Below are 72089 nucleotides of genomic sequence, written 5' to 3' on the forward strand. Positions count from 1 at the left end.
TTGAGCCTAGTGGTACATATTTTCAGGCTTTTGTATCTTCTACCCAGTGGAAGAGGGAAGAAGAGAGTAAGTCTGGGAGGTGGGGTCCTTATATGTTAGCTGCTTTACTGAATCAGTGAGAGGTATAGGCAGATGTTACCTTTCCACGTGGTGAGCTGTGTCCACAACTCTGCCGGTTCTTGCAGTCACACGAACAGCAGCTGGCAAGCCAAGCTGTTATTTATCTAGATACGATGTTTTCTATGGGGCATCAATAAAAATTGGTAAGGGTCAACAGGGACATGTCAAATTTCTTCAGCCTTCTGTTGGTAGGCTTTCTTGGTCATGGTGTCTCCATGGTAACAGTATTCACACAAAATATTTTCTTATGACAGAATTTTACTAATTCCCACTAAGGTAAAAGAAACATTAAGTACAGTATTATTTACTCAAGCTCCATAAACGAATTAGTAGGAAAGAATTCCTGGTATGGAAGCCCATTGCTCTTGAATGGAAAATCCTACAAAAAGTGGTGGATGTGGCCCAGTCCAACACAGGCGAAGCCCTCCCCACCATTGAGCAGATCTACACGGAGCGCTGTTGTAAGAAAGCAGCATCCATCGTCGGGGACCCGACCACCCAGGCCATGCTCTCTTCTCGCTGCTGCCATCAGGAAGAGGGTAGAGGAGCCTCAGGACTCTCACCGGCAGGTTCAGGAACAGTTATTACCCCTCAACCATCAGGCTCTTGAACCAGTGGGGATAACCTCACTTGCCCCATCACTGAACTGTTCCCACAATCTATGGGTTCACTTTCAAGTACTCTTCATCTCATGTTCTCGATATTTATTGTTTATTTATTCATTATTATTATATGTCTATTTTTATTGTGTATTGGCACACTTTGTTATCTTTTGCACAGTGGTTGTTTGTCCGTCTTACCGGGTGTGGTCTTTCATTGGTTCGTGGACTTACTGGGTATGCCCACTCAGGGTTGTATACGGTGACACATACATACTTCGATAATAAATTGACTTTGACCTTTGAATCCCTTCGAGCACGGATTGATTATATCTCTAGTAAGTAGCTGCCAGGTAGTTATTAATGTTTTTATTGTGACTGTCAGCTATGATGTTTAGGATCTTTACGTTTCACCTCAGCAGGGGTGTGGATGAGACAATCACACTGTCAGTCAGGGAGGACCTGACAGAGGATAGAGAGAAACACATAGAAGGGAGAAAAGGCTGGTCCTCTCAAAGTTCAATCTGAGCAGAGTCTCAAAGGTGCCCTGGTCGTTGGAGTGAATCCAGAGCTAGCATCACGTAAGTACAGGCCTTCAGTCATTCTGACTCAGAGAAAGTCCTCAGAGAATAACTGAATAAAGTATTTTGATTCTGAAGCCAAGCACGGGAAAATGCACAAATGAAGCATGACAAATTTACAATCTATTTGCTGAAATCAGATTGACTATGGTTTTGCTGTACATTTTTGTTCTGAATATGCATCATTTGAGAATGAAATAAAATCACTTTACATACACTGCTAAGAAAACCACTTGCAGTAGCTGAGAACAAGAAGGGGCATGGAAGTAACTTTCAAAATAAAGATACCTTTCTGTTGAAACTGTGACAAAGAGCAAGGGTATTTGTTCTTTTGCCAAATCATCAAGCAGTCCTGCAATCATATTGAAGCAAAGAGATGTGGAATGGCTCCGTTTCACTTGTTCAAGCATGTCTTTGTCTGCATTTCCCTCAGTGATGCATTGATCTGAATGAGCCTGGTTGCTGATTAAGTAGTTGCACTTATTGATTTTGAAATTCAGCTTCAGCTTCTTGTTTTATATTCAAGATACTTCACAGCATTAGAGAACTCATTCATCAGTGCAGCATTGGCACTGGTGAAAACACCACCTCGCTCTATTCCACGTTCTACTCTTAAGGATCTTAAAAGCATTCTCGAGACTATCATGCAGGGTGAGAACAGGTCCAACGGGACTCATTCTTTCCTTGATAGGAATGGCTACAGCTCGAGGAAAAATATTAATCTATCTGTATTTCAGCAGCTCTATTGCTTTATTAATACTAACAAGACTAAAAGATTGTTTAGTAGACTAGTCTCTCTGCAAATCTGGGCCAAGTGCAAACTATTAATATCACCATTGCCCTCTGCAACTCAGTCCCACAATAAAAGCCTGGCACAGTTCAAATTTTCCTTTCCACAGATGAAAAGAAAGCCAGGAGATCAAGGCATGAAACCTAAAGCACGGCCCAAGGGCTCCCTTCCAGCAAATGCCCAGCACTGATAATGTCAAGGTCTACATATAGACCGGGGGTGAATCTGTGAAACTCGTTGCCACAGGCGGCTGTGGGGACCAAATCATTGAGTATATTAAAGGCAGAGGTTGATAGATTCTGGATTAGTCTGGGCTTGCAGAGAGATTTAGGCCAGTTAGAAGAGTGGGCTGAGAGATGGCAGATGGAGTTTAATGCTGATAAATGTGAGGTGCTACATTTTGGAAGGACTAATCAAAATAGGATATACATGGTAAATGGTAGGGCATTGAAGAATGCAGTAGAACAGAGGGATCTAGGAATAATGGTGCGTAGTTCACTGAAGGTGGAATCTCATGTGGATAGGGTGGTGAAGAAAGCTTTTGGTATGCTGGCCTTTACTAATCAAAGCATTGAGTATAGGAGTTGGGATGTAAGGTTGAAATTGTACAAGGCATTGGTGAGGCCAAATTTGGAGTATTGTGTACAGTTTTGGTCACCAAATTATAGGAAAGATGTCAACAAAATAGAGAGAGTAAAGAGAAGATTTACTAGAATGTTACCTGGGTTTCATCACCCAAGTTACAGAGAAATGTTGAACAAGTTGGGTGTTTATTCTTTGGAATGTAGAAGGTTGAGGGGGGACTTGATAGAGGTATTTAAAATTATGAGGGGGATATATAGAGTTGACGTGGATAGGCTTTTTCCATTGAGAGTGGGGGAGATTCAAACAAGAGGACATGAGTTGAGAGTTAAAGGGCAAAAGTTTAGGGGTAACATGAGGGGGAACTTCTTTACTCAGAGAGTGGTAGCTGTGTGGAACGAGCTTCCAGCAGAAGTGGTTGAGGCAGGATTGATGTTGTCGTTTAAAGTTAAATTGAACAGCTATATGGACAGGAAAGGAATGGAGGGTTTTGGGCCGAGTGCAGGTCGGTGGGACTAAGTGAGAGTAAGAGTTCGGCATGGACTAGAAGGGCCAAGATGGTCTGTTTCCGTGCTGTAATTGTTATATAGTTATATGGTTATATGAAAGGATACAGGGAGAAGATTGGGACCGAGAAGAAAATGGATCAGCCATGATGAAATGGTGGAGCAGACTCAATGGGCCAAATGGCCTAATTCTGCTCCTATATCTTATGGTCTTATGGGTTCCCAATCTTTTTTATGCCTTGGATCTCTACCATTAACCAAGGGGTCCGTGGTATAGAGTTTTCGAAAGAAAAGTTTTAAAAAACCCTCAGGTGCTGGAACTCTGAAATAGGAACAGAAAATAAATGAAAAACTCAACATATCAGACAGCAGTTGTAGAACGACAATCAGTTGCCATTCCACTTCGGGAATGCTCTTGAGCAGGTGTTCCCAACCTGGGGTCCATGAGCCTCTCGGTTATAAATTTTCATTACTGTTTCGATTTCACAAAGGAGATTTTTATTTACTTAACATGTCGTAGAGCACTACAGCAGAGAAACAGACCCTTGGGCCATCTAGTCCTTGCTGAACTCTTATTCTGCCTACACCCATTCATCACACAAATTGATATATATTATAATTTGAATATATTAATTATTTTAAGTACTGGTGATCATACTTGAAGATATGTTTTTGTGAAGTGATACTTTAGTTTAAAAGTAGTTCTCCTTTCATTTTGATTAAGATGGTGTTTGCAATCTGGCTGGTGATAATTGGTCTTTGTATCCCCAAGAATAGGTATAGTTACAGGTATGATAATGAAATGGGATCCAGCTGTAGCTAGTTAAGGGCAACCATTTAGGAGGTTAATTGGTCATTGTAAATTGTCCTGTGGTTAGGCTAGTGTTAAAATAGGTGGGCCGCTGGGTGGTGTGGTTCATTGGGCCAGAAGGGCCTGTTCTGTACTGTATCTCTAAGCAAAATAAATAACATTAAATAAATAAATAATATCTGCATCTGGACCATAGCCCTCTGTACACCTCCCATCTATGTATTTATCCAAACTAACTTAAATATTGCAACTGAATCTACAGCCACTGCTTCCACTCGCAGCTCATTCCACACTCTCACAGACCTTTAAGTGTAAGGTTGTTCCCCTGTCAGGTTCCCCTCCCCTTTCACCTTTAACCCATGACCTCTAGTTCCAGTCTCACACCATCTCAGTGGAAAAAGCCTGCTTGCATTTACCCTATCCATACCTCTCATAATTTTGTCTTGTGTTTTGTCAGATATACCGTTTCCAGTAATGCAAAGCAGATTATAGGTAATACTTGTCTACTGTATACTTAAGATGTGCACTTCTGTTAAAATATTCAGAGTTATACTTATGCCTGTCTTGTTTATTAATGTCGGTGCTTCATTTTTTTTTCTCAATTCCATAATTTACTAATGGCCGAACATTAAACATGCTGCTAACAGACTCGCCAGCTATTTTCATGAATTAAATGTTGCAACGAGCAGGTCACTCGGGTCAGCAATGGCACCAGAGATTAGTAGTTAGATCAGGAGACGGAAAAGCAAGTCTCCAAATATTTCATCTGCACTGTGCATTAATATTACACAGTGATATGAATCTTTAAATTGTTTCTTTAGGTACAACAGAACTCTAAAAATGTTGCGATGGATAATTCAAAAGAACTGAGAGACCAGTCCTTTGTGTTATGACTGTAAAACCTTTCCACTTGTAGCTTCATCCATGAGCTATAACATTTGTCTAAAATATGCAAGTCATTGAATTACAAAGACAAATTTGTACTAAGCTTCAGGTGCCTCACTGATTGTATTCTCATCTCTAGGTTAGTGGACCCGCAAATGAGGACCCACAAATTCATTGCAAAATAAGGCACTTGTATTACCCGCATCTCTTGACCACACTGACTGCATTCTGCCTTGCTCCCAACATCCTGACTCCATATCTAGTCTTAGATATATCACAGAGACATACAATATGGAAGAACCCCATCAGCCCACAGAATCTATATCTAGAGCCATAGGATATGGCCTCGGAATAGAAGGACGCCCTTTTAGGAAACTTTGTCACATGGCGTGAGCAGAATTATCTGCAGCGTAATGTGAAAAAGACTAAGGAGCTGGTGGTAGACCTGAGGAGAGCTAAGGCACCGGTGACCCCTGCTTCCATCTAGGGGGTCAGTGTGGACGTGGTGGAGGATTACAAATATCTGGGGATACAAATTGACAATAAACTGGGCTGGTCTAAGAACACTGAGGCTGTCTACAAGAAGGGTTAGAGCTGTCTCTATTTCCTGAGGAGACTGAGGTCCTTTAACATCTGCTGGACGATGCTGACGATGTTCTACGAGTCTGTGGTGGCCAGTGCGATCATGTTTGCTGTTGTGTGCTGGGGCAGCAGGCTGAGGGTAGCAGACACCAACAGAATCAACAAACTCATTCGTAAGGCCAGTGATGTTGTGGGGATGGAACTGGACTCTCTGATGGTGGTGTCTGAAAAGAGGATGCTGTCCAAATTGCATGCCATTGTGGACAATGTCTCCCATCCACTACATAATGTACTGGTTGGGCACAGGAGTACATTCAGCCAGAGACTCGTTCCACCGAGATGCAACACAGAGCGTCATAGGAAGTCATTCCTGCCTGTGGCCATCAAACGTTACAACTCCTCCCTTGGAGGGTCAGACACCCTGAGCCAATAGGCTGGTCCTGGACTTATTTCCTGGCATAATTTACACATTACTATTTAATTATTTATGGTTTTATCACTATTTAATTATTTAAGGTGAAACTGTAATGAAAACCAATTTCCCTCGGGATCAATAAAGTATGACTATGACTATGACTTAGAACAGAGATAAGGAGGTATTTCTTTGGCTAAAGGGTGGTGAATCTGTGGAACTTCTTGGCACAGATGGCTGTGGAGGCCAGGTCATTGGGTACATTTAAAACGTAGATTGTTAGGTTCTTGATTAGTAAGGCTGCCAAAGGTTACGAGAAGAAGACAGGAGAATGGGGTTGAGAGGGGAAATAAACCAGTGAACAGTTCATTTTAAAATCAGAGAATGTATACAGCATACAACCTAAAATTCTTACTCTTCACAGACATCTGTGAATATCAGAGAATGTATATAGTATACAACCTGAAATTCTCACTCTTCACAGAAATCCACAAATATCAGAGAATGTACACAGTATACAACCTGAATTTCTTACTCTTCACAGACATCCACGAATATCAGAGAATGCATACAGTTTACAACCTGAAATTCCTATTCTTCACAGACATCTGTGAATATCAGAGAATGTATACAGTATACAACCTAAAATTCTTACTCTTCACAGACATCCGCAAAACAAGAAACCCCATAGAATGAAAAGTAGAAGCACCAAAGCCCTCAAGCCACTTCTCCCCACTCCCTTCATAGAAGCAGCAGCAGAAACATCGAACATACCCCTCCCCACTTGCACCATGATCGAATGCTGAGTCTGTACTATTAGTGCAATCACTCATTGGCGCTATCCCACACAAATTACATACTTTCCCACCAGCTACTCCCCACCTGAGGACAGGCAAGCCTTCATAACACACAGGGGCATATTTTTTCACGCTATGTGTTAAGCATCTACAAGCAACCATGCCACACTTGTGCCCCACATAGAATTCTTCCAGTAGAATAACAAAAACTTATGTTCAAAATTAATATTAAACTCTTTTTTACTGAGTAGCCAAATGTCTTGATCTATTCACGTTGATGCTCACTCTCAACAGCTGAAATACAGAGTGTGTCTGTCCAATCCCCTAGAATGGATTGTGAGGGCCGTACGATCGTGCTCTCAGAAAGCAGACCGTGTGTCACCTTCTAATCTCTTGTGTAGTCTGGCAGTCCAGCAGACATTCGGAATTTTAAGGATTATGATTGAAAACTATAGCTGATGCACAAATAAATCCAAACAGTTATCGCCAGTGATACAAAATAGAATCAGAATCAGGTTTAATATCACTAGCATATGCTGCGAGATTCGTTGACTATAGCAGCAGCACAATGCAATATATGTAGTAGTTAAATTAAATAAGTAGGACAAAAATCGAAATAAAAAAGTAGTGCGGTAGTGTCCATGGGTTCAATGTCCATTCAGAAATCAGATGAGAGAAGGAAAGAATCTGTTCCTGAATCACTGAGTGAGTGTGTTCACGTTTCTGTACCTCCTTCCTGATGGCTGCAATGAGAACAAGGTATGACCTGGGTGATGAGGGACCTTCATGACGGATGCTGCTATTTTGAGGCATCGCTCCTTGAAGATGCCCTGGATACTACAGAGGCTAGAGCCCATGATGGAGCTGGCTAAGTTAACAACTCTCTGCAGTTTATTTCAACCTTGTGCAGTCGCCCCCACCCTCCCCTCCCCATACCAGACAATGGTGCAGCCTGTTACAGTGCTCTCCACAGTACATCTGTGGAAATATGAATGTACTAGATATAAATTCCATGTTGTCATATGCGCACGCATACACACACACACACACACACACACACACACACACACACACGAATATCACAGGCAACTATCGAATCAATGGTTTACATATTTGCATTATTAATTTTCACCACATGTGAGTACAGCACAAAAGAAGGATTAATTCCTCCCTCAGTGCATCAGTCCTGGAACTGAAGGAAACAGATGCATCTGTCGCTCAGCCCTTTGACAAAGTGATACCAGGATATTCAGAAGTATCCTTTTGGGCTTTGCAGAATGCCGCCAAGGTAACGTGCTGGAAAGATAATGAAGTACTTGGTTTATTTTTGCTTTCAATCAGGGTATCGAATGCCTATGGTCTTTTCAGAAACACAGCTGAACCCAACATTATAACCTCAGCCTAGAATCAGTCTGAAGACTTGTGGAATTAGTGCCAGTTTTGCATAATTTGAAGCCACAGAAGACATTTTGCCTGCAGATTCCTGTCTACTGGGATCTTTCCATAACAGAGGGAGGAAAAATTAATCCTATCATTCATATTGCCCTTCTTTAACATTGTTAGCGATGTTTTGAAATCTGAAGAATGGCTAGATTTAGTCTAACATAATGAGTAATATGGAACTGAGAATGAAAATACACCCTGTAATTTAATCAAATGTGATATTATAAAAAAAAAATGAGTGCACAGTTTGGAGAAATTTTGTGGACTTAACAACTAATTTATGTTATTATACTCCATTTTTCATTTCTCATTCTGACCACAAATCCTGGTTAGATGTTGGCCAAGGAATTGAAATCAATTTACAAGTCTCTTGTGCATTTTAGCTGGCAAACAAAAATGTATAATTTTAAAATTTAGATGAAATTTTATGACCTAAATATCCCTCAGCATCCAGACAGATGTGTTAAGGGCAGCACTACTATAAGGACTCCCTCCCCGACATCAGCGGACTTTTACTAAGCACGAGGTAAAATATATCACATGTGATAAGAGAGACACAGCACAATTGGCACGGAGAGAAATCTCTTCTCCGTAGGCGCTGATGTTGATTGAAGGGAAGAGAGGCCAGGAGCATCAATCCTCAAGTCAGAAGCACTAGTTATCAGTGACATTGATGAACAGCTTCATCATTGAAAAGGCACATCAAGCACTGGGGAAAAGGTCAGGGGGTGTCAGGTACATGATTACGTCTGGGGGAGGAGGTGACGACAGCCACACAACTGAGCCGTGGTCAGAGGAAGAGAGGTGTGGTGCAAGGTTAGTCAGACATGCAAATGGAAGTTCATGGAGCACTGGAGTAAAAGAGGTTCTGGGAGCACTGAAGCTCCTTCTGCAACAGTCGTGCACAGTCTGTTGCGCAATTCCCCAATCTCCAGGTCCGCCATTCTCACAGTTCTCCAGATCCGGCCTTCCTTCACCTCCCTGATCCCAGGCTCTGATCTCCAGTCAAAATCTCCAAACCCAAGTGTTTCCCTCAACCTTGTCCTCTCTCAGCTCCCAAATGCCTCAACCCTTCACGTTATGCCTTGATGCATTGTGCGATCAGTAGCGCCAGACATCTTGGCTTCAGGCATTGCTGATACTGCTGCAGAGTTCAGATACTGGGTAAGGATCATTGCATGCTCTTTTAAGAGGCTACTGTCTCTAAATTTATTATGCAGAGATAGTGGTCTCTTAAAAAAAGATGTAAAGGTCCTTGACAAGGACAACGGTGGCCAATTAACACAGTGTCCCCTTAAACCCTCACTAATTTTTATAGGTGCACTGTAGAAAGCATTCTTCTAGGGTGCATCACAACCTGGTATGGAAGCCGTCCTGTCCAAGACCGGAAGAAGCTGCAGAAGATCGTGAACACGGCGCAGCACATCACACAAACCAATCTTCCGTCCATAGACTCAGTTTACACCGCATGCTGTCGGAGCAGTGCTGCCAGGATAATCAAGGACACTACCCACCCAGCCAACACACTTTTCGTCCCTCTTCTGTCCAGGAGAAGGCTCAGGAGCTTGAAGACTCGTACGGCCAGATTTGGGAACAGCTTCTCTCCAACTGTGTTAAGACTGCTGAACGGATCCTGACTCGGATCTAGGCCATACCCTCCAAATATCCAGACCTGCCTCTCGGTTTTATTGCACTACCTTACTTTCTATTTTTCTATTTTCTATTTATGATTTATAATTTAAATTTTTAATATTTACTATCGATTTCTAATCCAGGGAGCAGGAAGCGCAGAATCAAATATCACTGTGATGATTTACGTTCTAGTATCAATTGTTTGGCAACAATAAAGTATAAAGTATAAAGTAAAACTTCTCAAGCCACTTCACAAGAGCAAGATCACATAGAATAAGAAGACATTGAGGGGTGACTCTATTATCAATTGTAGGAGGATGCAGAGTTAAAGAGGTTTGGGGAGGGACTTCTTGAGCTTTGGCTCAAGACAAATGAATGAGAAAGATAGGTAAGTGATGGACTGACTTCGTCATACGATAGATGAACTCATGGAGTGAACCCCAGCCAGCCTAGATTCTGCAGCATGCAAAAGGAGGGAGCATAGCAAGTTTACCCTGGCATTGTAAAACAAAGATTCCAAGGTTTATTTTCAAAGAAGGTATGTAGTATACAACCCTGAGACTCGTCTTCCCACAGACAGCCAGGAAACAACGAAACACCATGGAACCTGTCCAAAGAAACGATCAAACACCCAACACACAAAAAAAATGAGTGCATAACATACAGAATATTAAACATCAAACCACAGAATCCTTGAAACAGTCGAGCAACGTTCATTTTAGTTCAGTTCAGTTCAACTTAGCGCTGTGTCGCTTGTTGACCGCAGGCTGCAAAACCAGTCCACCCCGATCAAAACTGCGCAAAATTGCGATTTTAAAAAATGGAGTAACCAGAAACATGTCATCACATGAGCTGCAGAGTCCTCTAAAAGCAAATCCAGTCCACAAACCGCATGAATCAAGCCTTGCCCATGACCCAAGACTCCGGCAGCTGCACGCCAGAGGGAGAGGGCTAGCGGTCAAACGCAGGCTGACCGGTCAGATGCTGAGCTCCTACTTGCCTTCCGCTCTCATCCTTGTTGATTTCAATATGAATAAATACAGGTGCAATAATTTATAACAAAAATATAAAATTAAAAATAAATCATAAGTGTACAAAATAGTGGCCCTCTGAGAAGCTTAGAATTACAATCTCAGAATTTCACCTGGGAACGTCACCATCTGCCTCCTGCATCCGTTAGTCTCGTGAGACCATGGATTTGCGCCTTGGAAGGTTTCTAGGGCGCAGGCCTGGGCAAGGTTGTATGGAAGACCATGCTGCAAGTCTCCCCTCTCCACGCCACCGACATTGTCCAAGGGAAGGGCACTAGGGCCGATACAGCTTGGCACCGGTGTCATCGCAGAGCAATGTGTGGTTAAGTGCCTTGCTCAAGGACACACACGCAGCCTCAGACAAGGCTCGAACTAGCGACCTTCAGATCACTAGACGAACACCTTAACCACTTGTCCATGCGCCAACACTGCCTCCTGCAACATCACCAAGTAATAATCAAAGAGCTAAATAAATTGAAAGATTGCATTATTGTAAAAAGAATTACGAAATAACGTGGAGAACATAACCACCTTAGAAAACGAAAGTATGAACACATTTTGCTGTGATATTTAACTATATATATATTCAGTTTTTCCTTTTGTCCCATTTGAAAATAGAGCTATCTTGGTTAGCATTGACCAGTTGGGCTGAAGGACCTGTTTTGCAGAGTCTATGATTTTATGACTTTGTCCTTCGAAGTTTGGCCCTTCACCTGAGGTTGATGTGAACATAATCTTTGGATTGGAGGAGAGTGGCAGGAGAATGAAGAAGTATCAGAATTCCTGTTAGATGAGAGATAGAAAGAATCAAGATTTGAAAAAAGTGAAAAAAGACATACGTTCCATCTCCTTCAAGGCACAACAAACCTGGGAGGGGGAGCAGATTACCCTACTAGTATTACAGTCACACAAAATGCTGGAGGAACTCAGCAGGCCAGGCAGCATCTACGGAAAAATTCCTGCCAAAGGGGTTCAGCCCAAATCATCGACTGTACTTTTTTCCATCGATTCTGCCTGGCCTGCTGAGTTCCTCCAGCACTTTGTGTGTGTTTTGCCTGGGATTTCCAGCATCGGCTGATTTTTCTCTTGTTTGTAACAGTCTGACAGCCCTCCTGGGTTTAATCCTGAACTATTTCTGTGCTGCTTTCAGTTAGTGAGGGCAGAATGCCGTGCATCCTCTTTTAAAAGGCCACTACCTCTACCTTTATAAAGCAGGGATAGTGGCCTCAGAAAGAGGACGCCAGGGTCATTGACACAGACAATAGCAGCCAATTAACCTAGTAAAATATCTCAAGGCACTCCACAAGAGCAAGATGGGGTTTAATAAGAAGACATGGAGAGGTGACCCTATTCTCAACTGTAGGAGGATGGACTGTAAAAGAGGCTTAGGGAGAGACTTGTTGAGACAAGTAGGTAAGCAGTGGATTGGCTTTCTCAAGCTATGAACTCATAGAGTGAACCCCAGCTAGCCTATGCTCTGCAGCACACGGGAGGAGGGAGCAAATTTCTGTTAGGTCAGCAATAGAAATGATCAGAATTCGAAAAAGAATGAAAGACATATGTTCCACCTCCCTCAAGGCACAACAAACCCTGGGAGGGGAGCAGCTTTCTCCACTAACATGACAGCTTGACAGCGTACATGGGGTGAGTCCTGATCTACTCTTGTGATGCGTACAGTGAGTGGCGGCAGGTGGGCATGTCTTTGTGAACTGAAAGGAAAAATGGAACTGATATCAATGCAAAGGAATCAGCTCCCTTCATACATGGAGCCTGCCACAGATGAATGATCTCCTTCATCATGGCCGCAGGCAGAAGTCTACCCTCCAGGAGAATATTACTGTTCGACGTCAGAGTAGTAAGATGCTGTCAAACAGGAGAATATTACTGTTCAACGTCAGAGTAGTAAGATGCTGTCAAAATGTCGCAACTAATATAGTAGCTGTGGAATTTCTCCCCCTTCACATTTCCTAATGTGGTTGATTGGCACTTTGCTTACACTGAAATTCATGGGGATTTATTATATAAGAATTATGTAGTTAGCGTGACGCCATTACAGCTCGGGGCCTCGGAGTTCGGACATCAATGCCGGCATCCTCTGTAAGGAGCCTGTACATCCTCCTCGTGGAATGCATGGGTTTCCCCCAGGTGCTCTGGTTTCTTCCCACAGTCCAAAGACGTACCAGGTCGCTTAATTGATCATTGTAAATTGATCAGGGCGGCCTGCAGATAACAAACAACACAGCTCTAGATTGAACTGAACTGAATATGTCTGGATTCTTTCGATTTTGTGTTTTATATTCTGTCTTTATCACTCTTTTTTGCCATTTGCGCAATTTGTTTCTTTCTTGCGTGTTGGGGACTGATGGGTATGAACAAACATTCTAATCCTTCCTCTGAGAAATCATTGGATAATGTCCTTGGCTCTCAATATTTTTAGTGCCTTAGAAGAAGAAATACGGTCACTGCTAAAATTGAAATAATTTGATATCCAAAATGGGAACCAAAAACATTACACTATATGTACAAGAGTACTATTAGTCAGAGTAATTATGTTCGCCCTGCTTTCAAGTGAATGCATTGAAAGCATAGCAATAAGACAAATGGCCAAGAGTCTATATGTGTCATTATGCCTTATATGGCTTCATCCAACTGACAACATAAAGAAATTTAAGGAACTACAGAGCAAGGTGGTTTCTTGCAGATTATATCTTGGATAGAATTCAGTAATGAATGGCTGTGAATTTTCTGGAGGAATAGCACACACAAAATGCTGGAGGAACTCAGCAGGCCGGGTAGCATCTATAGAAAAGAATAAACAGTCAACATTTCAGGCTCAGACCCTTCATGAGTCCTGTTTCTCTTTATAAAAGTCAATCATATATTCCTTTCCATTGATGCTACCTGACCTGTTGAGTTCTTCCAGCATTTTGTATATGTTATTCTGGATTTCCAGCATCTGCAGATTCTCTTTTGTTTCTAAATTTTCTGTTCCTTTGAGGGAAGGTATCCTAAATTAAAAGATCTGTGGAAGTTCTCCTATATAGTCTGTTGACAATAATCCATTTAAGCATTATAAAGCCATCTGAAATTGTAATCTACAATGCAATCCCAACTTTATTTCTGTGCAAATCAAAATTCCTATCCTTCTCACGAGCAAAATCGAGGTCTGCATGCAAGAACGGTGTTCAAAAGAATGAGAGAAGCTATAGCCGAACATACCTGATATGACTGAATCCAGCAGAAATTCTGATAGAATCTTCATGTTGAGAAACAAATGTGATATTTCATTTCTTTAAAATACAAATCTACTGTCAGTAGGTTTTCAATAAACAAGTCATGATAAATTTATCCAGTCTTGTGTTTCAGAACCATCAGGCAAAAAAGTACAAATGTAGAGAATTGCTAAAATTTTTATACCAACTGGAGATACTAATTGGAACAAAATTCCCAATGGATAGAAAGGTGTGACAGAAGTGAATTTATATTAGCTTTAAAGTGGAAGCAGGTGGCTTGGAAGTTCGTTGTACAAAGTAATATTAATGGACATGCATGAAAGTGTTCACTCCACGACAATTGATAAAGAGATAAATAAGTCAACTGAGATTTCATTCTGCGCTGTCTCACCAGTTTCAAGGCCACCCATTTTGTTTCACTGACCCTCCACCATGTACAGTAGATCCGGTATGGTTTCTCTTTGCTTTTCCTTCCAATTCCTCCCCAGCCCTCGCCATTTCTAATGTTTGTTACTTTTCCCCCTCACAGCCCTCTCCTCCTACCATCATTTTTGATGTCATTCTCTAAATACCTGTACCCTCCTCTCCTGTCATCAAAACAAACCCTGTTCATCAACCGTCCGCTCACACTACTGAGCCTTGCAACCCAACCAATCTTGGAAAGCCCTAAAACCTTTATTCCTCATCCCAATGATGCACTAACTCAAACCTTAATGTCCAAAACCATCTATCATCTTGCCCCAATAGAACAGTTTCTGCAATAGCAAGCCCCTGCTGAAAGGTGCCCCAAAATATGCCTGAATTCCACTCCTAAACCCAAAAGGAAGGACCTTTATTTGCAATAAATGAAAACGTAACGTCAAAGAAATTCGCTTGTCTGATAGAATATTCCTGTCTGTGGGGCTACACAAGAAGCAGGACTGGACTTCTTAATGTGATTAGTTTAATATTCCCCCAAGGAGTGGAAGAATTTCTAGGCTGGTGGGTATTTCTGAAAGAATGGTCTGTAATATAAAGGACGTAAGTAAATTGTTAATTCAGAAAGCTAGTACCAGTGAAATGGGCTAAGACCCTTACTCAGAGGGATTAAATCCAATGAATACTCAGGTAATCTGCTTTGATTGATAAGTACTCTTTGGATATTTGAAGAAAGTAACCAAGCCAGGTGTCTTAAACTTGCTTCTAGCAATTGTTAATGTTGTGAATCTTATCTTCGGTTGACAGGTTATTTAAATATGTTTTCTCAATGGAAATTCTTTCCAATCATGTAAACTGCAAGTTTGGCACACGCTCACTGACATAATTGGCTAGAAGCAAATTGCAAATTTAATGCAATATAACTGAAGATTGAACAAATTTGCTAGCAAAAATAACAAGCCATTGAATAAATGGGCCTGGTTCTTAAAGCATAAAAGTTTTACTGTAGCATATCTGAAGAAACAGAAAAGGAATCAAATTACATTTCCAAAATACATCCTCTCAAATTGGATCCAGATTATTGCTAGCAGATTTAAATCAGATCTCCTCAACATGACGCAGAAAGATCAGAGGCTTTTATTACTGGAAGATGCATGCAAACAATTAAGATTCGCAGTAAAATGAAGGGTTGGAAAAATGCTAGATTAAAGAGACAACATCTCATTCTGTTTACTAACTGAGTCCCCAATTAAAACCCTTTAAAACATCAAATCTTCATTTGTCTGGAGATTTTGATATATATTTTACAACTAAGGCAAGCCAAGAAAAATGTGCCAATTAAAAAGTGCATTTACCCTTTGATTTGAAGAGAATGATGGTTTTAAGAGTGATCTTTTCTATACTTTAAAATACTACTTTTGTTCTTCTTTTCCTTCTTTGCTGTGTGTTAGTTTCAGGAGAGAGCGAGATATTCCGGGCCACAGTCTTACTTCCATCCCCCATTGGTCTCTCCCTGTGTAATAAGCTACAAAGTATGGATTTTTGCAGGTAACCTTGTAGGATAATGCAATGGGTGGAAACTCGAACAATTCACAACCACCAGCATTGAGCTGGGGTTCACTTTGAGAGGCTAGTCTGACGTGATTATGTAATTACATGAAGTTTTTACCGTCCTTAATGTTCTCTGTTTGGTGGTCAATAAATTAGTTGTTACCAATGTTCCCTCTAATTTGTAATGACCAGTGTCCGCAAAAACCTTGTGCTGTGCAGTTTTTTGCCCAATGACAACAACATGTGCGCACTGAATACTGTCTCCAATAAAAAACAGTACCAATAAGCTAGTTCTAAAATCTGCAGACAAATCATTGCAAACTCCACATTGTCAACACCATCCCATCAGAAACCGGAAGGGGAAATGTGATTACGTAGGATCGTGAAATCTACTTAAGGTGCCAATGAGGTAGAGGGTGACAAACTTTTGTGTGCAGTTCAAATTCCTTCGTGGGCGAGTAGCAAAGATTGTGTGCGCACACACACGTAAAACTTAGCGGGAACATTGGTTGTTATGGTTTCACTTAAACTTAAAACACCTCTGCCATTTTATTTCTGAAAGCCTTCTGCACCGACTTTGACAATTTTTTCCAGCCTGTGCCCTGATGTGGCTGTGTTCTTGCCAGTCGAGTCCAAGCTATGAAAGGCAAGCGAGTATCAGCTTACTGAAATGAGAACTTTAGCAGATTGACCAATGATCATGTAAAAGGAAATTCTTGTAGGCCTTTTGCTTTCTTCAGAGTTAGGATTTTCAGAAATGTTTACAGCTGTATTTTTATATATCTGGGTGTTTAGATGCATTCAATAATACATGAGATGAGACCTGTTACCATCAGTGTAATGTGGCATTCAATAAATCATACAGTTTATGGATGATAATAAATTAAACTGTACTGTAGACATTTATTGAAATTGTGAATTTTTACCACATTAGGAGCACAGTAAGAGGAGCTCAGTCCCGATCTGCTGTTCAGTGCTTTAGTCTGCAACCCAATTCCACATTCCTTGATGAGGCAACTCACAAAAATAAATCAATCACCAGGTGAAACTTAATGAAGTTTTGTTCAGTGACCTATCGGACGTTGAAAGGCCTTAATAGAGTGGATGTGGAGAGGATGGTGGGGGAGTCCAAGACCAGAGGACACAGCCTCAGAATAGAGGGATGGCGGTATAGAATGGAGATGAGGAGGAATTTCTTCAGCCAGAGAGTGGTGAATTTGTGGAACTGGTTGCCACCGGCAGCTCTGGAAGCCAAGCCTTTATGTATGTTTAAGGCAGAGGTTGATAGATTCTTTATCGGGTGGGCATGAAGGGATACAGGGAGAAGGCAGGAGACTGGGGCTGAGATATGAGGCAGAGGCTCCATCATCTCTATCATCCAGGTCACCCTTCCAATGTCCTTGATCTTTCAGATCATATTCAAAGACTCAAAGTACATTTATTATCGAAGGATGCATGCAGCATACAACCCTGAGATTTGCCTTCCCACAAACAGCCATGAAACAAAGAAAACCATGGAACAGGTTCAAAGAAAAACATCAAATCCCCCCTCCCCAAAGCGCAAAAATAAACCAAATCACGCAAATGGGAAAAAAATGAGCGAAATATACAAAATATAAAGCATCAACCCACAAATGTAATTGAAAGAAAATAGGCATATTCAGTTTAGCTCAGTTCTAATTCAATCTAGAACTGTGTTATTCATTTATCTGCCCACCAACCCAATCAAGCTTGCCATATTTGATATGTCAAATATACAGCTCAGGACTGATATTTCTTACCATCTCAGGACAGAGGAGTGGTTAGGACAAAGGAAAAGAGTTTTAAATAATCTGACCTCTTGATACTTTACATGAACTATTCTTACCATTTGTTAAGTCCAATAGATACACTACAAACATTAACAGGTTTGAGTGCCCATGTCCCACTGCTCTATGTAACAACCCTTTCTACACGAGAACTACTTTTGTTTGTTGATTCTGCTCTAGGTTAACTCCATTGCCTTTGCTTCTTGGAGTGACCAAATACTGAAAACAAAATACAGTTCTGATGAAGGAAATAAAGTTATTTTGTAAACAGAAGAAATTCTGCAGATGTCAGAAATCCAAAGCAACACACACAAAATGCTGGAGGAATTCGGCAGGTCAGGCAGCATCCATGGACAAGCAGTTGACATTTTGGGCCGAGACCCTTCTTCAGGACTGGAAAGGAAGAGGGAAGATAGCAGAATAAAAAGGCGGGGTGAGGGAAAGGAGGCTAGCTGGAAGGTGATAGGTGAAGCCAGGTGGGTGCGGAAGTTCAAGGGCTGGAGAAGAAGGAATCTGAAAGGAAAGGAGAGTGGACCATATGAGAAAGGAAAGGGGGGGGACCCGGGGGGGGGGTGCAATAGGCAAGCAAGAAAGGTAAGAAGCCACAGTGAGGAATAGAAGAAAAGAGGAGGGGAAGGGAAACACCTTTTCACCAGAAGGAGAAATCAAAATTCATGCCATCAGGTTGGAGGTTACCCAAGAGTATAAGACCATAAAATATAGGAGCAGAATTAATCCATTCATGACTGATCCCATTTTCCTCTCAGCCCCAGTCTCCTGCCTTCTCACTGTGTCTCTTTGTTCCCTGACCAATCAAGAATCCATCAACCTCTGCCTTAAATATACATAAAGACATGGCCTCCACAGCTGCCCATGGCAAAGAATTGCACAGATTCATGTCTCTCTGGCCAAAGAAATTGCTCCTCACCTCTGTTCTAAAAGGCCATCCTTTATTCTGAGGCTGTGTCCTCTGGTCGTAGACTCTCCTAACACCAAAAACACTCGCAAATTTCTACAGATGTACCGTGGAAAGCGTTCTAACTGGCTGCATCACTGTCTGATATAGAGGGACTACGGCACGGGATTGTAAACTTAGTCAGCTCCATCACGGGTGGTAGCCTCCATAGTATCCAGGAGATCTTCAAGGAGCAACGCCTCAAAAAGGTGGTGACCATCATTAAGGGCCTCCATCACCCAGGTCATGCCTTGTTCTCATTGCTACCATCAAGAGCTTCTCTCCTCTGCCTTCCGATCTCTGAATGGACGTTGAACTCATGACTGCCACCTCACTATTTTCTTTTGGTTCTATTTTTGCACTACTTATTTAATTTAACTATTATATATATATATAATTAATTCAGGTTTTTTTTCCTTATTGTTATTGATTGCAATGTACTGCTGCCACAAAGTGAACACATTTCATAATACATGCTATTAAAGCCGATTCTGATTCTGGTCAACGATAACTGGAAGATTTTGTTTTTGATGGTGAGGACTTGGTGATGGTAATGGTAATGACTATCAAGGGCAAGTGATCAGACTGCCTTTGCCGGACACCTCATTGCTTGGCGTGTCTGTGGTGCGATAGATCCTTGACTATATTTTATTCAGCTCTGCTGCAAGGAGGCGTAGAGAGAGCTTCATTTTCAGAGGAACTACGAATAGAATCGAACACTATGCAATTATGTGCAAGCATCTCCAGTTCTGATTTTTTTTGGGAGGAAGTGCATTCAGTGAACCAGCTGAAGATGATTGAGCCCAGAACGCTGCCCTGAGAAATTCCTGCAGTGATAACCTGAGCTGGGATGATGAACCACAGCTATTTTTCTTTGGGTAATGTATGACCTTAACGACCAGAATGTTCTCCCTTTGACGTCCCATTGGTTTTCACTGCTATCCAAGTTCCTGTCACCACAGCCAGTCAAATGCAACCTTAATATCAAGCGCAGTCACTTTATCAAGTCTTCAGCCCAATCAGCCTCAATATAACCGTGGGCTAAAGACTTTATCATGAAACAGGTCCTTTACCCAAGTTTGGATGAAATCTGAATCCTGGAGAAAGTGGCGCCAGAGTAAATGGGTTACTGCTGAATACATACCACTCAACAGTACTATCACAGTTGACGACGGAGAGTGGATTGGTGGCAAAACTGGGATTTGTCCTATTTGTTCTAGGTGTGAGCAGTCAAGAAATGTTTGACACCTAATCAGGTCACTTAAAGTCATCAACCTCAAGGGATTTGGGATCGATCCCAGCATTGGTCACAGGGTGCAGGTGGGCTGAAGCCTGGACAGAGTACACTTAAAGCTTCTTCATAATGCTTGAGGGAGAAGATCACAAGAAGACCATTAACATAGAAACACAGAAACATCGAAACATAAAAACATAATTTCTGGTTCTTGGCATTTTTGGCCTGACGGAGACGCCACCACACAGGTGATTTTTTTTTAACCACACAGTTAAAAATAAGAAGACTATTCCCAATTACATCTGAAGAGTTTATCCTCCTCCCTATCCCACCTGTCCCCCATCCTGCCCATTCATAAGGGTATCTTGCCCTCCTGGAAATGAAATTATAATTTAAATTATATTTCAACAGATCGGCTCTGGATGGGTTGCTGAATTTTAGCGACCCGTGTACCAGTTTCCGCTTGATGAAGAAGTTCAATTTGAGCTCCTTTCTCTTGCAATTCACTTTTCTGTCTATTATGTCTTTAATCTTTTCTCTCCCTTTTCTCCTCACCTAATACTCCAGGGATTTTGTTAGGTTCATTTGGTAAAAAAAAAGTGAAGGGCGCAGATAAGTCAGGGAAATCAGAGAGCTTAATAGAAATTGCAACATATTGCAGGAAAATACAGGTATTAGGTAAAGTAAGACATTTGGGGAGCAAGATCAAAAGCATGGAAATTCACTTTAACAGCAAATTTCTCAGTGGGCATGGTTACAGGCATGTCTAAGTGTTGATGGTCAGAAAAAGATTAAACCTTCTGGAAAGCCAAATGGGTTTTTAGTGTTTAAACTGTCAAACAAAAGCAAAGAGATTATGATGAATCTCTACAAGATAATTGTTAAGCCACATCTGGAAATCCACATGTCGTTTTGGTTCCACACTACAGGGGAATCACAATCATTCAAGGACGTACTATAGAATTATACAAGGGATGAAAAGCTTTAGTTACAATGAAAAGCCTGCATTTACTAGGACTGTATTTTGTTCAGCTGACAAGATAAAGATGCTGATAGACATGTTCAAAGTTGTGAAGGGAATTTACAAGTTTGCCATTGATTATTTATTTCCATTATTAAATAAATCACTAGATAAGCATTTGAAGAGTGGATGGGGATTTAGTTGAAACTAGCAGAAGTTATTTCATGTCATGTAATGTAGGGATCAGCCAGATGACTGCCAAGAATGTCCTGGAACATCTTGGACAATCCACATATGCTTGGCCAAGCCTGAGAAAAGCTGGAGGTCAATGGTCCATCTCCATGTTGATGAGGCTACAAAGGCACCCCAAGCTGCTGTGCTCCATGCTCTCTAATATGATGAACTGGAAATCAAGGCTTTGGGCCTACTCCAGTCTGCACCGGGGTTCAGGTCTGAGGACATGGTTTTGGTCTGGCACGCTGGTGTCGTCCATTTCAGTTGTTTACATGATTTTTATTTTTTCTTTTTCTTGCGCATCAAGTGTTGGTCTTTTATTTATTTTTCTTTAATTGGGTTCTTTTGGGTTCCTTGCTTTGTGGCTACCTGTGAGCAAGCTAATCTCAAGGTTGTATAATTTATACATTCTTTGATAATAAATGAATCTTGAATCTTGCTTAGAGTAGAGTAAGACAGCAAGAGCTGTCAAAGGAGAGTTAATCCACTAATTTATTTTGATGGTTTTATTACTAGTTAATGCCTATAGCACTTAAAGACCATAAAACCATAAGACATAGGAACAGAATTAGGCCATTTGGCTCATCAAGTCTGTTCTGCCATTCAATCATGATGATCCTTTTTCTTTCCCTCCTCAGCCCCACTCCCTGGCCTCCTCCCCATAACCTTTGATGCCGTGGACAATCAAGAACATATCAATCTCCGCCTTAAATACACCCAATGACCTGGCCTGCACAGCAACCTGCAGTAACAAATTCCACAAATTCACCACCCTCTAGCTAAAGAAATTTCTCCACATCTCTGTTTTAAATGGACTGCCCTCTAACCTGAGAATGTGTTCTCTTGTCCTCGATTCCTTCACACGGGGAACATCTTTTCCACATTTACTCTGTCTAGGCCCTTCAATATTCGAAAGATTTCAATGAGATCCCCCCTCATCCTTCTAAATTCCAGTGAGTACAGGCCCAGAACCATCAGATGTTCCTTTCATTCCCAGAATTATTCTTGTGAACCTACTCTGAGCCCTCTCCAATGCCAGGACATCTTTTCTGAGATAAAGAGCCCAAAACTCTTCACCATACTCAAGGTGAGGCCTCACCAATGCCTTATAAAGCCTCAGCATCACATCCCTGCTCTTGTATTCTAGACCTCTTGAAATGAATGCTAACATGGCACTTGCCATCCTCTCCACTGACTCAACCTACAAGCTAACCTTTAGGGTGTTCTGCACAAGGACTCCCAAGTCCCTTTGCATCTCAGATTTTTGGATTTTCTTCCCGTTTAGAAAATAGTCTGCACATTTATTTCTTCTGTCAAATTGTATGACCATTTGCCACTCTCTTGCCCATTCTCCTAATCTGTCTCAGTCCTTCTGCAGCCTTCCTGTCTCCTCAACACTACCTGCCCCTCCACCAATCTTCCTATCACCTGCAAACTTGGCAACAAAGCCATCTATTCCATCACTTACATCATTGATAAACAGCATAAAAAGAAGCAGTCCCAACACCGACCCCTGCGGAACACCACTAGTCACTGGCAGCCAACCAGAAAAAGATCCTTTTATTCCCACTCGCTGCCTCCTACCAATCAGCCAATGCTCTAACCTTGCTAGTAACTTTCCAGTAATATCTTGAGCTCTTAAATTAAATTAATTCTAATGCTTGAAATAGATTTTTTAAATTATTTAAGTATTTTATACATCTATCAGAAACATCTAAAAAAGTCAATAAGACTTAGAGAGCTATCAAAAGTTGTCAAGGTGTTTTGGGGCTGAAAAGGACTAAGTGCAATGACCTGAAAATTATTCAATACTTATTGTTCATCTTCGACCAATGTCAGAGTCTTTTCTTTAGCTGAAAAATCCCTGCACTAGGACCCAATTGTCCACTTTGGCCAGGCCACATCACTTGCACGCTTAACACCAGAGTCCCAAATCATGCATCCTATTCAAAGCTCTGTCATGAGGAGAGAATGCCAGACAGGCAAAGGAAAAGATTCAGGGAAGAGCTCAAAGCTTCCTTGAAGAAATGCAGCAAGCCCACGGATTCTTGGAAGTTTCTGGCTCACAGCCATTCAAAGTAAGTAAGGAGCAATCAAGTTGGTACAGAGAACCTGCAACAGAGAGCACTTGGTAAAGGCCCTCCTTAAACACACGCATTCACTTACACACAGATATTCTGCCGTCATTGTGATGAGTGTATGCACGTCAATGTCTTCCCTGGTGTATTCTCATAATTTCCCCAGCCACCCACATTGCTATGTACATTCAGGGTCAGACCCCAAAGTTTAGTTTAATTTGATTCTTTATTTGTACTTAACTATCAGTGTGCAATTGTGTTGAGTATTCTGCTGCTTCACGCTGTTGTCTCTCAGCAGTCCCATAATGTCCGTTGATTCCTAAACTGAACTCGTGATCAGGTTGGCTTTTTGGTGCTTTTCCCACCATACACAGCAAATATTCCATTTCTAGAGTAATGGGGATATGTAAATGTGTGTATGTTGTTTATATACTATATTTAATGTTCATTTTACAGTATGATTGTAACTACATTGTGGGGTGCATTATATTCTAATTCATGTGTAGTCTTAAGGTAGGTTTGTTGTTAATTAAAATTACTATACTCTAGTGCCTATAAAAGGAGCTGATTGCCCTCAGTATGGGCTGCAAGGAGCTCAGACTGAACAAGAATAAGTACAGAGCTATTACTGTGCTTTCTTCTTCAGATACTTTTTTTGTAACTATTGGCAGTTTTTTCGCGATTTTTGTAAGTTTGACTTTTGATGCACCTAATCAACATCCTTGTGCTGAAGTTCTACGTGACTCCAGCCATTTTTACATGGTAAAATTAAAGATAATAGCCCATGTTTTTAACGAAACATCCAGACAGCTCACTGGACGAACACTGGGGAAGCTCTGTGTAAGCGGAGAAGGAGTCATCTGTCCATCTGCCCAGCTCATCTCGTCAGGCAACTCCTGTCCCACCTGGGAAGAGTCAGCAGTTCCCACATTAGCTTCATGAGCCATGTCAGAACAAACAAAACTCGAAATGGAAGCTAGTAATCCTCTATCTCGTGGGACTGCCCAAGAAGACTTTCCTCTCAGAACCCTCTCTGCAAGTATAGATAGCCCAATCATTCAGATTCATAGAACTGAGAGGCAGTAAGTCCAGGAAATGGCCTGAACATTGCATGACATTTCCCATTGTAGATCACGCTGACACATGGTGGATGTTATTCTGTCCATTAGAATATCCAAAATGGAACCGGATCATTACTTAAATTGCATAAATAATAAAGATCAAATGTTTTCCACTGGGTGTAATACCGACTTGATAATCCACTGGTTGTTTTTAACAAAGTTAATTGAGAAATTCATGTTTCCTTAAGGTTGTTAAACGGATGTTAGTGGGATAACCCTTTAAATTCTCCCAATGGCATGCATCTCAAATAGTCTCTGACAACCAAGTCCAGCTCCTGGCCTTCACATGTGGCTTAACTACTAAGCCCGGTAGAACCATTTCTACAGACAGGAGAAGGGGCAAAGGCAGGTTACTGGTGCCTCAATACCTGTCTCTTCAGGCAGATGGGGCTTGTCGACCTCGGTTGGCAGCTTACCCAAGAGAAGGAAAACTCTGATCTCAAACCTCCACTGCCGTGCGGCCATACCCACTCATGGGGAAGGCTTCGGGAGTAAACCCCAAGGGTAAATCCACCGTTGGAGTCCCTAAGGCAGTCCTATGTTGAGTTCAATACTGACTGGCAACTCCTGTGATGCCACTGGTGCCAAACCATCTCAGTCTCTCCTGTTCCTTTGGGTTCATCAGTTGCGTGGAGTGAGGGAGCCTGTGACATGTGCAACATATTGCTCTCCATATCCTACTGCCCTGGCTTGCGTATCATGGTCAACCCCAACCAATAGAGGGTCCCTGGCTAATTAATATTCACACAGAATCCCAGGGTTCAATCAAGAACTAAGGGACACAGGTTTGGGGGAGAGGGGAGAGATTTAATTGAAACTAGAGTGGCAAATTTTTCGCCCAGTGGATGGTCAGTATATGGAATCAACTGTCAGTGGAAGTCGTTAAGGGAGGTACATTACCAACTTGGACAGGTACATGGATAGGAAAAGTGGAGAAAATGCGATGAAACACAGCTGGCTTAGATGGGAGTCTTGGTCCATATGGACCAATTCAGCCAAAGGACCTATTTCTGTGCTGTAAGCCACTCCCATACTCGGCATTGGAAGAGAAGGACACAATTTAACATCCAAGTCACAGGACGCCACATCTTCCAGTGCAGAACTACGTCACAGGAGCGCCAGTTTTAATCTTGGTGCTCAGGGCTCTAGATCGGGGTTCCCAACCTCTTTTATGGCATGGACACCTGCCATTAACCGAGGGGTTCAGAGACCCCATGTTGCGAACCCCTGCTCTAATGATCAACCATTAGAAACTCACAGAAAGCTGACAAATGAACATAAAAGTTTATAAGGGAAAAGCAAGAGATTGAATTATGTGAAATTTATTCCACAATACAAGTAAGTAAGCCTGCGCTAAGAATAACTCACTCTATACAGAAGTTTCGTACTCTTAACAGACAAAGAAAATTTCTTACCATGGTATCATACAACGGGTGGGTCAGCCACTTCCTCACATACATATCGTCTCATTTTTGAAAACGTATTTGAGGATGATAAAAGCACTCAGACAGCGACATGGATAGGGCAGGTGGGAAAAACGTGAGCAAACAGGACTAACATACTTGTGATTTATATCCAATACATTTTAATGATTCAGTAATTCCAAAGCATAGCCACATGTAGAGTGAATTGATGTTTTGATGCAATCTTGCATTTTCTGCTTTGCCAGTTTATTTTGGGTTCTTATTGGCAATCCCAGAATGAATGCATTTCATATTGAACCTTATACATTCCATAAAGTCTATATCTGCACCACATGGTAAAGGATTTTGATAAATTTGTAGATCAATATGATAAACACGAGATTCTGCAGATGCTGGAAATCCAAAGCAACAGACGCAAAGTGCTGGGGGAACTCAGCAGGTCAGGCAGCACCAAAGGAAACGAATAAACAGTTGACGTTTCGGGCCGAGACAATTTTTCGGGAGAAGAAAGAGGGAAGATGCCAGAATAAAACCGTGGGGGAGAAGGAGGCTAAATGAAGCCAGGTGGGTGGAAGTCAGATGGTAAAGGCTGGAGAAGAAGGAATCTGATAGGAAAGCAGAATGCACCATTGGAGAAAGGGAAGGAGGAAGAAACTCAGGGGAAGTGATAGGTAGGAAGAGGTGAAAGGTCGGAGTGGGGTGGGGGAGGAATTTTTTACTGGAAGGAGAAATCAATATCCATGCCATCAGGCTGGAGGCTGCCCAAGCAGAATATGAGATGTTGCTCCTCCACCCTGAGGGTGTCCTCATCTTGGCACAAAAGGAGGCCATGGACCAACGTGTCAGAATGGGAATGGGAATGGGAATCTAAAGTAAACTGTTTTCCCACTGGGAAGTCCCACTTGTGGCAGATGGAGTGGAAGTGCTAGATGAAGTGGTTCCCGAACTTACAACAGGTCTCACCGGTGCAGAGGGGGCTGAATCCCAGCAATGGTTGCCATGCAAAAGTTTTAGAGATTTAAAATTGTCTTAAGTATGTATTAATATGCCTTCTAAGCTTTAAAGCTATATGTTTGCGTATGGCAAAATATAATAAAATTAGAATTTGTAGTAACATCCCTTTAAAGCTCGGAGTCTTGGACAATTGCACAATAAAACTGATAATCTTTGAAACAAACCAATATATCAAAAGGAGATAGAAGCGATTTGAAAGGTGACCTTAACCTGATCCCTCTACAGTGGATTAAACCAGTTATCCTACAATTCCCCATGGTGCATGTAGATTGTATCCAGCATTTCAATAGACTTTATTTTCAAATTCCTTCACTGATTATATGGCAGCATTATTCTACGCCTTTTTAAAAGATGTTGTTTTTTACTGATATGCAAAATAGTCATTACCTGAATTGAAAGCGGGTGTATTTATGCTGAAGGACAGTACTGTACCATCTGTACACCAAGGGAAGATTGATAGGCGTCAGGTATGGAAACATTCTGCATTTGATTATTCAGAACTAGTATCTTCACTAAATAAAATATGCTGGTCTTCGCTGGAAGATGAATCTAATGTTAAAGAATATCGGTTAGGTTTCATTTTCAAGTCCAAAATGCCTGTTCCTCTTTAATTCCCGTGCCATACGCAGAATTAAAGATTTGATGTTGACAGCACTCTGTAGTAAAGTCAAATTATAAAACGAATATTTCTACCGAAACCAGAATTGGTAAGATTTACTTAACCAAGAATTTGGCATGCTGCAAAGCTGGCAAAAAAGGATGTTATTTTCTTGAGGAATATCCATTATCATAAACCCCCGATGATCCAGTTGCTGGGCCTGGTAACTCCTCCTGGTTGGGGTCCAGGTACACTTGTACAACTGGTGAAGCGCACTTAAAGAATTAGGAAAATTTAAGTGGAAAAGGGGGAAGTATGGAATTTCAATGAATCCAAGTGTCTTCATTATTTCCATTAAAGAGTGTGTCCACGCTAGACCATGGCCACTAAACTGGTCACTACAGCCAATTGTCCTTGTTTAGGTGGCAACAAGGTGAGACATACTATGCTATTTACTCTCTGTGGCCACTCCATTACTACATCCGGTACCTAATAAAGTGGCCACTGAGTCCGCGTCCATGGTCTTCTGCTGCTGTAGCCCATTCACTTCAAAGTTCAAAGTGTTGTACATTCAGAGATGCCCTTCTGCGCACCACTGTTGTCTGGGGTTATTTGAGTTACTGTCACCTTCCTGTCAGTTTGAACCAGTCTGGCCATTCTCCTCTGCCCTCTCTCATTAACAAGCCATTTTCGTCAACAGAACCGTCACTCACGGGATTTTTTGGGTTTTTTTTTTAATACCATTCTTTGTAAACTCTAGAGACTATTGTGCGTGAAAATGACAGGAGATCAGCAGTTTCCAAAATACTCAAACCCACACCATCTGACACTTACAAGGCAAAGTCACTTGGATCAAATTTCACCTCCGTCCTGATGTTTGGCCTGAACAACAACTGAAACCTCTTGATCATGTCTGCATGCTTCTATGCATTGAATTGTTGCCACATGATCGGCCGATTAGATATTTGCGTTCACTTGCAGGTGTACAGGTGTGTCTAATAAAGTGGCCAGCCACTACTATCACAGGAAAAATCAGCTGATCAGCAGCGAACAAAAGAGCCAGCTATAGAAATGCCACACCTTGAAATATATCGATGGGAGGCTCATTCAGCCGGCAATTCTGCTGCGGAATGGAGGTAAATGTGGGGGAACAGAAACATTCTCTAAATACTTGAGCCCCCAAGCATTTTTCCCCTGTTGGGAAAGACCCTTAATTACTCTGAGCTGCTCTGCTCGTGGAGTGTTCCAGCCTTGAAGGGACTGTGAGGAGATGCCTCATGAACTGAATATGGGCCAGTTCTTGTGATTCTCCTGTGATCTATTTGGCTGACAATATGAATTGCTGCCAAATGCTGCTAATCTTCAGTCAACAAGCCAAAGAAACATAGTGGAGGTAAAGATCACCATGTTCCCGTACTCAAATAGTTATTGCTTGATTCCAAGCGTGATCTGAATCACTTCATTCAAACACCATTGGCTCTTTCCAACTAAATATTGCAATAACTAGCCCTCACCAGAAGCTTCATTCCCGTAGCCACCAGCTACGTCCCACCACCCCCCACCATCCAGCCCCATTGCAGACAGATGGGAAACTCTGCCTCAGCTTTGATGATCGCACTCCTGTGAAGAGCCTCAGGACATCCTGTAACATTAAAGGCACAATTCAAGTTATTCTTGTTATTGTTGGCAGATTTCTAACCTTTGGGCCGCTTATATTGTGCATTCACTACAGATGGCAGAGATTAACTTGGAAAAAAACACCGAATATAAACAAATCATCATTCTCGAGTCTAGAGACAGACCAGATATACCAACCCCTGCTCGAATCATTGAAATCAGGTAAGCGGTACGCCCAGTCCTAAAGAAGGGTCTCGGCCCAAAATGCCACTTGTTAACTCTCCTCCATAGATGCTGCCTGACCTGCTGGGCTCCTCCAGAGTTTTGTGAGTGTGGCTGTTACTTTGCTTTGACTGCATGTCTGCCTTTTGTGTGAACACATTGCTGGGATGGCAAGGAGATAGTTGTGTTGTTGAGAACATTGGGGTTATAACAGTTTTGAATTTCAAAGCCATTTCAAAGTATGTGTATGTCACCATATACAACCCTGAGATTCATTTTCTTGTTGGTTTTCACAGTAAGTACAAGAAACACAACAGAACTGAAGAAAGTCCGTCCCCAACAGGATAGACGATCAAGGTCCAGAAGACAACAAACTGTGCAAATATAAAAGGAAAAATAAATAGATAGATAGATAAGCAAGCAAACAATAACTATCAAGAACATGACATGATGAGTCTTTGAAAGTGAGCCCATAGGTCGTGGGAACAGTTCAGCAGCAGGGCAAGTGCAATTAATCGAACTTATCCCCTCTAGTTCGAGGGCCTGATGGTTGAGGAGTAATAAGCGTTCCTGAACCTGGTGGTGTGAGTCCTGAGGCTTCTGTACCTTCTTCCTGATGGCAGCAACGAGAAGAGAGCATGACCTGGGTGGTGGAGGTCCCTGATGATGGATGCGGCTTTCCTGCGATAGCGCTCCATATAGATGTGTTCAATGGTGAGGAGGGCGTCACCTGTGATGGACTGGGCCAAAGCAGCCAAAGCAGAAGGACGTGGGAATTTAGGTCTACACATCATTGAAGGTACAGTTCAGATAGATCATCATCATTATGAGTCGTGTTGTATGACATAGGAGATCATGACCATAATTGTTCTAGGCAAATTTTTCTGTAGAAGTGGTTTGCCATTGCCTTCTTCTGGGCAGTGCCTTTACAAGCCGGGTGACCCCAGCCATTATCAATACTCTTCAGAGATTGACTGCCTGGTGTTAGTGGTCACATAACCAGGAATTGTGATATGCATCAGCTGCTCATAGGACCATCCACCATTTGCTCCCATGGTTTCACGTGACCCTGATCCGGGAGCTAAGCAGGTGCTTCATCCTGACCAAGGATGACCTGCAGGGTAGCGGACAGAGGAGTGCCTTATACCTCCTTTGGTAGGGACGTATCTCCACCCCGTCACCTGAAAAAAACATCTACTTAGGTATATAACTTAGTCACTTACTGCCCTTTACACCACTGGCATTCAGGGAAGAAACAAAGGTCCTCTATCTCTGTCTGTCCTTGGCCATCTTCTCTATTGTGCCCAGGTATGGTTCAGGGTCCTCCATCACACAAAGATATAGAAGAATTCTTCATTGTTGTTTCCACAACAATTTTCTTTTGACCAGACAGGGTTGGTAGGCTTGAGTTGAACTACCAAACCTGGAGGACCAGTGGGTCACTCTTAGTCTGACATCTGCCCTTGGACCTGTTTGGCATGAGTGACCCTACCAACAGCCAAAGCACAAGGCCCCGACTCCAGCCAACATAGATCTTCTGTCCATTGAGGCATTCAGGCCTCCAAACACTATGACAATGTTGTGGTCCTCTTGGAGGTTATCTATATGGAGTTCTAACAATTTTTCAGACATTCTGTAAACTCATTGACATCAAATATTAACTCGCAGAGTTAAAGAGGCAAAGAGTAATAAAACACAGAAACAGGGCTTTTGGCCCAAACTTGTCCTCGCCAACGAAAATGCCCATTTTAGTTAGTCCCATATGTCCGTGTTTCAGCTCACACCTTCTATCCATGTACAACATGTGATAATCCATAAAATTTACTTACCAAAAAGAAACTAACTGCTCTATAATCCATCAGACAGAGTCATAGAGTATTACAGCAAGAACACAGGTTCTTTAACCAAATTCATTCATACTGACCAATGTGTCCACCTAAGCTATTCCCATTGGCCCACATTTGGCTCATAGCCTCAAACCCTTTCCTATCCAAATATCTTTTAAATGATGTTATAGTTCCTGCTTCAACTACCTTATCAGTCATATACATATTCACGCCAACTTCGGAATAAAGAATTTGCCCTTTAGGTCCCTTTTAAATCTTTCCCCTCCCACTTTAAACCAGGAGTTCCCAACCTTTCTTAAGGCATGAACTCCTACGAGGGATCCGTGAACCCCAGTTTGGGAATATTGCCCTTCAAAGTATGCTCACTAGCTTTTGGCTCCTTTTCTCTAGGAAAACGACTGTGTGCATTCACCCTATTTCTGCCCCATGATCTTATACATCTCTACAAATTCACCCTTCAGTCTCCGAAATTTGAAGGAATAACGTTCTAGCCTAATAATTCAGGCACTCGAATCCTAGCAACATTCTCTTTTCACTCATTCTAGCTTAATGATGTATTTCCGATAACAGTAAAACCAAAACCGTACACAGTACTCCAAGTGCAGCCACATCAGCTCGCTTTTTTATCCCCTCAGATGCTGTCAGGCCACCTGAGCATTTCTAGTATTTTTTTATTTTCTATTTCAACTTCCAGTAGCTACATTATTTATACAACTTGATGTTTATTCTTTGAATGACATTATTTCCATTCCAGTATTTTCTGTTTTGATTTCTAATGGGAAATGAGGCAGCTGGTTCTCAACTTCATCAGCGGATCTTAAGTCATAAAACTATAAAACCTAGGAGCAGAAGAATTAGGCCACTCGGCCCATCGAGTCTGCTTCGCAATTTCATCATGGCTGATCCATTTCCCTCTCAACTCCATTCTCCTGCCCTTCCCCCATAAGGAAGGCAGAAATCCCTGAAAGGTTGTTAGAAGAATGTTAGTTTCCATATAATCATTGCCCTAGCAGGCACTAAAGTAAAAACCTTCAGAATGATTAAATTATTAAATTTTCCAGCTACTTTGGTGGGATCGGAACTCATGCCTCTGGATAAATAAACCAAGCCTTAATATACTGGCTCTGCCTCAACAGATATGCTAATATACTGTTATTTGTAAAACTACAAATTAATTTTTAATTTACTGAGTATGAAAATACATCTACATGTTTGCATCAAACATAGAGTCCTGCTGAAGGGTTTCAGCCCGAAACGTTGACTGTACCCTTTTTCCTAGATGCTGCCTGGCCTGCTGAGTTCCTCCACCATTTTGTGTGGGTTGCTTGGATTTGCAGCACCTGAAGGTTTTCTCTGGTTTGTGACGCGGTTTAATGGCTGTTTAAGGAAGAGACAAGATTGAAAGATAAAAGTAGGTGCCAATAAATGCTTAATTCCTCAGAGTGGATCTCAGTCCTTTCAGAATATCTTGTGATGGTACAATTCAATTGTAGTTCCCAATTGTGGTGGTGCAGTGAGATCAGCGCTGGCTCGAGAACGGAGGTTCCTGAGTTCGATCCAGTGACAGACAGCCCCCGAATGCGCTCTCCATCCGCGCCGGGTTGATGTCGAGCTCCCAACTTGGCCCCGTAAAATAATACTGCGAAATATCTGTGCGAGGAGTGACGCCCCACACAGCCTTTCGAACTACGCCTTGTAAGGCATGAAAATGCCCGACGCTGCCCTCCCAAGTCTGAGTCGACGACGACATCATCATCATCATCATCATCCCATTGTCAGAAGTAACATATCAAATATTATGTACATTGACAGATCCATCAGCGTCAGTAGAATATTCTATTGAACCTATAGAATATATAGGTGGTGCTGTAGCGTAGTGGTTAGCACAGCGCTTTACAGTACCAGCGACCCGGATTCAATTCCCACTGCTGTCTGTAAGGAGTCTGTATGTTCTCCCGTGACCACATAGGATCCCTCCAGGTGCTCCGATTTCCTCCCAGAGTCCAAAGCTGTACTGGTTGGTCGGTTAATTGGTCATTGTAAATTGTTTTGTGATAAGGCCGGGATTAATCTGGGGCAAGGCTGAAAGGGCCAGAAGGGCCAAATCCACACTGTATCTCAATAAATTAATTAATTAAATCAACTTATTGAGTCCCTTGTAGTGAATAGGCAGAGTGGACATATTACCTCAGATGTTCACTGTATCCTGTTAATCATTAATTTTAAAAGATTTTTTAGATCAGCTTCAATATACTTAGAAGCTGTTACAGTCAATACTCAGATTAACAGGCTCTGGAGCAGATATAACGCTACTCAGTGAATGAGTAGTGCAAGTGCAAAGCATGTATGATGCTCCAAAGGCATTCTTCAAAAAGACCAGTCTCTTAAAGCTGACAACACATCCAGATGAGGCCACCGGATAAAGCCACAGAGGAAGATGAAAGCCTACAAGACCACTCAACCATAAGCGTCCAACTCTGATCCACACCACCACAGGGACCGCGAGAAGCTCAGCAAGCCGACAGTGAAGTTCTTAAGATGCCCAGCAAATTAGTCATCTCAGAAGAGGATCATTCAGAGCTAGGAGCTGCAGGATACTCAGAACATACAAACACGAAAGGGAAGCCCCGGCAATGATGATATAAGCACAGAAACAGATCCTTCAGCCAACCGAATCCATGCAAGCAAATAAGCACCCATTAACACGAATCAAACATGAAGCCTATTTTTATTGTATTTTCTCATCAACTTCCCTCAGATTGTATACTGGGCAATTTACAGTGGCCAGTTAACCTATCAGGAGGAGTACCATTCACGAACTGCGTTGAATTATGTAAATAAGCCATACTTGATTTCAACATTATGGATCCCAGTCAAGAAGCAGAAGCACTCGATTAATGTTTTGGGAATTGAGAAAGAAATGTGCTTTGCAATACTTTATAATTATTTTATTACCGTCTTCATCTACGGCTTTGGCTTTTTAATCTGCCTTAGTCAGGAATCTTTACAGCATCCAGTGGCAAAGGAGACAGTGGCGGACATATTGTGGTGATTCGGACAGTTCAGGGCTGGCACAGTGGTACAGCAGTTGGTGCTGCTACTGTACTGCCGTCTCCTTATGGACCTGAGGTGCTCCTCCTCTTTGTGACCATGTAGATTTCCAGTGGCGTTCCAGAGTTTCTGGCCACATTCCAAAGATAAATGGTTGGGCTAATTGGTAAAATTAAACACTCTGATTCAAATGAAAGGCACAAGAATTTGGGAGAGTTGCTGAACATGTCAGACATGGGCTATAGAGACAACGGCACTGATGGGACCTCTTCAGAAACGGGTTTAATATCACCGGCACATGTCGTGAAATTTGTTAACTTTCCAGCAGCAGTACAATGCAATACAGGATAATATAGAAAAAGAGGCTGCTCTGTGAAACACTCATTGAGCAATGAGGACAAGGTTGACATGTTGCTGATAGTGCCTCATCAACAAAAGAATAAGTAAGGTTGAAAGAGCACAGAGAAAATTTACAAAGGTGTTGCCAGGTCTGGAGAACCTGAGCTATAAGGAAAGATTGAAGATTTATTCCTTGGGATGTAGAAGATTGAGGGGAGGTTTGATGGAGGCATACAAAAGTATGAGGGTAAGTGTAAGCAGGCTTTTTCCACTGAGGTTGGGTGGGACTTCAACTAGAGGTCATGTGTTAAGAGTGAAAAGTGAAAAGTTTAAGGGGAACATGAGGGGAAACCTCTTCACTCTGAGAGTCGTGAGAGTGTGGAATGAGCTGCCAGCACAAGGGTGCGTGCAAGCTCGATTTCAACGTGTGAGAGAAGTTTGGAGTAGGGAAGGCTATGGTCCTAGTACAGATCAATAGGAGTAGGCAGTATAAATCTTTTACCATGGACTAGATGGGCCGAATGGCCTGTTTCTGTGCTTTACTTTTCAATGACTCTATGACTGTATGTAGGGGAACAGGACTAATGGGTTTGTTTTGAGAGCCACCAATAACTTGACTGGTTTATTTATTTACTTACCTATCTATCTATTTGTTTAAGTGTCTACCTATTTATTGAGATACAATGCAGAATAGATTCTTCTGGCTCTTTGAGCTTCGTCACCCAGCAATCCTAGCCAAATCATGAGACAATTTACAATGACCGATTAACCTACCAACCTGTACGTCTTTGGACTGTGACAGGAAACCAGAGCTCCCGGAGGAAACCCAAGCGGGTCACAAGCAGTGCGTACAAACTCCTTACAAGCACCAGTGGAAATAGAACCCCAGTTGCTGGGACTTTAAAGCCTTGTTTTAACCACTGCGTTGCCATGATGTCATCAGAGGAGTACTCATTTCCCTGTACTATTCTATGCTGACTGCTTTCTGTGGGTGGCAGGATGGAGGTATGTCTCTACCAAAGGAGGTGTAAGGCACTCCTTCCCTCTGCTAGCCTGCAGGTCACCCTTGGGCAAAGTACAGCACCTGCTTAGCCCCTCCCCCCCCAAATCAGGGTGATGTGAAGCCATGGGAGCAGGTGGTGGATGGTGCATATCTCAAGTCCTGGTTATGCGACCACCGATGCCAGGCAGACAATCTCTGAAGAGTATTGATAATGGCTGGGGTTACCCGTCTTGTAAAGACACTGCCCAAAAGGAGGCAATGGCAAACCACTTCTGTCGAAAAATTTGCCAAGAATAATCATGGTCATGGATTTAGATTATAATCGCCTATGGCACATAGTGATGTTGATAATGATGGTTTTATATCCAGACAGCAAGGGTATAAAACTCTTTGGCTTGCAAAATCTTGGGAAGAACATGTTAATTTATAAGGCCATAAGATATAGGAGCATATTCTGGCCCATTGAGTCATCTCCACCATTTCATCACAGCCGATCCCTCTCTCTCAGCCTCAGTCTCCTGCCTTCTCCCCATATCCCTTCATCCTCTAACTATCAAGAATCTATCAACCTCTGCCTTAAATATACCCAAAGACTTGACCTCAATAGCCGCCTGTGGCAATGAATTCCTCAGGTCACCAATCGCTGGCCAAAGAAATTCCTCCTCATCTCCATTCTAAATGGACGTCCCTCTATTCCGAGGCAGCATCAGCATAGCTTTTCATGAAGACTACCGCTAAAGATCCAAGCCTCAAATCAGTTCTTTCACACATTGTGCTCTGAAAGGCAGCTTCACACGACAAAAAAGACTGCATCGCCCCCTATAAGGCATGAGCCTACAAGTGACACAGTTGGATTCAATACTTAACTATCCACTAGTAAGGGATTACCTTTGCACTGAAGTGTTGCAACAAACCAGCTTATCCAAGCATCATTTCCTTTCATTGCATTAGCTTATGAAGGACATAAGAGCAGAACGTCAGTGGCCCCATTTTATCTACTAACTTACAGAAGCAACAGTAAGAGATAGTTGCAGAAAGAACAGAACATTGCGTCAGCACACCTCATGGTAACGAGTGATTAATGAAGGGGTTAAATGATTAATTAAAGTTCTTGTGTCCCATGTCTGTGCCACAGCCTGGAAATCTGCATGAGGAAATACTATATTTTTTTTTCAAAATATGTCTTATAATGGAGTGTTCTTTGAAATATATTTAAAAGTGGGATGGCAGAGCATGGCAGCTGGCAAACCCTTTTATTGACTGGCTATGAGTAATATGATAGAGGCTGATGTAGAGTTGGAGAAACGAACAATGACTTTAGTCTTTATTCTTTGTCTGAAGGCCGGCATAATCTCGCTGTTGGTCAGGCTGACATTACACATACCTCCAGATTTATATCATTGCTCAGAACCATAACAGCACAAAATACACATTTTATTAAAATGAGGCTTTCATTACCTACCTTTCTGTGGCTGTCATCATCTATTGTGCCCAATGACGAGTGGTATAAAGTGAGAGATTACCAGCACCGGGCAATTAAACGTTTCCCTTTGAGCAACATTTGCCAATGTTAAGCACTACCATAGCCAGAACAATGCTGATAAATTCAAAATGTAAATCATTCATAAAGTAGAATTACAGAATTATTATAGCATATAAGGCTAAGAGGAGATTTGATGAGGGGTGCAGACAGGGCAAATGCAAGCAGACTTTTTCCACTGAGGTCAGGCTGGACTACAACCTGCAGTCAGGGGTTAAGTGTGAAAGGTGAACAGTTTAAGGGGAACATGAGGAAAACGTCTTCACTCGGAGGGTCATGAGAGTGTGGAACGAGCTGCCAGTGCAAGTGGTGCATGCGAACTTGATTTCAGCGTTTGAGAGAAGTTTGAATAGTTATATGAATGATAGGGATAATGAAGGGCTATGGTCCCGGTGCAGATCGATGAGAGTAGACAGTTTAAATCATGTCAGCACTGACTAGATGGGCCAAAGGGCCCATTTCTCTACTGTACTTTTCTATGACTCTATTGTTCAGCCCATCGAGTGTATGCTAGCTCCTATCAGAAAGTTTTAACCTAGATTTCCCCTTAGCCTTTGCAGATTTTTTCAACTGATCAATTCCCCTTTTAAAACCTTGATTGATTCTGTTTCCAGCATTCCTATATATACCGAGTTCAAGACCAAAATTACTCTTTTATTCAATTTATTTTAAATAAGTGTTCCCTGATTCTTTAACCATTAGTCAATGACAATAGCTCTGTGTCATCCTATCTCATCCTGACATGATCTCATACATCTCCACCAAATATCCCTTCAGACTTCTGTCGAAAATCTGGACTATTCCTCTTCTCACCCTGTCTCTTGCAAAAACGCCATCCCCTTCTCGCAATTCCTCCGTCTCCGCCGCATCTGCTCTCAGGATGAGGCTTTTCATTCTAGGACGAGGGAGATGTCTTCCTTTTTTAAAGAAAGGGGCTTCCCTTCCTCCACTATCAACTCTGCTCTTAAACGCATCTCCCCCATTTCACGTACATCTGCTCTCACTCCATCCTCCCGCCACCCCACTAGGAATAGGGTTCCCCTGGTCCTCACCTACCACCCCACCAGCCTCCGAGTCCAACATATTATTCTCCGTAACTTCCGCCAGGTCCAACGGGATCCCACCACTAAGCACATCTTTCCCTCCCGCCCCCCCCCCCGCATTCTGCAGGGATCGCTCCCTACGCAAATCCCTTGTCCATTCATCCCCCCCATCCCTCCCCACTGATCTCCCTTCTGGCACTTATCCTTGTAAGCGGAACAAGTGCTACACATGCCCTTACACTTCCTCCCTTACCACCATTCAGGGCCCCAAATAGTCCTTCCAGGTGAGGCAACACTTCACCTGTGAGTCAACTGGGGTGATATACTGCGTCCGGTGCTCCCGATGTGGCCTTTTATATATTGGCGAGACCCGACGCAGATTGGGAGACCGCTTTGCTGAACATCTACGCTCTGTCCGCCAGAGAAAGCAGGATCTCCCAGTGGCCACACATTTTAATTCCACATCCCATTCCCATTCTGAAATGTCTATCCACGGCCTCCTCTACTGTAAAGATGAAGCCACACTCAGGTTGGAGGAACAACACCTTATATTCCGTCTGGGTAGCCGCCAACCTGATGGCATGAACATCGACTTCTCTAACTTCCGCTAAGGCTCCACCTCCCCCTCGTACCCATCTGTTACTTACTTTTATGCACACATTCTTTCTCTCACTCTCCTTTTTCTCCCTCTGTCCCTCTGAATATACCTCTTGCCCATCCTCTGGGTCCCCCCCCCACCTGTCTTTCTTCCCGGACCTCCTGTCCCATGATCCTCTTGTATCCCCTTTTGCCTATCACCTGTCCAGCTCTTGGCTCTATCCCTCCCCCTCCTGTCTTCTCCTATCATTTTGGATCTCTCCCTCCCCCTCCAACTTTCAAATCCCTTACTCAATCTTCCTTCAATTAGTCCTGACGAAGGGTCTCGGCCTGAAACGTCGACTGTACCTCTTCCTAGAGATGCTGCCTGGCCTGCTGCATTCACCAGCAACTTTGATGTATGTTGCTTGAATTTCCAGCATCTGCAGAATTCCTGTTGTTTTCAGACTTCTTTGTTTCTTGAAAAACATTTACAGCAACCATCATCAGGGACCCCCACCACCCTGCTCAGGAACTCTTCTCACTGCTGCCATCAGGAAGAAGGTACAGGAGCCGCAGGACTCACACCACCAGATTCAGGAATGGTTATTACCCCTCAACCATCAGGCTCTTGAACCAAAGAGAATAATTTCACTCAACTTCACTTGCCCTGTCATTAAAATGAATGTTCCCACAAGCTATGGACTCTTTATCTCATGTCCTCAATATTTTAGGCATCCATTAGTCTCATGAGACCATGGATTTGTGCCTTGCAAGGTTTCCAGGGCACAGGCCTGGGCAAGGTTGTATGGAAGACCAGCAGTTGCCCATTCTGCAAGTCTCCCCTCTCTACGCCACCGATGTTGTCCAAGGGAAGGGCAGGTATGGCACTTCATGTTTCAGTACTTCATGTCTACTGCTTTGTTGGCAAACAACAGGATGATTTTATGCTCTTGCAATGCAGAATTTTTGCATTATAAATTGTGTCCATTGTCTGGAGTTTGGGAATAGAGCCAATGTTAACCAAAAACATCGGAGAGAGCCAATTAGGAAATGGCTCAAAATTTCACCCAAACGGTCTAGATTTAACAAAAGTCCAAGATATATCACCAAAGATCCTTGAGTTATTTCACCATGACTTCACCTCTCCCAGGCTTGATCTGTGTGTTTAAAACTAAATCTGTTTTGCCACCACCTACTTATAGGGTTATATTTCTGATGAAGTCAAAATCACTTTGTGTAATTTCATATTTGAAAAATAAAATCTAGGCTTAGAAATTGGAAAAAATGGACAGTTGATGTTTTGGATTGTGCTTCTTAAGACCAATGAAGGGCCTTGATCTGAAATGTTGACTGTCCATTTCCATCCACAAATGTTTCCTCCAACATTTTGCTTGTTGCTCCAGATTCCAGTATCTGGAGACGCTTGTGTCTTCCTAGGCTTTGCATTTCTAGTGCACACAAATGGTAGCGCAAGACAGCTGTTGGAACAGAGGAATAGCATTTGTTTCTACTCTGGCCCCCTCTACTGCCAACATTCACTAATTTCTGAAGTTCAGTGAAAAGTGCTTGGGCAGAAGGCTGGCTCAGGGGTCGGTGTGGTGGTCAGTGAATGAACTGAGTGAGGAAGAGGAAGTTTCTGCTGTAGGGTAAGGTTGGGTAGAGCCTTCATCATCCTGGGGCCACGCACTTGGGAGTTGATTACTGGGCTGTTGGGAATCCAGGACCCGTGGACTGCTATCGAACAAACGGCCAGAGAGTGGCTTGGAACTAAGGTCTTCATCAAGGGAGGGAGGGAGGGGACATAGAAAAGCCAAATTATTTGTTCAAGAATTTGGGTTGAGGGAAGGAGGAGGAGGGCGATGGTGGAACCAGAATTAGTATCAGGTTTATTATCACTGGCATATGTCGTGAAATTTGTTGCTTCGAGGCAGCAGTACAGGGTCCTGGTGAGACCACACCTGGAGTATTGTGTACAGTTTTGGTCTCCAAGTTTGAGGAAGGACATTCTAGCTATTGAGGGAGTGCAGCGTAGGTTCACGAGGTTAATTCCCGGGATGGCGGGACTGTCATATGTTGAAAGATTGGAGCGACTGGGGTTGTATACACTGGAATTTGGAAGGATGAGAGGGGATCTAATTGAAACATATAAGATTATTAAGGGATTGGACACGCTAGAGGCAGGAAACACATTCCCGATGTTGGGGGAGTCCGGAACCAAAGACACCAGTTTAAGAATAAGGGGTAGACAATTTAGAACGGAGTTGCGGAAAAACTTTTTCACACAGAGGGTTGTGGTTCTGTGGAATGCTCTGCCTCAGAAGGCAGTGGAGGCCAATTCTCTGGATGCTTTCAAGAAAGAGTTAGATAGAGCTCTTAAAGATAGCAGAGTGAAGGGATATGGGGAGAAGGCAGGAAAAGGGTACTGATTGTGGTTGATCAGCCATGATCACAGTGAATGGTGGTGCTGGCTCGAAGGGCTGAATGGCCTACTCCTGCACCTATTGTCTATTGTCTATAGTACATTACAATACATAATCGTAAAAACTATAAGTTACAATAAGAATATATAAAAAAAGAAAATTAAATTAAATAAGTGGTGCAAAAAGAGAGAAACAAAAGGTGAGGTAGTGTTCATGGGTTCATCGTCCATTCAGAAATCTGACGGCAGAGGGAACCAACCTATTCCTGAAACATCCAGTGTGTGCCTGTACCTCCTCCTTGATGGTAGCAATGAGAAGAGAGAACGTCCGAGGTGATGGGGGTCCTTAATGATGGATGCTGATGTTTTGAGGCACCTCTCCTTGGAGATGCCCTGGATGCTGGAGAGGCTAGTCCCCATGATGGATCCAGCAAAGTTTACAACTTTCTGCAGCTTTTTACAATCCTGTGCAGTGGCCCCTCCATTCCAGACGGTGATGCAACCAGTTAGAATGCTCTCCACGGCACATCTGTAGAAATTTGCAATTGTCTTTGGTGACATACCAAATCTCCTGAAACTCCTAATGAAACACAGCCGCTGCTGTGCTTTCGCTGTAATTGCATCAATATGTTGGGCCCAGGATAGATCCTCAGAGATGTTAATACCCAGGAACTTGGAATTGATCAGCCTTTCCACTTCTGATCCCTCTATGGGGATTGGTTTGTGTTCCCTCATCTTCCCCTTCTTGAAGTCCAAAATCAATTCCTTGGTCTTACCGACGTTGAGGGAAAGGTTATTGCTGCAACACCACTCAACCAGCTGATCTGTCTCATTCCTGTCTGCCTTCTCATCAGCATCTGAAATTCTCCCAACAATACCTGGGTCATTGGCAAATTTGTTGATGGTGTTTGAGCTGTGCCTAGCCGCAGAGTTGTGCATGTAGAGAGAGCAGAGCAGTGGGCTAAGCACGCATCCTTGAGGTGCACCAGAGTTGATTGTCAGCGAGGTGGAGATGCAATTTCCAATTGGCACAGTGAGGAAGTTGAGGATCCAGTTACAAAGGGAGGTTCAGGTTTTGGAGCTCGTTGATTAGAACTGAGGGTGTGATTGTACTGAACGCTGAACTGTAGTCAATAAACAGCAGCCTGGTGTAGATATTGCTATTGTCCAGGTGATCCAAGGCCAACGGGAGAGCCAGTGAGATTGCATCTGCTGTAGACCTGTCATGGGGATAGGCAAACTGCAGCGGGACCAGATCCTTGCTAAGGCAGGTATTGATTCGATCCTTAACCAACCTCAACACGGTAAAGGTGAATCCCACTGGGCAAAAGTCATTGAGGCACCTCACCCTGCTCTTCTTGGACCTGGTACAATTGTCGTCCTTTTAAAGCAAACCTCCGACTGCAGCAGTGAGAAACTGAAGATGCCCTTGAACACTCCTACCAGTTGGTTGACACAGGTTTTCAGTGCCCTACCAAGTACACCATCAGGGACTGACTCCTTACAAGGGTTCACCCACTTTAAAGATGTTCTGACGTCAGCCTCTCAGACAGAGATCACGGCGTCACTGGACGCTGAGGGATTCGTGCAGGTGTAGTTTTATTCCCTTTTTCAGAGCTCGCACAAAAGACATCGAGCTCATCTGAGAGTGAAGCATCACTGTTATTCATGCTGTAAAGTTCTGTTCTATAGGAAGTAATTGCCTGCAAATCCTACCAGAGCTGGTGTGCATCCAATTCTGTAAACTCAATCAGAATTGTTTTCGTGTCCTTAAAATAGCCTGGACTTGTATATTTCTGGAGCACTTGTCTTGAATGCTCCAGATCTAGCTCTCAGTAGACTACAAAGACATATTGTTTGGTCTGGCAAGGGTTGGAGCAGGACATTGTGGGAGGATATCAGAGGGAAGAATGGCTGTAAGGGATATACTTGTAAATACGTTATGCTTTAGGTGGTGGGGTGGAGATACATCTCTAACAAAGGAGGTGTAAGGTGCTCCTTCCCTCTGCTAGCCTGCACCTTGGCCAAGACGTAGCACCTAGTTAGCCCCTCAATCAGGGTCAGGAAAAGCCATGGGAGCAGGTGGTGAATAGCCTTTTGAGCAGCAGGTGCATATCACAAGTCCTGGCTTTGCGACCATTGACACCAGGCAGACTTTGAAGAGTATTGATAATGGCTGGAGTCACCCATCTTGTAAAGGCACTGCCCGGAAAAAGGCAATGGCAAACCACTTCTGTAGAAAAACTTGCCAAGAGCAATCATGGTCACGGATAGAGAAAACAGTAAGAACAACAGCATGAAGGGGGTCTTCCCCACAGGCAATAAAGACAGACGGAAGACCATGATTGTCCATGTCCTATCTCATGGCACATAGTGATGATGGTGATTAATTATACAACCTCACTGCAGAGTACAATGCAAACAATGGCCCAAGATAGAAGGCCTATGGTGTGATACACTGTGCTGTATCTACAGTAATTAGAGAATGTACATAGAGTTCTTTAAAAAGTAACACAATAATACAACAACTCTGCTCTACCCTACAGGGTCCCCAGTCAGCAACAAGGTGTCCTAAAGTGCCCAGCAAGAAGACGCTATCTGATTTCTCTGACGAAGTACAATGAATGTTCTCACCCTCAGTGCAATCGTCACCGGTTGCATCGTGTGGGCAGGACTGAATCACTTGGGTCAATGTACAGTCAAATTCCCAAATGAAATTATGTGGAAAAGGGTATTATCATGGGGAAATAAAACATTCCAAGAGGACCATAATCTTGAAGGGTTAGGAGGCTTGCGTGCCTCGATGGCCCAGAGAGCTACGTTGGCTGCAGGTAGTTTATGCTCTTGGTAGGGTCACTCATGCCAAACAGGTCAAAGGGTAGAGATCAGACTAGGAGCCATCCATTGGTTCTCCAGGTTTGGGAGGGCGTTCAACTCAGAGCTAACAACCCTGACTGGTAAAACTAAATTGTTACAGAAACAGCAATGAAGAATCCTTCTACATCTGTGTGCAACGATATTACCGAGTCTCCTCCCAGAACTTGCATGGCCGACAGTAGTGAAAACAACAAAGAAGGAAGCCCCGAATGCCGCCAAGACCAAGACCAAAACTGGTCAAGGACAGACAGAGACAGAGTACCTTCATTGCTTCCCTAAATGCCAGTGGAGTAGCAGGCAGTCAGTAAGTAAGTATGGGGAAAAATAATTTTTATTCACATAAATCTGGGAAAAAGGTTATGCAATTTAATTTCTAGAGTTTTGTATAGCATTGGACATAATTCCAGTTCATTGTAAGACCCTAGCAAACTGAACTAGAAGTAAACCACACGTTTCATATTGTGTAAAAATACCTCTTCTAAACATACATCCAACACTCTTTCTAAAACTGGCACCAAGTATATTTCAAATCTTATCAACTCCCAGCTTAAAACAAATCCTCATATTTTCCTACACAGAAATTGAGTAAATATCTTTGAAGTTTTGGACATGTTGGACATAAAGTCCTTCAACATAACTTTTGGAATAGCCTGATTAATTTTCCCATCCCCGCCTCATCAAATTTAGGAACACTGTGTTTTTGCAGAGCAGACACTTACTCTGGTCGCCTCAGTAGCTTTGAGAAATCCTCTATGATTGCGCAAATACTAATGTCCATTTTTTGTTTGGGTATGTTTATCCTGCGATCTTCACATTCCATCCATATCATTCCTAAATGACTACAGTTAGCAAATAGAGCCTTTGCTGTATTCTGTAAGGAAATGTTTAACTACAAACAGGCTTGGTCCAGGTCTCAGTGGAGTGAGACAACAGCACAAACCTGCCCTCTAGTGCACTACACAAACTCCACCCCTCCAAAAAACTGGATTCAACACATACTTTTGTTAGGACAGCAAGGAATGGGGCTGGAGGCATGATTCTCGCTGTCAATGCTGGGAAACCCCATTGGTTTCCTGTAAAAACACAATACTCTGGGTACTGGTTACCTCCTTGACGTAGCGTTCAGTGAGGGACCTGCGGGCACCAACTTTAAGCAGGAATGCATCCCTTTAAAAGGAGAAGGCAATCTCCTTGGAAGAAAATCTATCAATAAAGTGAGGAAGAAACAGATCCTAACTCTCCTCCCCAGGATCACTTATAGTAGAGCGGGGGAAAGGGGCACGGTGGTGTTTTGGGGTGTAAGGTAGAGCAGGCTGGGACAGTGGGCTATATCTGGGGCTGCAAGCTCCTGAAGCAATTCCCAGGATCTGAATCCAGTGCCAGGGACACTAAGAAGAGGAAGTGTGATTACACCCTAGCTGGAACTGGGTATCAAATATACACGAGAGAGACTGTACATAAATTAAAGATTCACTTTATTTGTCACATGTACATCAAAACATACAGTGAAATGGGTCAATAACCTACACAATCCAAGAATTTTAGCATGCCCACATTTTAATGACCCTTACTAACCCATGCACCTTTGGAATACAGGAGGAAACCATAGCACCCAGAAGAAACGCACACCATCATGGGGAGAAAGTATAAATTCCTTATAGACAATGGCAGGAATTAAACCTGACCGCCAGTGTTGAAAAGCGTTAAGTTACCGTATGCTTGAATTTAGCAACTATATTTCCAAAAGTTCAAAAATATTCTGTCATATTCTGTGCGGAGTGTGTGGCACGTGGCCAAGTGGTTAGGGCGTAGGACTAGCGATCTGAAGGTCGTGGGTTCGAGCCTTGGCCGAGGCAGCGTGTATGTCCTTGAGCAAGGCACTTAACCACACAATGCTCCCATCTACCCAGCTGAGAATGGGGACCAGCAAAAATGTTGGGGGTTAACCTCGCGATAGACTGGCGTCCTATCCGGGAGGGGGAGTCTTGTACTCTCAGTCACTTCACGCCGCGCAAACTGGCATAAGCACCGCCTGATGGGCCAAAAGGCTCATGACAGACTTTAATATTCTGTGCAGAAAAATAAGAGGATTTGTTTGAAGGAGGAAGTTGATAAGAGTTGAACTCTAATGCCATAAGTGCGTTTCATGCACCATCTTGTACTCTAGGGGGCAGCACGGTAGTGTAGTGGTCAGTGCAACGCTTTACAGTACAGGTGACCGGGGTTCAATTCCCGCAGCTGTCTGTAAGGAGTTTGTATGTTCTCCCACTGACCGCGTGGGTTTCCTCTGGGTGCTCTGGTTTCCTCTCACAGTCCAAAGATGTACCGGTTGGTAGGTTATTTGGTCCTTGTAACTTGTCCCATGATTAGGCCAGGATTAAATCGGAGGATTGCTGGGCGGCACAGCTCGAAAGACCGTAAAGGCCCACCCTGCGCTGCATGTCCGTAACATAAAATAAAAATAAAAACAAGTGTACCTGGGTGACTGGATATCATTAGAATTCTAGGAAGTTTTACTTAAGAAATAATGTAAAACACACACACAGTAGCCACAATCTCTTCAAGGGTTTGAATTTGAGTTACAGTCGTTTTTCACTGCAGTGAAAAGACATCAGTATAAAATATCCACCCTCTTTCTCTCTGCACAGATTCTGCCCAACTTGCTGAGTTCTTCTCATATTTTGTGTTTATCTTCCAGCCACCAACCGACCTTACAAAAGGCAGGTATTGTGTTGCAAATAATTGTCACAAGGTAAAGAACAACAGCACAACAATTATTGTGCTGGACATTAAATGAGTAATCTTTATCATTTTGAGTGCTTTGGTCCACTGTGCCTTTTCATTGCATCTTCCAAAATTTCGCCGTCAGCAATTCATCTGTTCGTTTTGTGCCACATCGTATGACATAGGCAATCATGGTCTTTCCATGATTGTTCCAGGCAAATTTTTCTACGGGACTGGTTTGCCATTGCCTTCTGCTGGGCAGTGCCTTTACAAGAGGGGTGACCCCAGTCATTATCAATACTCCAGAGATTTTCTGCCTGGCGTCAGTGATTGCATTACCTGGACTTGTGATATTCACCGGCTGCTCATACGACCATCCACCACCTGTTCCACACCTTGCCCAAGGGTAATCTGCAGGCTAGCAAGGGAAGGAGCACCTTACACCTTCTTTGGTAGAGATGTATCTACCACCCAACAATCAGCAAAGTTAGCCAAAGTATTTTGATGTTATTTAATATGGGATTATGAAAGGGATTAGAAGAACTGTTAGTGCAGAGCAGACACGAAGTAGGTGACTGGAAGCACTGTCCTATGACCAACCTCAGGGTATAATACACTGCCCTGGCCTTCGTTCCTCTGCTGTTCTGCAATATTCACCCAGTTTTCCTCAACAGGTGATGGTTCTTCTAGCAGTGCTGTTCCTCCCACTGCATGCCCCTCTGTCTCGCCTTGGCGTAAATGCAGCAAATGTAGACCAGGGGTTCCCAACCTTTTTTATGCCATGGACCCCACACCTTTTACTGAGGGCTTCATGGATCCCAGGTTGGGAACCCCTGACAGACTATTTTCCTACCTCAGCATCGACTCAGAGTTCCACCACCGCCTGAGTAGTGCTAGTGGAGCTTATGCAAGACTAAGGAAAAGAGTCTTTGAAGACGACAACCTAAACAATACTTTTGATCTACAGAGCAGTTGTCCTTCCTACATTACTGTGTGGAGCTGAGTCTTGGATCTCCTACAGAAGGCACCTGAAAGCCCAGGAACAAATCCACCAAAGATCCTTTGAGGATCAGCTGGGAGGACTAATACCAGCGTACTGGAGGAGGCCAATATGAACAGCATCTCCACCGTCATAAAGCTACACCAACTCCGATGCATATGTCACATCGTCCAGATGTCTAACTCGCGTCTCCCCAAACAGATCCCTTACTCCCAACTGAAGAAAGGTCAGCGAGCCCCTGGTAGGCAAAGGGAACGCTTCAAAGATAACATCAAAACCAGCCTGAAGAAATACAACATTACATCTACAAAATGTGAAGACATTGCACTTAATAGATGCACCTGGAGGAAACCTGTTTTAGAGGGAGCCACGCTATGCGAGAACGACATCCTCTGTTCCACAGAGGACAAGCGGCAACTGAGAAAAAAGAGACTGGGACAACTAGAAGCCTCAACCACTAACCAGAGCCACCACTCCTGCCCAAACTGCACCAGAATATGTGGATCCTTGACTGGCCTCCATAGCCACCCAAGGAGCCAGCAATAGACCATCCCTTAGGAGACAATACTCAGCTCGAGTGATCACACTACGTAACATTAGAATGAATCCCTTGGCTCGGCTGCAGCTGCCCAGTACCATGTTGATTGATGTAATTGTAGGCGTGTGTGGTTGGGAGTGGTGTCACCAGGCACATGGGAGCGAGGTGCTGGTGTGAAGTCTTGACCCCTTTGCTTTCATCCTCCTCCTGAAAGACTGGACCAGAGGGAGATGGATGGGTCAATAGAGTGAAACTGAGGCCAATATGCCTGTTCCACATCTTAGACAAACATGAGTGGACCAAAAGCCTTTACTGTAGACAACAGCAACAGGTTGACTTCCTGGCTCCTTGATCTCCATGTAAGTGCAGACTACAATGTCCATGGCACAGGGGAAGCCATTCCTGCTGCAAATCTACTTTGACTTCGGAATCCCAGAGGTCTCCTGTTTTGAATGCCTGTATCTTCAGAAAAGGTGGTCAGCCGTGGGCAAGTAAGGCCTGGCATTGGTGAGGTGCTTGATGCAATAGACCATGGCAGAGTGGGGACAATGGCAACACCTGCTGGATGGAGCCTGTTGCAAAGTTCTCAGGGAGGTGATTTGACATCTACTGGTAAAGTATGATGCAGTGGTCAGCTGGCAGAGGTGGGGACTGCGCGGATCAGCAAACTCTCTCTGGTGATTCACTAACTCGAGTCAGAGGGCTCATTCATAGCCAGGAAGCACCTTAGCCTACAGATCCTGGTGGGTGGGCGAGAATTCCTTGCAGTGCTCCCAACATTTAATGTCTTCTCAGGTTTCGTAGAAGGCTCTGTTAATCGTTGAATCCAGTGTGGCATTTCTTTGGATTTTCTCCAGCCAAATTAATGAAATAAGAATGGTTTCCAGCTTAAGATGTGAAACTTTAATCAGGTCAAGGCATAAAATACAACAGTAATAACAAACACTCTCCATGATCTAAGCATCTGTGGCTGCACACGTTATTAAGTCAGCACAGAAATCTTCTCTGGCCCTTCTATGTAATGCAGGGGTGGTCCTGGGCTGCAGGACAAGCTATTAAAGCAAAGCCCCATCACATTTTGCCAGTTCATAGGAAAGGTTCCATATAGCTAATGTGCTCATTAATACAATCAAGTTTGTGTACAAATTAACATGCAACAGTGATTACACTGCAAAAGTGTTTCACTGGCTGAAACATTTTTGCTGCAACCTAGAAGAAACGTGAAAGACCTTTGAAGGATGTTGATGGACCATCTTCTAGATTTGGTGCAGTCCTTCAGGTGAAGGAAATTCCACGGTGCCGTTAGTTCAAGGTTTCAATAGTTCCTTTTAATATCAGAAAATATATACAGTATACAACCTGAAATTCTTACTCTTCACAGACATCCATGAATATCAGAGAATGTAGACAGTATACAACCTGAAATTCTTACTCTTCACAGACATCCACGAATATCAGAGAATGTAGACAGTATACAACCTGAAAGTCTTATTCTTCATAGACATCCATGAATATCAGAGAATGTATACAGTATACAACCTGAAATTCTTACTCTTCACAGATATCCATGAATATCAGAGAATGTATATGGTATGATAGGGCCTCTGCCTCTTCCCTCTATAGTCCTGACGAAGGGTTCCGGCCTGAAACGTCGACTGATCTTTTCCACGGATGCTGCCCAACCTGCTGAGTTCCTCCGGTGTGTTGTGAGTGTTGCTTTGACCCCAGCATCTGCAGATTATTTTACGTTCATGTATATGGTATGCAACCTGAAATTCTTACTCTTCACAGACATCCATGAAAACAGAAGAGAACCTCAAAGAAAGGATGACAGAAAAAATGTTAGAACCCCAAAGCCCCCCTCCACCCTCCCCTTCCCATGCACGAGCAGCAGCAATCATCTCCCATCGCTCCTCCTCTCAGCAAAGAGCATCAGCCCCGCCACCCACCGTGCAAGCACAGCAAAGTCCCCAAAGAGATCATGATCTGAGGTCCATCAAAAACTACTGGCTACCCCAACACTTCGACATCTCAGCAGGCCCTCTCTCTCTCTCACTAACAAGGGAACGAGAGATTGCTCCTTCCACAGCAAAAGGGAGACCAACAGCTCTCTCTGTTTCAATGTTACACCCTGCAGAGTCGCTTTAGTTCGAGCTCCCCCAACTCGAGATCAGCAAACAAATTTTCTCTCACCACCGAGAGAGAGGGAACGCGATCGCTTGAGTTCAGAGGCCTCCGACAGCCACACCTGCAGTCCTGATGTTCTGATCTCCCGCGATGTCCCAATTGCCGACACCGACGTGGAATTGAGTCCACAGGGCCGCACAAGGCCGCACCCCTAACAGGCACCTCCTTCAAGCTACTCCTGGAGATACCGAAACACGGCCACTGGCCGAGCTCCAAGAACCAGAACCCACTGCCCGGGAACAGCAATTTGAGTGCAGCTGTAGATCACGGACTCCGACAAGGCCCCAGCCACCTTGGAAAGAAAAGAAGAGGCATTAGAAAGAAGAAGAATTTAAATTGTTTCAGAGATCAGCAAGGGAATCCTGGATAGGGAATTCCAGGACTTAGATCAGTGAAGAAATGGGATACACTTCCAAGTCAGATTAGTGTGCAGCTTGGAAGAAAATTTCCAGGTGTTGATAGTGTCATCCGCCTGCTCAGTAGTACTCGTCACAGGCTTGGGAGAACCCTGGGTTGTGTGTTTTGTAGATAGCACATTCTACAGACACTCTACCCCCCGAAGAACATCGAACTGGATAGGCTTTCACAGCAATTAGTAATTTTAGTTGTGAGTGTAATTAATTATGATTTACTTTTGGGTTATTTAACTTCACTAGCTGTCATGGTAGGATCTGATTTGGACCATTTGTCAGGTAGCCAGTTTGGGAGACCTGCAAGGTATATCCTTCCAGACATTAAAATGACCCCTTTTAATACACATCGTTTTCATTCAGCCACACTGAAATCAGACACCAAGTTAGTCCCGACCCCTGCCACTAAAAAAATCTGACAACCTTCATCACTTTTGATCTCCTGAAAAGACAGCCTCAGACTTCCTGCTCATCCACAGCAATCTCCCAGCCTCTATGTTCATACCCACACAGCAAACACTTAAACCTGGCCTTGACAGGGGAGAACTGGTGGCTCATTTTGAATGCAAAAGCTTGCAATATCCCACCTGTGGCAGCCAAAGTTGATTGAACGTTTATGAAATAGGCCAAGTCTCTTGAGCGAAGGAGGATGAGAAATTACTTGATGGAGGTGTACAAGGTGATAAGGGGTATAGACTGAGTGCACAGCCAGAAACATTTTCCTCAAGCAGACGAGGGGGCATAATCTTGAGATAACCAGAGAAAGGTATAGCGGGATATCAGAGACAATGGTTGGTGAGTGGAATGCCTTGCCAGGGGAGATGGTAGAGGCAGATACATTAGAGATCGATCAAAATAAGCTTCAGAGAGTTGTAAACTTAGTCAGCTCCTGTGGTAAACCAGATATATATATGTTGTAACTGGGTTGCCTGTCTGGACACACCCCTCTACTGACTGCCCCAGTGGCTCCTCCCACAGACCCCTGAATAAAGGCGATTAGGCCATGGCTCCTCCTCTCAGTCCAGGAGCAGACACTCAGCATGCTGGAGGTCACATTTTACTGCTAATAAAAGCCTTTCAGTATTTACTCTACTTCCAGTCTTTTGGAGTTATTGATGGTGTATCAGCCCCATCATGGGCATGAACCTCTGTAGTATCCAGGACATCTTCAAGGAGCAATGCCTCAAAAAGGCAGTGTCCATCATTAAGGACCTCTATCACCCAGGTCATACCTTGTTCTCATTGCTACCATCAGAAAACTGAAGGCACAAACTCATCGATTCAGGCAAACAACAGGAATTCTGCAGATGCTGGAAATTCAAGCAACACACATCAAAGTTGCTGGTGAACGCAGCAGGCCAGGCAGCATCTCTAGGAGGAGGTCCTGACGAAGGGTCTCGGCCTGAAACGTCGACTGTACCTCTCCCTAGAGTTGCTGCCTGGCCTGCTGCGTTCACCAGCAACTTTGATGTGTGTTCATCGAGTCAGTAACAGCTTCTTCCTCTCTGCCATCGATTTCTGAATGGACGTTGAGCCCATGAACACCACCTCACTACTCACTTCTTTCTATTTTTGCACGCACAGCTTATTTACCTGTTTAATATATATGTAATGCAATTCACAGTTTTTTTTCTATTATCAGGTATTGCTGCAAAGACAACAACTTTCACAACATCAGACGGTGATATTAAACTTGATTCTGATTCTGACATTTAAGAAACACTTAGGTAGGTAAACGGATAATAAGAAAATAGAGGGTGAGATTGATCTTAGAGTGGGTTACCAAGTCAGCGATCATCGTGGGACAAAGGGCCAGTACTGTGCTATAACATTCCATGTTCTATGTTCTATATCTCGAGCCCTTCTCTGCTTTGTTGTTCTACTGCATCCCAACGGGTGTGCAATATCTAGGCCAGTGCCTCAAAAGCATTATTACTGGAATGTTTGCCTGAAACTGAGCAAACATGTTATTAAAATGAGCACTCCTAAATACGTAGACAAATGGTCATATTTTCCAGGCGTAATGTCTACCTGCTGATTACATGGTTCATGCCTGCATTAAGGGATTAACCCAGAGGTGGATGGAGGTTGAGACAGGCTTGAAAAGTGCTCGGTAATCGGAAGCAGAAGTAAACAGGCCTAGGTTTTGTACTGGTACCTTTGAAGGAGAAAGGAAGAAGTTGAATTTGCAAGGCGCCAGTTACACGCTTGGCAAATGACTTCAAGTGTGGCATTTTAGAAAACGGGGCAATCAATATCTTGAGCAATGCACACAATAATGATGGAGGAACTCAGCAAGTCAGGCAGCATCTCTGGAGAGGAATAAATAGTCGATGTTTCGGGGGGAGACCCTTCATCAATACTAGAAAGGAAGGGGGTAAAAGCAAGAATAAGAAGGTGGGAAGAGAGGAAGGAGTGCAAGCTGGCAGGTGATAGGTGAAACCTGGCGAGGGGGAAGGTGGGTGGGCGGGCGAGGGGGGATAAAATAAGAAGCTAGAAAGTGATAAATGGAAGAAGTGAAAAGCTGGAAAAGGAATCTAATTGGAGAAGACTGTGAACTGTGGAAGAAAGGGAAGGAGAAGGGGAACCACAGGGAGATGATGAGCAGCTTAGGAGAAGAGAAGGAGAGGGGAACCAGATTGGGGAATGGAAAAAGAGAGAAGTGGATGGGGGAGGGGGGAGGAGAAGGAAGAAATAACTGCAATTGAGAGAAATTGATAGTTATGCCATCAGGTTGGAGGCTATCCAGAAGAAAGATGAGGTGTTGCTCCCTGGCCTGAATGGGGTCTCACCGTGGCAGTAGAGGAGGATATGGACAACATGCTGGAATGGGAAAGATAAGTCAAATTGAAATGGGTGGCCACCAGGAAATCCCACCTTCTGTGGCGAATGGAGCAAAGGTGCTCAAACGAAGCAGTGTCCCAAACTGTGTTGGGTCTCACTGACGTAGAGCAGGCTGCCCCGGGAGCACCGTATATAGCCGACTACCCCAACAGACTTGCGGGTGAAGTATTGCCTCACCTGGAAGGATTATTTAGTGCCCTTCTCACTGAGTGGTTTTGATTGAAAGATAAAGATTCAAAACAATGGACCAATGTTGTTTGAATTAATGAGGAGTGCACCAATGAATATAGGAATGAGCATCAAATCTCTCCAGTGCCAGATCACAGACTGTATCGCCAGCAGCAGACACCCAGAGTTCAACTGATGATAGTGATTGATGGTGTGGAGAGATATGAGCAGTGGATTATCTAACTAATGTCAAAAACTCACCGAATCATTGCATCCAAATTAAGATCCCCAGCGATGAAATCTTCCGCAATGACAAGATGAAGTTCTACATCTCTAAGGTGACCCAGGTTCGATTCTTGGCACTGCATGTAAGGGGTTTGTACGTTCTCTCCGAGACCACGGGGGTTTCCTCCAGGTGCTCTGGTTTCCTCCCACAGTCCAAAGATGTACTGGTCGGTAGGACAATTGGCCATGGTAAATTGTCCCATGACCAGGCTAGGGTTAAATTGGTGGGTTGCTTGATGGTGTGGCTTGAAGGACCGGAAGGGACTACTCCAAGCTGTATCTTAATAAATAAATAAATACCAATCAGACAGGCGTGCTTCCTTCTATTGGGGCCCAGACCACGGATTCCCAACCTGAGGTCCACAGACCCCTTGCTTAATGGTATTGGTCCATGGCATTAAAAGAGTTGGGAACCCCTGACATAGATAAACAGGTGAGAATGAAATATCAACTTTCATGAATATATAAAATAATTCTCATTTCCCTTCTGAAATGGGTGGTGGTGGGAGGGGGTGTTGCTGATTCTTCCTGCTGGAACAAAAGGGGAAAGGGGTCTGGGGAAGGGTTGATACTTTGCTGCTGCTGTGGGTGGGAGGTGGAGGGTAGCATTGGAGTTCTAACGTTTTTCTGTCATTCATTCTTTGGGTTTTTCTTCTGTTTTACAGATGTCTGTGAAGAGGAAGAATTTCAGGTTGTATACTCTATGCATTCTCTGATATTAAATGGAACCATTGAAATGGCTATAGACTTTAACCAGTGGGAGTTGCAGAAAGTCCTGAGAAGCAGGATTTATGAGCATTTGGAGAGATATATTCCGATTAAGGATAGTCAACAAGGCTTTGTCAAGGGCAGCTCATGCCTTAGGAGCCTGGTTGAATTCTTTGAGGATGTACCAAAACACATTGATGAAGGTAGAGCATTGTATGTAGTGTATATGGATTTCAGTAAGGCATTTGATAAGGTTCACCATACAAGACTCCTTCAGAAAGCAAGAAGGCATGGGATCCAAGGAAACATTGCTTTGTGGATCCAGAATTGGCTTGCCCACAGAGGGGTTGTTGTAGATGGTTCACATTCTGCATGGAGGTCGGTGAACAGTAGTGTTCCACAGGATCTGTTCTGGGACCTTTCCTCTTTGTCAGTAAGTGGGTTAGTAAGTTTGCTGATGATACAAAGGTTGGGGGTGCTGTGGATAGTCTGGAGGGTTGTCAGAGGTTACAGCAGGACATTGATAGGATGCAGAATTGGGCTAAGAGGTGGCAGATGGAGTTCAACCCAGGTAAGCGTGAAGTAGCTCATTTTAGTAGGTCAAATTTGAAAGCAGAATATACTGTTAATTGTAAAACTCTTGGCGGTATAAAGGATTAGAGAGATCTTGGGGTCCATAGGACACTCAAAGCTGCTGCACAGGTTGGCAGTGTTGTTAAGAAGTCATATGGTGTGTTGGCATTCATCAACCGTGGGATTGAGTTCAAGAGCCATGAGGTAATGTTACAGCTTTATAAGATCTTGGTCAGACCTCACTTGGAATACTGTGTTCAGTTCTGGTCACCTCACTGCAGGAAGGACGTGGATATTATACAGAGAGTGCAGAAGAGATTTACAAGGATGCTGCCTGGATTGGAGAGTGTGCCTTATGAGAACAGGTTGAGTGAACTTGGCCCTTTATCTTTGGAGCAATGGAGGATGAGAGGTGTAAAAGATGATGAGAGGCATTGATCGTGTGGATAGCCAGAGGCTTTTTCCCAGGGCTGAAATGGCTAACGTGAGGGGGCATAGTTTTAAGGTGCTTGGAAGTAGGTACAGAGGGGATGTCAGGGGTAAGTTTTTCATACAGAGAGTGGTGGGTGCGTGGAATGCACTGCCGACAATGATGGTGGAGGTGGATACAAAAGGGTCTTTTAAGAGACTCTTAGAGAAATGGAGCTTAGAAAAAGAGAGGGCTATGTGGTAGGGAAATTCTAAGCAGTTTCTAGAGTGAATTACATGGTCGGTACAACATTGTGGGCCAGAGGGCCTGTAATGTGCTGTAGATTTCAATGTTCTATGTTCTTTCTTTTCAAATCTTTTTATTGTATGTATATAGGAAAAATAACATGAGTACATCGAAGTAACAACACTTACAATGCCTCAAAAAAAATCCATCATCTTAAAGATTGAAAACAACATTTTGTGATAACAAAAAAAACCTACTAAGCAGGAAAGTGAGAAAAAAAAAGAACCCATTAGGTGTACAACCCCAGAGCCATGCATCATACAAAAAGCTTCTAAAAATAAACATCAAACCGCCAGCAAGAAAAAAATATATACTAAAAGAGTTTACAATTAGATCGTAGAAAAATTATATCAATTAACTCGAATGATAATAACGAGCAAATGAGCCCCATCTTTTCTCAAAATCAAATAAAGGTTCAAAGGTTCGACTTCTAATTTTCTCCAAACTAAGACATAGCATCACTTGAGAGAACCATTGTGACAAAGTGGGAGCTGACGTATCCTTCCACTTCAACAAAATGGCCCTCCTAGCTATCAATGTAACAAATGCAATAACATGTTGGTCAGACACAGAAATACCATGAATATTTTGAGGAACTATTTCAAAAAGCATAGTTAATTTATTAGGTTGTAAATTAATTTTAAGTGCTTTAGAAATTGTTGAGAAAACCAACTTCCAGAACTGTTCCAATATAGAACAAGACCAAAACATATGTGTCAGTGTAGCTATCTCAGTTTTACATCTATCACAATGACTATCAACATTAGGAAAAATTTTAGGAAGTTTCTCCTTTGTCAAATGATAACGATGTACAATTTTAAATTGAATCAATGAATGGCTAGCACAAATTGAAGAAGAGTTAACCAACTTCAATATCCACATCCAATCCTCCGTCATAAAAGTCAAATTAAGTTCCTTTTCCCAATCCTGTTTAATCTTAGACAAAGGACGCTTATCCCATTGTAATAATAAATTATAAATTCTTCCAATAGAACCCTTAATCAAAAGATTCATACTCATAATAGTATCTAACAGGTCAGCCTCCAATATGTAGGGGAAATTACTTAAATATTTTTGTAAAAAATGTCTAACTTGAAGGTATTGCAAAAAGTGTGACTATGAAAGAGAATATTTATCAGTTAATTGTTCAAAGGACATCAATCTATCTTCTTTAAATAAATCCAAAAAGAATTAATACCTTTACTTTTCCAAAGTAGAAAAATTAGATCACTCAAAGAAGGCTTAAAAAAGTAATTTCAGTAAATTAAACTACAAAGTTTAAATTTTGTAAGATTAAAAGAATTGCAGAACTGGAGTCAAATTTGTAAAGAATACTTGGATATAAGATTAAATTAACAACTTTACCTAATTGCATAGGTAAAGGAGCCCCCAATAACGAAGTTAAATAAAACTGTTTTACAACTTTTAGTTCCAGATCTACTCAAATTGGCCGATCACTCTTATCAACCCATTATAACCAAAAAGACATATATCGCAGATTAACAGCCCAATAATACATTCTAAAATTAGGCAAAACAAGACCTCCATCCTTTTTCAATTTTTGTAAATGACATTTACTAATTCTTGGTCTTTTATTATTCCAAATAAAAGATAAAATAATAGAATCAATCTGATCAAAAAACTTCCTAGTCAAAAAAACAGGAATATTCTGAAATAAATATAAAAATTTCAGTAGAATCATCATTTTAACTATATGAATATGACCAACAAGTGAAAATGTAAGTGGACTCCATCTACTAAATAAATACTTCATAGAGTCTACTAAGGAAACAAAATTAGCTTTATAAAGATCCTTATATTTTTAGTAATTATAATACCTAAATACCTAAAAGAGTCTGAAACTTTGAAAGGAGTATTATCATATATAGAAACAGAATCATTTAAAGGAAATAATTCACTTTTACTAAAATTAATCTTATATCCTGAAAAACCTCCGAATTCATTAAATAATTTTAACAGGACAGGAATGGATTCGTCAGGAAATGTTCTATGTTCTAAACATGACATGGGTATTAAATTAAATGGACAACTGAGGTTTAGTTCAATTTCATTTGGGGAGCTACACACTCTCCTGATTCAAATGCTTCCTAACATTTGAGACTGATACTGGAATTCATCATAATCTATTATCTCACGTACCCTGAACATTCCCTCGGTATGTGATGCGTAATAGTTATAGATCAAGTACAACATTGCCTGCTTCTTAAACAACAATCAGTAGATTGTTCCTAATCAATAAAACATCAAGCAGCCACTTGGACATTGTTGTAACATTAAGAGAGTGTTGTCAATAGGACTTGATGCTGAATCTAGCCAGATGAAGTAATTAACAATATTCAAAATCAGATCTGTAGCAATTTTTTGGGGTTGGAAACATTCAAAGGATTTAAAGTATATTTATTAACAAAGAATGTATAAATTACTTTAGATCCAACACTGAGTCATGTCATTTGCAGAAACTCTTTGATCACTCAGCAATAGTTGGGTGAATAAAGGGAGGATGGGAGGATGAATACAGGACCCCTGTCGAGGACCTTGGCAAATGGTGCAAGCTGAATCACCTACAGCTCAACATCAGTAAGAGAAAGGAGATGGTGATGGACTTTAGGAAGATTGAGCCTGCACTGCTCTGTTACTATTGATGGTGAAGATGTGGATGTGGTGAGGACCTACAAGTACCTGGGGGTGCACCTGGATGACAGACTTGAGTGGAGCACCAACACAGAGTCTGTATACAAAAGGGCCAGAGTCGCCTCTACTTTCTGAGGATTCTGAGGTTCTTTGGAGCATGTAGGCCTCACCTTCACATGCTCTACCAGTCTGTTGTCGCCAGTACAATCTGCTATGTGGTGGTGTGCTGGGCAGTGGCAACAGACTCAATAAACCGATTAGAAAGGTTGGCTCTGTTACAATGGCACATAATTCCTTCTTAAAGTGATTCGCCATTGCTTTCTTCTAAGCAGTGTCTTTACAAGATGGGTGACCTCAGCCATCATCAATGCTCTTCAGAGATTGTCTGCCTGGTGTCAGTGGTCACATAACCAGGGCTTGTGGTGTGCACCAGCTGCTCATACGACCATCCACCACCCGCTTCCATGGCTTCACATGACCCTGATCACGGGGCTAAACTGATGCTACACCTTGCCCAAGGTGACCTGCAGACTGGCAGAGGGAAGAAGCACCTTACACCTCCTTTGGTAGAGGCATGTCTCCACCCCGCCACCCAGAACTAAATGATTAGGAGATTAATTATGCAAGGCAAAAGGAAGTGGGTATTTCAAGCAAGGAGACCAAAGGTAACTTCACAGTTAGTGTATGTGACAACACTAAAATAATTGCAGTGTTATTGTCTGAATAATTGGGATTGGGCCAATGAACTTTTTATTTTTTTATTTGTACAACATGGAATAGGCCCTTCTGACCTTTGAGCTGCACCGCCCAACAATCCCCTGATTTAATCCTAGCATAATCACGGGACAATTTACAAATGACAAATTAACCTAGCAACCGGTACGTCTTTGGACTGTGGGAGGAAACTGGAGCACCCGGAGGAAACCCCACATGGTCACGGGGAGAACGTACAAACTCTTACAGGCAGCGGCAAGAATTGAGCCCAGGTTGCTGGTACTGTAAAGCGTTGTGCTCACCACTACAGTGACGTGCCACCCCTTCTTTCTAAACTTCTATCTATTTACACACACCTTTACCTTCATGCTATTTTGATCATAAATGATCATTTATGCATGTGATTTTTATCTGCGCTTGGTATCACAATTGAAAGAAATAATTTATTTGGCTTCAGGTGGGACTGTATAATACTGGGTACTTTGTTCCCCTTTCTATCACAGCTCAGTTACTTGTAGAAGTGAAGAAATAAATATCTTTGCTACTAGTGGATTGATGGTCTTTTTCCTAGTACTTGCAGCTTGAAGGCCCAAGTGCTTCTTATACCAGCCTGGAAAAGAGTTCTCCACAAGGCTAACAGATATTGCCAATATTGTATGAATGTGACCTTGTTGTCGTGAGATATGCTAGAAAGGTGTAAGAGTCTCTGACAAGAAGATTCTTGTGCTAATGTCCCCTCTAATTTCTTTTCGCAGCTGCGCAGAGCTCTGAGCAGGAAATTTTTAAACTGCCTGGCACTTTAATAAAACGTTATTCGCCAATCTCGCCGATTAAATGTCGAGCAAGATTGAAATCAACGAGGATGAGAGCGGAGGCAAGTGGCTGTTCAGTGCCATCTGCCGGCATTTGACCGCTCTTCCTCTCCCTCTTGCTCTCTGCTGCCAGAGCAAGGTACAGGAGTCTTGGGTGAGGTTTGATTGGTGCAGTTTGTGGGTTAGACTTGTTTTTAGAGGACTCTGCGGTCCATAGTATATGTGCTTCTGATTTCTGGCTTTTTTTTTAATCGCTATTTCGCATGGTTTTGATCAGGATACTTCAACATGGAGTGGCTCTGTGATTCCCTCGCCCCCCTACCCCCAATACGAACTTTACTACTTACCTACACACTATGGGCAGTTCACATGCTAGATGGGAGGAAACTAGACCAACAGCAAGCTCACACAGTTGTAAGGTATACAAGCAAACTCCGCAAAGGCAGCACAGGGGGTCAAAATTGCAGTACTTGTGAGAGCACAGCTCTACTACTTGCAGCGTAGAACCGACTTTGCACAATACCAACACATGGAAACCTTTCTCCCCCCCCCACCCCCGTCTTTTTCCATTCCCAACTTTGACTCCTCTCTTACCCCTTCTCTTCTCTCACCTGCCTATCACCTCTGCCTGGTGCCCCTTCTCCTTCCCTTTCTCCCATGGTCCACTCTCCTCTCCTATCAGATTCCTTCATCTTCAGCCCTTTACCTTGTCCACCTATCACCTCCTGGCTTCTCGCTTCAACTCCCCTGCCCCGCCTGGCTTCACCCGTCACCTTCTAGCTGGTGCTCCGTCCGCTCCACCTACCTTCTTATTCTGGCTTCTTCCCCCTCCCTCTTCAGTCTCGGCCCAAAACGTCGACTCTTCGTTCCTTCCCATAGATGCTGCCTGACCTGCTGAGTTCCTCCAGCACTTTGAGTGCGTTGATCTGGATTTCCAGCATCTGCAGAACCGCTTAAACTTAGAGTGTCTCTTAAAGCACAGTAACGTAGCAGTTAGCATGACGCCATTATGGTGCCAGTGACCCCGGTTCAATTCCCACCGCTCTCTGTAAAAAGTCCGTGCTTTTTCTCTGTGGGTTTCCGCTGGGTGCTCTGGTTTCCTCCCACATTTCAAAGATAAGTTAGTAGGCTAATTGGTCACATTGGTGTAATTGAGTACCTCGGTTTCATTGGGCTAGAAGAGCCTGTTACCCTTCTGTATCTCTAAATAAAGTGGGATTTGTTTAACTCTTCTGCTAATTTCCAGCTTTTATCGGTGTTCAGCAGCCTGCAGGCATCATCTCAGTCTCGGAACCTCAAGTCCGGCCTTGAAGAAGCTTTGATTATCCTGACAAGAGGATGAAAGCACCTTTGCTGATTGCTTTTTGTATTTTTTAATCAAAATAAATTTCATTCATAATATAAAATATTCACTAGGATAAACCAAGCAAAGCTTTTTCACTGCCACGGTAGCATAGATGTTACTGTAGTGCTATTACAGCTCGGAGCGTCGGCGTTCAGAATTCAATCCCGGCATCCTCTGTCAGGAGTCTGTATGTCCTCCCCGTGGAATTCGTGGGTTTTCTCCGGGTGCTCCAGTTTCCTCCCACAGTCCAAAGATGTACCGGTTAGTAGGTTATTTGGTCATTGTAAGTTATCCCGTCATTACAATAGGGTTAAGTCGAGGGATTGCTGGTGGTGTGGTCTATACCACGCTGTGTCTCTAAAATAAATTCTCTGCATCTATAGTCAATGTTTTCAGTACTGGTCTATTACATTCCTACACATGATAGCACTGTTGCCACTTGTGGCCCTCAGGAGAGGTTAACTACTCCAATAAGGGGCTTCCTCACCCAACCCAGCCCCTCCCGCTCCTATAGCAGAAGAACCCTTTACTGAGGACCACTGCTTGCACTGACACAGGTGAGCCATGCTCATGCACAGTACATGGTTCAATTATCCCTTGGCTTACTTACACGCCTCAGCAAAATCTAACCCAGCTTCAATTAGTGTTACTCTCTCTGTATAGAAACATAGAAACATAGAAAATAGGTGCAGGAGTAGGCTATTTGGCCCTTCGAGCCTGCACCGTCATTCAGTATGATCATGGCTAAGCATCCAACTCAGAACCCTGTAGTGCCTTCCCTCCATACCCCCTGATCCCTTTAGCCACAAGGGCCATACCTAACTCCCTCTTAAATATAGCCAATGAACTGGCCTCAACTGTTTCCTGTGGCAGAGAATTCCACAGATTCACCACTCTGTGTGAAGAAGTTTTTCCTAATCTCGGTCCTAAAAGGCTTCCCCTTTATCCTCAAACTGTGACCCCTCGTTGTGGACTTTCCCAATATCGAGAACAATCTTCCTGCATCTAGCCTGTCCAATCCCCTTAGGATTTTATACGTTTCAATAAGATCCCCCCTCAATCTTCTAAATTCCAACGAGTATAAGTCTAGCTGATCCAGTCTTTCATCATATGAAAGTCCTGCATATGAGACAAAAGAAAAAGACAAAAGACAAAAAGACAAAAGAAAACAACATGATAAAATATCCATAAATATCAATTGCATTTTCCAGAAAGTGCCCCGTGCATTTAACCCGGACTATTTTAAAACCCTAAATTTCCATGGAAATTTGCACAATTTTTAGGGTCCATTCACAAAGCACTTTTATTCCCTAAGTTAATGATTCATTCTCACCTTTTCATTGATCCATCAGTTTAACACTTCATTAAACATAAGTTCCCGTCAATATGTAATTCAAATGTCCTACCATTTTCTTGTGATATCCCAACTAGCCTTAAATGCAAAGACGATGGGTGATCACAATCTTATTTTACTGAGATGCAGGGCAGAATAGGTCCTTCCAGTCCTTTGAGCTGCTCCCTGCAATCCCCCAATTTAACCCTAGCCTCATCACAGGACACTTTACAATGCCCAGTTAACCTGCTGTGGGAGGAAACGGGAGCAGCCGGGGGAAATCCACGCAGTCACAGGGAGAACGTACAAGCTCCTTATGGGCAGCAGCGGGAACTGAACCCTGGTCACCTGTACTGTAAAGCGTTGTGCTAACCTATGATTTAACTAGAATTGAATGAACACATAAGGAACCGTAATTTGGCCAAACTGTGCAATAAGAGTGTAAAACATATCTGTTTAAATTTAACAATGGGGAGAAAATGAGGGTTTACATTAGAACCTCTCCTCTTGGAATAATTGTCAAACTTGTTACAAAGTTCATGTTCAAAGTTTAAAGTACATTTTGATCAAAGTATGTCTATATTATACAGCCTTGAGATTCATCTCCTTACAGGCAGCCACAAAATAAAGAAACCCAAAAGAACCCATTAAAAAAATGACCATCAAACACCCAACGTGCAGAGAGAAGGAAAAACAAACCATGCAAACAATAAAAACAAGCAACTTAGTGATATATGCAAATATAAAAGCAAAATGTTGATAAGTAACTCAGCTTGTGTTTGGCAGTTCTATACAGCAATATTTCATGGAGGAACGCAATTGTAAATTAAGTTACAATCTGATCTGAAGTTGTGTGGTGAGGCTGGTGGTTTGGGTAATTGTTTCTTGCCAAAGGCAAACCTGAAAAATAGACCAATCAAAAGCGAAGTTCTGAGATCCAAATCTAGAATTTGAGGCTCCTAAACAATGTTTTGATATCATTCCTCTAATTAATGTTGGCCTTTGCATGACAATGGTCTAAAATAGTAATTTCTTGCCATTGAGGTTTTCCTCAAAGTTGCAAATCCTTGAAATAATTTAGAGTAATTTTACTAACCAATGCCTTGGCAACATAAATCAAACAAGGGTAAGTAGGAAGCTTCTTCAAACGTGCACTTTGGTGAGGAGGTCATTCACACAGCAGGATGGATCGGGCTCCACTGAGGTTGCAGGTGATTTCCGGAGCCTGGTTATGTACTCTGGCTTGGCAGGGTGTTTGGAAACTAGCCAGGGACCTTTGGAGAACAGCTGCAGCAGCCTCAAAGGCTTGTCACAGTGCAGTGAAGCCGAAGGCCTCAAGTGAAGTAGGTTAAGTGTCAAGATATTTGCACATTTTCAAAAATGGCAAACTAAACCTTTTGGCCATTTGAGTTTTAACAGATTCCTTCACTGCCCATGGCAACCCTGGGTGCCAGAGACCAATGCTTCATCCTTGCATCCGGCATGTAAGAGTGCAAGTGACATCAAGAAGCACTCCTGACTGATGTGTCAGTCGTGGTAGAGGGTAAGTCAGGAAACTCCAGGGGCCGGGTCACCCAAGCAGAAAGTCTAGACTTCAGAGTTATGTTAGTTCCCATCTGCTTGGTAGGGGGAGGGTTAGAAATTGCGTAACAAAACTGTAGTTTCTTTAATGTATAACCCAGGAAAATCGCCAGATCTCATCATCCTCTTCATACTAAACTATTAACGTCATGACATCAGGGAAACAGCATTGTACATAGATATTAAACATCACAATATTTTTTAAAAAGTAATTGATTTAAAGTTATTATTGGCAACAATCCTAACAAAGCACTCGTGAATGCCCAAAAACAATTAATACTGTCACTCACCTGGTGGGAATTGCCAATTAGGTTGTCTGTGCTGATGAGAAATGTCTGAAATCCAAATGTAGCCCGTGGTGCTAATAAATAGCTTCTATATGTCTCATCTATCTTTAACAGAGATGGAAAGACAATCTTGAAAGTGCATAATAAGCTTTAACCAAGAGCATGTAAAAAGATGGAAACAAAATAGGTTGAGTATTTTTATTTGTTTATTTTTTTTTATCAATTGGCTTTGATGGACTTTAATTGGTTGAGGCCAGTAAGTCTGGAGCAACATGTTGTCATTTGATTGGCTGGGATGACAAAATAAAAGCTTTTCCAGCCCTGGATAGAAATGTTTTTGTAATGTTTTCCTTCCTTTCGCTGTAAGCCACAATGAGGCTTATGGCAAGTGAAAGTGTCCATTGGTTAATAATTATTAAATACATAATAATTCTTAAATGGCACTAGAGATTGTCAGTAAAAATAAATTACAAAGAAAATTGTTGAAAGACAATGGTGCTTGAGACGGGATTTTGGCAAGTGAAAACAATATGACCAGCAATGACAGGATGTGGCAATGGGCACTGTGACTTTAAAATAAGTTAACATTGTGATAAAATTACAACTTTGCTCATAGTAATTGCTAGTACCATTGGAACATACAATTATAGGCTTAGCATGTGTCTAGTGGTGCCAGCCCACAAGTACTCAAATTGGACTAAATGTAGAATATTCACAATTTAAATTCATTATGCAAAACGAGGTCACACTGGATTAAATTTAACGGTATGGCACAAAAGTTACCCTCAGGAAACCTTTGCAATGTTGAACAATAAGCAATCTGGGTAATTAGTTGGTAACTCAATGCTTAAGTTTTATTGTTTCACATGAATGACCTTATTTTAAATAGTCCAAAAATTAGGAAGTCGATTTATTAAATATTGCTACTGCACAGGTAAGACATTTATTAACCTACAACCTTCAGGCTCCTGAACCGTCATGTATAACTGATGTTCCCCCCAATTTTTTTTACAGCTGCGTGGACCAACCATTGCTCTGAGTAGGAAATGTTTACACGACCTGAAAACTACGCAGCACTTTAAATGTTTTTTGTTTGTAATTTGCAAACTATGAATAGTTAGAACAGGGATTCCCAAGCAGGGGTCCTCAGTTAATGGTAAGGCTCCATGGCATAAAAAAAACTTTGGGAACCTCTGAGTTACAATGAAAATTAAAAAGCACCCTTTATAAAGCCTGTTTGATCTTTACACATAATTTTACCCAAAATATTTTCTAACCGATTGGCCATTCAAAATCTTAGCGACAACATTCAGTAATGAAATAGGTCTATATGAAGCAGAGTCAGTAGGATCTTTATCTTTTTTAAGAATTAAAGAAATAGAGGCCTCATAAAAAGTAGAGGGTAAGTCACCTTTCACAAAAGAATCCTTAAACATTTCCAATATATACGGAGAGATCAACTTTCCAAATTTTTTATAAAATTCTATGGGATAGCCATCAAGTCCTGGGGACTTACCAGATTGCATTGAGAAAAAAGCTTTATGAATTTCGGCTTCAGTAATTTGAGCATCGAGAATCTTTTGATCCTCAGCCGAGATTTTAGGAAAAACAATCTTTCGTAAAAAAGCATTCATTTTAGAGGAATCTAACGGACATTGAGATTTATATAGCTCAGCATAAAAGTCTTGAAAAATCTTATTAATTTCCTCATATTCCTGAGCTAAGGTACCATCTTTCCTACGAATTTTCATGATTTGCCTTTTGGCTGCTGCCATTTTTGATTGAGATGCAAGCAGTTTATTATTTGTATATAAAACAGGCTTTATAAAGGGTCGCTATTCCTTTTCAAATGTTCGGAGACTACTTAACATTATATATTCATCCTCTTCTAAAATTCCACAATGTGTTGTATCTTTGGATGCTGAAAAAGCATTCGACAGAGTCAAATGCAAATATTTATTCAATGTTTTAGAGAAATTTGGCTTTGGTGTTAATTTTAATAATTGGATTAAAATGATATATAAAGCCCCTGTTGCTACTGTTGTCACTAACAATTGTAGGTCTCCTTTTTTTCAGCTTTCACGGGGGACAAGGCAAGGCTGTCCATTAAGTCCTTTGTTGTTTAATTTAATATTAGAACCCCTTGCTATTGCTCTTCGTGAGGCTAAAAATGTCCTTGGGATATTTGTGAATGAGACCATGCATAAGGTCTCTCTTTATGCTGATGATTTATTGGTTTATATATCTAACCCTGACGAATCCATACCTGCCATGCTAAAATTATTTAATGAATTCAGAGGTTTTGCAGGATATAAAATTATTTTTAGTAAAAGTGAATTGTTTCCTTTAAGTGATTCTGTTTCTATATATGATAATACTCCTTTTAAAGTTTCAGACTCTTTTAGATATTTAGGTATTATAATTACTAAAAAATATAAGGATCTTTATGAAGCTAATTTTGTTCCCTTAGTAGACTCTATGAAGTATTTATTTAGTAGATGGAGTCCACTTACATTTTCACTTGTTGGTCGTATTCATATAGTTAAAATAATGATTTTACCAAAATTTTTATATTTATTTCAGAACATTCCTGTTTTTTTGACTAGGAAGTTTTTTGATTGGATTGATTCTATTATTTTATCTTTTATTTGGAATAATAAAAGACCAAGAATTAGTAAATGTCATTTACAAAAATTGAAAAAGGATGGAGGTCTTGTTTTGCCTAATTTTAGAATGTATTATTGGGCTGTTAATCTGCGATATATGTCTTTTTGGTTATACTGGGTTGATAAGAGTGATCAGCCAATTTGGGTAGACCTGGAACTAAAAGTTGTAAAACAGTTTTATTTAACCTCGTTATTGGGGGCTTCTTTACCTATGCAATTAGGTAAAGTTAATTTAAACCTATATCCTGTGATTAAGTATTCTTTACAAATTTGGCTGCAGTTCCGCAATTTTTTTAATCTTAAAAAATTTAAACTTTGTAGTTTAATTTACTGAAATTACTTTTTTAAGCCTTCTTTGAGTGATCCAATTTTTCTACTTTGGAAAAATAAAAGTATTAATTCTTTTTTGGATTTATTTAAAGAAGATAGATTGATGTCCTTTGAACAATTAATTTATAAATATTCTCTTTCATACTCACACTTTCGGCAATACCTTCAAGTTAGACATTTTTTACAAAAATATTTAAGTAATTTCCCTTACATATTGGAGGCTGACCTGTTAGATACTATTATATGAATCCTTTGATTAAGGGTTCTATTAGAAGAATTTATAATTTACTATTACAATGGGATAAGCGTCCTTTGTCTAAGATTAAACAGGATTGGGAAAAGGAACTTAATTTGACTTTTATGATAGAGGATTGGATGTGGATATTGAAGTTGGTTAACTCTTCTTCAATTTGTGCTAGCCATTCATTGATTCAATTTAAAACTGTACATCGTTATCGTTTGACAAAGGAGAGAATTTCTAAAATCTTTCCTAATGTTGATAGTCATTGTGATAGATGTAAAACTGAGATAGCTACACTGACACATATGTTTTGGTCTTGTTTTGGAACAGTTCTGGAAGTCGGTTTTCTCAACAATTTCTAAAGCACTTAAAATTAATTTACAACCTAATAAATTAACTGTGCTTTTTGGAATAGTTCCTCAAAATATTCATGGTATTTCTGTGTCTGACCAACATGTTATTGCATTTGTTACATTGATAGCTAGGAGGGCCATTTTGTTGAAGTGGGAGGATACATCAGCTCCCACTTTGTCACAATGGTTCTCTCAAGTGATGCTATGTCTTAGTTTGGAGAAAATTAGAAGTCGAACCTTTGAACCTTTATTTGATTTTGAGAAAAGATGGGGCTCATTTGCTCGTTATTATCATTTGAGTTAATTGATATAATTTTTCCACGATCTAATTGTAAATTCTTTTAGTATAGTCTCTTTTCTTGCTGGCGGTTTGATGTTTATTTTTAGAAGCTTTTTGTATGATGGATGGCTCCGGGGTTGTACAGCTAATGGGTTCTCTCTTTTTTTCTCTCACTTTTCTGCTCAGTAGGTTTTTTTTGTTATCACAAAATTTTGTTTTCAATCTTTAAGCTGATGGTTTTTTTTGAGGCGTTGTAAGTGTTGTTACTTCGATGTACCCATGTTATTTTTCCTATATATACAATAAAAAGATTTGAAAAGAAAGAAAATTAAAAATCACATACTTTTGATTTTATTTATTAATTGAAGTGTAAAATGAAATACAGTACAAGGAAAATCTTTCATGATCTGTAAACTCTTTTGTATCTATCTTTATTCCAGATGCATGGCAACAAAGGCTATGTGCATGGAAGCATTTCAGTTACTGTGTGGCCGCACATCCGCACAGCTTAGGGGATACACTGTGTATAACTTCACTTACCTCAACACTGAACTAACTCCACAGCCTATTGACTCACTTTCAAGGACTTAACAACACATATTCCCAATATTATTTATTTGCATATTTTACTTTCAGAATTTGTCTTTTTTTTTGCACATTGGCAGTTTGTCAGTCTTTGCCCTTTATAGCTTTTCATAAAATCAGTTGTATTTCTTTATTTTCCTGCAAGAAAATATATCTGAAGGTAGTATATAGTGATAATAAATTTACTTTGAAGTTTGAACATTCTTCAACGTCTCACCCAATAAATAAATTATTCCAGATTACATTAAAAGTACCAAGATATGAATGTGGGGGCTCAATCCCTGGTTTGGTCCTTGGAAATTCAGTTACATGAGTTAATATTAATTTCTCCTTTTCTGATTTTGGTTGCTCTTTTACAGCTAAGAGTTCCAAGTACATTTATTATCAACATATGTATACGTTATACAACCTTGAAATTCATCCTCTTACAGGCAGCCACAAAACAAAGAAACTCCAAAATAACCCATTTAGAAAAGATGGGTAAACACCCAATGCTCAGAGAGAAAGGTGATTTGTGCAAACAATAAAAGTAAGCAAACAGCATTCAGAACTGAAGTTTTACGAAAGACGTGAAGGTAGGTATCACTGCAGCTGGAAAAGGCCACAGGCACAGTTCAGCGCAGAGCAGAGTAAACGTTGTGGAGCAGCAAGCAAACTGGGCGGAATTAGCCCATCCTTTGCCTCCAGTCCTGACACCCTGACACTTTCCATCTGGCCCGGTGCTTAAATCGGCCAAACACCCGGCTGTTCCTCACTCTTGAACTGTTCTGGGGCTTGAACCTTTGCAACACAATTCTGCCCATACCCAGCCTGTCCAATCTGGCCCAGCACTTAAATCAATCAATCATTGCGACTTTCCGCAATCCCACCTCCACCGTGACTTGCCTTCGTCTTCACCTCTGCTCACCTAGCCTTGCTTCTATATGCTTCTCCATTGTTATTAATGAAGTGTTCTCTTTGTTTCGTATTTTGCCGTCGACCAGCAGCAGTGGACCAGTCGATCACCAGTGCCATCTTGAACCGGAAGTTGTCATAGTGGAATCCTGAACCGAAGCTATTTCTATTTACAGGACTTGCAATTCAGCACTTATTGTGACTTTAACTTGCCTGGCACAAACCACACCACAGACAAAGAGATGCTGATTGTCCAGTCAAAGTTACTGCTGTCTCTCAGTTTTTGTATTTAAGAGGTATGTAGAAGTATCAGTGGATTACAGGAAAGATATCAATAAGACTGAAAGTCTATAGAAAGTTTACATTAATGTTGCCAGGACTTGAGGACCTGAGTTATAGGGAAAGGTCGATTGGGTTAGGAGATTATTCCCTGGAGAGTAAAATAATGAGGGGATAGAGATATACAAATTTATTAGGGATATAGAAGAAGAAGAAGAAGAACAGCCCTTAACTTGGCAGTGAAGTTATTGGGGCACCGTCATGACGGTGTTTCCGTAGCAAGCTATTCTTGTTTTTACGAGGCCGAGTTGCTAGCTCGACACTCAACCCGGACTTGGATTCGAACTCGGGGACCTTCGCTCCGGAGTCCGGCGCTGATATTATTGTGCCACCTTGCGGGACTATTAGGGGTATAGGTCATGTAAATGCAAGCAGGCTTCTTCCACTGTGGTTGGGTGAGACTAGAACTAGAGGTCATAGGTTAAAGGTGAAAGGTGAAATGTCAAAGGGGAACCTGAGAGAGAACTTCTTCACTCAGAGGGTGATGCATGTGCGTGGAACGATCTGCCGGAACGAGTGGTGGATGCAGGTTTGATTTCAGCATTTAAGAGAAGCTTGGATAAGTATATGGATGGGAGGGGTATGGCGGGTTCAGGTGATGGAACGAGGCTGAATAACAGTTCTGGACTAGATGGGCTGTGGGAACTGTTTCTTTGCTGTAGTGTTCCATGGATCTTTGCTGATGATCCCCTGAGCCTGAAGTGTCATGACAAGTTGACCAAAGGTCCTTGTACCAGAAGAGAGTGAAGTTCTCTGACCTACACCAATGTCCTACTTCTCTACCCCATTAAGCATGGTCGAACAAGTTAACAATATGGAACATTATCTCTTCTATGAGTTGATAGCACATTTTACTTTCTGTGGTTGAACAAAACTTCAAATCAAAGTCCTAGTTTACAACTCAGCAGAGATTCCGAATGGCTACATGGAAACAATATGGAAAACTATGCGGAAAAATGTGCAACAAAGCCACCTTTGACCAAATTCACTTTTTTTGATCTTATAAGTATATTCATCGCCACGGGCAAAATCTTATCAAAGCTGTATTTTCTTCTGTATCTCTCAGATCCTGATGGTTAATTCTCTACGTGAGTGACAGATTATAGTTTGGGGAGCGTAGAATTGAAACTTGTGTAGGTGATGCAAAACATGTCCAGTGGTAAACTCTGATCAGATTGATTGTGTATGGTAAAGCTACAAATATACCAAAGAGGATTTTAAAAATTAAAGATTAGCTTATTAATTGTCAAATGCACATCGACACATTGAAAAGTACAGTAAAATGTATCTTTTGCATTAATGACCAGCGGAGTCCGAGGATGGGGTGGAGGCAGCCCACAAGTATTGCCATGCTTCTCGCGCCAACATAGCATGGCCACAACTTGCTAACCCTCACCTGTACATCTTTAGAATGTGGGAGGAAACTGGAGCACCCGGAGGAAACCCATATAGTCACAGACTGAACGTGCAAACTCCTTCCAGACAGTGGCGAGAATTGAACCCCGGTCACTGATCATAGGCACTGTAAGGTGTTGCACTAACCAACTACACCCTACCATGCCGTGTACCCACCACAAAGTTCAACAATT

The sequence above is a fragment of the Mobula hypostoma genome, chromosome 26 (assembly GCF_963921235.1).
Source record: "Mobula hypostoma chromosome 26, sMobHyp1.1, whole genome shotgun sequence".
Taxonomy (NCBI): domain Eukaryota; kingdom Metazoa; phylum Chordata; class Chondrichthyes; order Myliobatiformes; family Myliobatidae; genus Mobula; species Mobula hypostoma.